Source organism: Passer montanus, unplaced genomic scaffold (genome assembly GCF_014805655.1).
Source record: "Passer montanus isolate IOZ18808 unplaced genomic scaffold, ASM1480565v1 scaffold16, whole genome shotgun sequence".
Taxonomy (NCBI): domain Eukaryota; kingdom Metazoa; phylum Chordata; class Aves; order Passeriformes; family Passeridae; genus Passer; species Passer montanus.
Window position 1 is genome coordinate 186000 of NW_024363160.1, and position 71079 is coordinate 257078.

Sequence of the window (71079 nt, forward strand, 5' to 3'; positions counted from 1 at the left end):
AGGAAAGAAAACTTCAATATTTAAAAGATACTTTGCTAACCCAAAGTATTTAGTATCCTATGAATAGACATTTTTGTTAAGGGGGACCTTGCTGTAACTAAACTGAGCTGGAAGAAGTTGAATTTGTTCAGTGGCAGTAGTATCACTTCAGCTATGTTACTGGTTAATGAATGGTTATCCTCCCTAATGGACACGCAGAATTTGAGGTGGACAGCCCATGGTGGCCTTGAACATCTTGATCAAGATTTATTCCAAGTCAATCCCACAGTGAATTTTTTTCTGCTGCACTGTTTGCATCCATTCTGGCACTATTTTATGTGTGTTTCCTTCTTTTACACTCCCTGCTGCAGTATTGGTACAGAAGAAGGCAAGTTTCCAATATTTTATTTGTGAGAATTGACAGTGGAGTTCTATGCCCTGCTGAAAGTGCAGAGAAATATTCAAACTGGAATTGTAGCAGAGTGAGCTATTTACAAGAATAACAACCAGTAACAGGACTGCTGCAGTATCGGTACAGAAGAAGGCAAGTTTCCAATGTTTTATTTGCGAGAATTGACGGAGTTCTATGCCCTGCTGAAAGTGCAGAGAAATATTCAAACTGGAATTGTAGCAGAGTGAGCTATTTACAAGAATAACAACCAGTAACAGGTGGTTCTTCTCTGTTGTAGGTGGTTGCCTTAATAGTTCAGCCACTGATGTGCAACAGGGTTTTCCCCTTAGTTTTAGATTTTAATACATAGTGCATAGTTTAATCTTACTGGGCCTTGCTTTTCTTTAATACTGCACGTTTTAGTCCTTTTTATCCTCCAAAGCACATGCAGTCTGCCCACACCACATCTCTGCTTTTGATTTGTATACTGCTAAATCAATTAAAATGCTGACTAGTATTTAATCAAGAATGAGTCCCTATAAACTCCCACTCCATACCTTTCCCACTGATGACCATGTTGAGTGTAGAACACACAACACAACCGTTTAGTTTTACAGTTGCTGTGAAAAGGGGCCAAGAAAGCTCTCTTCTAGATGGTACATCTGCCCCAGATGGGTTTTACTCTGCAGCTCATTAGAACACTAAGTAATTTGATTTTTTTTCTCTGTGTTTTCTATTTCTTTTTTGAAATTAGCTATGAAGGAGCAGCATTTATTCTACTAGAAAAAATTTGATTTTGAGCAGAACTTTCTGTAGGAAATTTTATGTGGTTTGTTTGTGGAGGAGTTTTTCCTATGCAAGCTATGAAAGGCTCTGATACATGCTGGGTGAGTGGTGTGAAATTCAAAAAAGTTATATTCTGAAGTTGCTGCTACAATCAGGGTTTTTTTAGAAATGTCAAATAACTCAAATTAATAGACCAAGGTCACAAATCACCAAGGAAAGGTAGAATCCTATAGGAATGCCAGGTCTTAGGGGTCTTTCTTCTTTCATTCCTTCCTGTATTTCAATTAAGTCTTCATGCAAGAGAAGATTCCAATTACTAGACAGTTCCATCATTCCAAACTACATACATATTTTTCTTACAAAATACAGAATTTGCTTTAAAGGATGCTTGGGTAATTGAACTGTGTCCTCACATCCATGTTTGTTTAATAAGGAATCTAGGAACTGATAATGCAGCCATCTCCGAAAGATGTCTCTCTTAAGAGTTTGTACTCTGGCTGAGCAGTCAATGTCCTGACCACTGGAGTCAGTGGTTCTATGTTTTTATGGTCTTCAAAACATTGTTAATGCATAGGATCTTAACCTCCTAGAGGAAAGATGAGAGAAAATGGGAAAGACAGAAGGGAAAGAGGACAAGAGAAACTTGTCCAGAGTTTACATTTGTCCCCTTTCAAAAGTAAAAACTTGTTCGTTCGTGTGTTGACCAGAAGTGCTTCTCCACTACTTGTTAGTTTCTGTGTTGTGAGTGGTTTAGGCTCTGTGTTAATTGTAACCCATTCTGGAACACCTTCTCCCACAGCACGGGTGCTTCTTTGCCAGCCTCACTGTGCTAACCTTTATCCCAGTCTTGTTTCGGAGGACAACCTTTTGTGTTCAGTCCTTCTCAGGTTCTGCATTGCAAAGAAAACACTGAGCCCAGGGCTTCTGCCCAGTCTTTTTGATCTGCCAAGATCTTATTTACCTTTTGTTTCTGATGCAACTTTGTGGATTCAGAGCAGTGGAAAAATAGGAGAAATGCTAAACATTTGGCATAAACATGCTTTATGCTAAGCAATAAAATATTAATGTATCTCTAAATATCCTTATTTTGTAATAGATACAAATGACAAAACATGTCATCCTCAGAGTAATAGTGACTGTTGGTGAGTTTACAGATTATTCTCCAGCTGGGTATATTGAGTGTTATACTGGAATACAAAATGTTTCTCTTTAACTTTCTCCTTGGGTTGATGAGTTCAGAACCATTCTGATGGTTGTTCTAGAGTCAGGAAAAGGCTGTCAGGAGACATGTCTAAGCATAACTCTGTGTCACATACAAAGCATCTTTTTTCTTCTGGTGGACATAGTTAAAAGCCCCAAACTGCAGGTTTATCCAGCATCATCAAAACAAAGTGATATTAGGATTGAAGAATCCTGTTTAACAAGTGTCAGGCAGAGTTACACTGATGCTGCCCAGAGCACAGGATGTGCACAAGCAGGATGTTTCCAAGAAAAGAATTTTTCACTGTCATGTAACAGGAAGGCTGAAGAAGCTCTATAATTGGCTGAGTTCTCAAATGTAATTCTGTTCAGCTGGATAAATCAGCCTGATGTGTATGCTATTCCTATTTAAGAGAATGAGAAATTTTTACATTCAGTAGTCTTTCTGCAACAGAATAGCACCTGACACTGAAATTAAGATTCAGGAAAACTAGTGATGTTCTAACTCAACTGGCAAAGCTTTTCTTTGTCCTTTTATACCTTTAACCTCCCCCTGACATTGAGAAAAATGGTCTTCAGTGCATTTCTCTTGTGTATAACCCAGATCTTCACTGTTTTCCTGCCCCTGTTTGTATGACTTGTGCCTTTTCTGTCTCATTAAACACATCAGAGCATCCAGCCCAGGCTGGAATTTTGGTATGGCTTGCAGCTATCACAAACTGCAAAGCAGGGCAGCATGGCTCTGGAGAAGGAGGAGGTGTGGACCTGGGAGTGCTGAACTTGGAGTAATAATTTCAGTCCTTAGAAGTTCCTGCTAGCCAGAGCTGAACCCTTTGGCTTTGGGAGACAGGGACCTCACCTGTCATAGGCATCACCTGTCAGGAAGAGATCACTCCTCAGCATGGGTCTTCCTTCTAGCAGAGACCGATCAAAACATTGGCCTAATAAATGGGATTCTGGAATCAACTCTCAGCAGTGGCCAAATCTCATCTATTTTAAGGGAAGTTAAAAGGTTCTGCACCTTAACCCTTTTCTAAGCCTCTAAAAGAAAAGCAGTGCTCCAACCTATGTTTTCCTGGTTTTCAACACAATCTTCACGGAGACCTTTCCCCTTTTTAGCCCTTTTAAGCTCTTCATGGAAACCCTAAAGGCTTGCTGATTCATACTCAGCGCTTGTTTGACTTGAGGATCACCAGAGTGCTCGCCAAACAAAGTTTGTCCCCACTTTGTATCTGAGAGATAGGTATTGTATTTCCCTCTGCTGTGCAAACAAGGAACCTGAGGAAGAAAGCAATTACATGATTCACCCTAATTGCACAGTAAGTCAGTTGATGCTGTCCTAGGGTTACTGCTGACCCCCTTGACTTGTCAGCAGGCTAAAATTAGATGATTTGCTGATCTAGTGAGACTTTTGCCTCTACAATACAGGAACTTTGTCTTGGGATATCTCAACTGGATTTCAAGTACATTTAAATATCCTTAGTTATAAATTATTTGCTGCTTCTTTGTTTATAATATTCCTTTATTCTACCAGCTCAAATTGAACACACTAGGATGCTTGCATGTGGTGGAGGAACAGGCCTCTGTTTACTCCATCCCATGTGGATTAATGCTTTTCATTAATTTCATTTATTAAGAATTTATTCATTAATATTCATTCATTAAGAAGAAACCACAGCTGCCACAGCTGTTTTATAGAAACGTTGAGGATGACTATGAAACAAACACTGCTTGCTTGGTTGGTTGGCAGTTAACGTGGGTTTGCCAAGCATTGTTCATCTGCCAAGCATCTACTGGGTGAAGGTTGCATATTGACCTTTCATTATCTCATTATTGCTTTGCATTGTCTGAAATATCAATAGGCAGATAGATAGATAGATAGATAGATAGATAGATAGATAGATAGACAGACAGATAGGAAGCAGCTGCAACATGTGGCAAAACTACAGGATCTCTCCTCCTAGATTTCTTGTGGCTCTTTCTAGGCATTTCTGGTAACCAGGTTATGGGGTGGATTGTTTGTGGTGTGATGGAGTCTCCATTTCCCCCTCCTTCTGCAGGATAAATACACCTGTTACAGGGACAAGCAGAGGCAATAGGCAAGAGCTCTACCCTATTATGGCAGCTGCTTTGTGCATTTAGAAGTCTTGCCCTGAGACATTTATTTTTTGTGTGCGGATGTGCATTATGAATTTAGAAATCTTGCAGCACAGCTTGTAGGATAATTGTAAACCTAACAAAAACATCAGGAGCTTCCTCTTAGATTTTAATTTGGCAAGGAGATAATAATTTGCATTGGAAAAAACAGATGAGAAAACTATCTCATTCTGTGTAATCTTTCGCAAAAAAATTACTAAGATTCAGTGAGATGTTTGTGTGCCTATAGAGACATTGCTCCTGCTTAGGTGTACAAAAGCAGCCTAAAAATGTGTTTCTTGTAGAAATAACTGCAGAAAATGACTGGGCATATCTGACTTTGTTATTCCTACCTAAACAGGCAATTAAAAAATAATTTAATAATGCAGCAAAATTAATGTGCAAAGTAATGTATGATGAAAGAGCATTAAACAATCAAAAATTCAGCTCAACTTTGCTGTGAGTTAACATGAGAAACAGAATGTGCAAATAATTACTTTTATCTATTTTTGGTGTCAGCATGCTGTAGTTCACTACTGGCATCCTCTGTGAGACCAGTTTCACATCTGAGTCTAGAAAACCATGGAAAGACCAACATCTTTCACTTTTCAAATGACGTGAGTTACACAAGACTCACGATTATCCAAAGGTCACAGGACAAGATCTCTTCTCTCAACAAAGAGGCTTCTATGCTCTGCTCTGGTGAAGCAGCTGTTGACTCAGATTTCAGTTTATTCAGACACAATATGTGCTCTAGACAGATTCTCAGGCTACATAAATTAGTGTCTCAACTTGTTATCATTTTCCCCCATCATTTTTTCTCTCCTATTGTCTTCTTGATAAAATTAAATCTTTTGTGTTCAACCACAAGTGTCTGCTACAATACAGATAAGATCTGTTCTCCGGTTAGTGCTGTTAGAAACCTTTTCCAGAACCCCTTGGTTTACATAGGGAGATTTTTTTTCCCTAGGTCAGTAAACTGAATTGACTAAAATATTTTGCTGACTGCTTGCAAAGCATTGAGAGCTGAAGGTTTTAACCTGAAAAATGCAAGGTGGTATCTCCAACCTATGTTTTATCTATGAACTTCTGAAACTACATTACAGCTGTTAAGAAGGTGTCAGTTCAGATTGAATTTCCTGTGCCAAATAAACCCTCTCCTTGGTAAAGTTACCTTTTAAGATCCAAATCCTCAATAACTCAAAGTGATCAATTTTACACATGAACATCAACAGCCTCAAAACCAGCAGCTGCAATACCTCCCTGTAGGCATGTCCCACATGTTCCCACCTAACCCAAAGTAGCACTGGTTACCTCACTATGACTGACATGCTCTGAACCCTCACAGGGTCTGAGACAGGGTTGACCAAGACATTCCTCTTGCAATTCAGGGTCCTCAGTGTGTTCCAATGGCATCCAGCTTGCAGCTGGTCACTGCAAGGCACCAATCACTAAGCCAGTATTAAACTTCTTCAAAATTAGTATTTTTAACAGATTTAAACTTTTGAGGTTGGTCTTAGCTCTTTGCCCTGGCCTGAGTGTGTAGAGAGGGGGCTGGTAAACTGCTGCATGCTTCTGAGCTCCTGCATTAGTCCAGAGCAGGGAACAAAGCTGGGTGTCAAGGTGGCCAGAGACAGAGGAAGGGAAGAAAAGAGACAGAAGCCAGAGAAGCAGCCAAGAAGATGGATTAGTATTTAAAAGAGCATTTTAGCTCTGAACAAGTAGGGATTTATGGGAGGAGTGAGAAGAATGGGAGGGGTTCAGCCCTGGTGTTTGAGCAGCACTTCCATGAAATAAATGGGCAGGAGATCTTTCTCCTTTTTAATACCTTTATTAAGAAGAATCAGCTCAGGTGGGGAGAAATCGACGGGTCACGCCCACGCCGCCGCTCCTCCCAGGGGTGGCACAGAGAAGGAGGGTGATGCAGCTTTGTCCACTGGTCTGAGGACAGAGCTGGGGATTCCGTCCTCACGGGATAACATTCCAGGCAGGCCTTTTCCTCCAGCAGGAGCAGTAAGACTGAAATCAGGTCCTGTGAGAAAACTGCAGCCTCTGCAGCCTGCTGGAGTTTCTTGCTGTATGCTGAAGCCAGAGCTCCTCCTGGAGGTCTGCAGAGTTCCATCCCTGGCGTTGATGGACTCACCACTGCTGCTGGGCAGCAAAGCAGCAACACCAGGCACTCCAACACCCCCTACACACACAGGGTACAGAAAATAGGTAGGTATGGGGTAATACAACAACCCTACACATGCCTATATATCTGCAGTCCCAGCTGAGTTTAATTTGTTCAACAGCTGCACCAAGGTCTCTTTAGTAAGCTGAGTACAAAAGTAAAGCTAAGATATCTGGATATATGTATAAATTAAATGTATCTGAGCACTCACTTTACTCCTAAAGTGCAAGTTTAATTTTTTGAGAAAATGGTGCTAAACTCAGGGTAGAGTTGTAAATCCTGTTTGAACCCACGAAACACTCCTTGCCCCCTAAGACTTACGAAAGGGTGCTAAACACAGGGTACCCTGAGTTGTAAATCCTGTTTGAACCCACGAAACACTCCTTGCCCCCTAAGACTTACATGCTGAAAGCTGATGTCACAGCAATGGGAATGGGAGGTACTGACACCACCTCCATGGGAGCACACCACCAGTTCAGACAGCAAGTATTTAATGAAATACCACCTATTTGATTTAATTTAGTTCAAACCACAGATCTTCAACTTGCCTTTCAATCCTAGGGAGTTGGATGCCTGCCCTTTGACAAAGCCAGCTGAGGGGTACCTACACTGCCCTGCTGCCCTAAAAACAGCCTGGGGAGCAGTGGCTGCTGAGACAGCACAGGCTGCAAGGGGCTGGGTAAGTGTCAAGCCCAAACTCCCCAAGATGGCATTTGCCCAAAGTTTATCTTGGTAAAGAGGAATTTGACAGTCAACTGTAATAAACAGCAACCAGGGAATTATCAGAAGACTTCCAGTTGCAGGGGGAAAAGTCAGCTAGCATACATACAAGCAAAAGACAAAAACACAAGTGTAGTGTGCAGGAGAGGAGGGAAGCAGGGCAGCAGAGGGGATCTGTGACCCTGCCAGACACAGTCATCCTAGGTAGACAAGGTTGTTCAGAAATTTCTAGGCACATATTAGCATTTCATAACTGTATAATCTAGTTTGATCTGCAGATATTGATTCTAAGAGTATAGTTCAGTGGTTACAATGTAACCACATGCTGATAATAAAATAAACCATTTAAACTATGATCAAGGTCACATTAAGTTACACTTTTCCTACAATATACACCTGACTCAACAGCGCTATGAAGGTGGGTCTTGCCATAGTCTCTGCATTGGGGACAGATGTGAGAAAATGTGACAGCTACATGAAATTATACTACTTGTAATTCTTAAGATGTCCTGCTAAATAATTTTTAAGACTAAATTTTTCTCCTTATGTTTCTAAAAAAATTACATAATTAAAATAAGCTGTACATCATGAAAGACAGTGAGATTTTCTAAATATTCCCCCTGCACACTCATCCAGTTCTACCTCCCCACAGCTGTAGACACAGACAGCAGTGCTCACACCACAGCAACTCCTTGGCATTTTGTGACAAAGCCCTTAGGACTCACAAAGAGGAAAAGAGAAACCGCCCAAGCAATTGAAACCTTTCCACACCAGATAATGAATGGTGGTCCTAAATCACTGCTCCAGCACTTCATACTTACATGTAAATATATGTGTGAGTACATAAGGTGAGACACTATACACACACACAGACTTTAAAGGGATTCTAATAAGATAAATGAAAAAAATGCCTTTTGTATTTGTCTCACTTCATCCTTGCCTATCATATATTTTTGTTTTTCATTTTTAAAAGACCTGATCATTCTTCCTTTCAAGGAAGGCCTGGAAAGAGCAAAACACATATTTCTGAAACAATGATGAGATCTTCAGGTCAGAGGGGAGGAGAGGGAGGCATTTTGGATATATTAAATTAAAATAACTTCTTGCAAGACAATGGTTAAGTGTGAAGGAATGCAGCCCAAACCCCACAGCTTACACTGGGGTGGGATTGGTTGTTTTCTAAACCAAATCAACTTCAAAGAATTCTTGAATTCTTACTGGCTGTTGAAAGAGTAATACATCGAAAAAATGTTTCAAAATATTCTCACGTCCTTTAAAAGAGCACTATATCCTAATGACAGTATAAGGAGGGTACTTAGAATTTTGCCTGATAGGAAAAGAAATTTAATAAAAACATGTAACACCAACATGACACCAAAATATTTATTTACAGTGTGTGTATATATATACATACATGAACTGGTTTCACTTTTTATTAATATCTTTTCCCCTTTTTAAAGTTATCCAGGTTAAAAATGTCTAAGCCTGTTAGGAGAAAAAAAAAACAATCTCAGAATAAATAAGCAACAAGAAAGTAAGTCAGTTATAGTACACCATCTGCTGCCACAGTCCTCCTGTAAAATATGTTCCAGTTAATAGGGTACATTTACAATAACACATTGACACTATTCACTCTCAGCTGCTTACATACTAAACAAATACCATCTTGGCATGAAGAGAGACATATGTTCAAATAAGAAAGAGCCATTCGTCCCACTGTTACCTGAATTTACACAGGAAAGAGCCACTCCCTCAGCTGAACTAAATCCCTACAACCCTTTTCCCTTGAAGAAAACTGGTGTCCAAAAAAAATATGGCAACAAGCACTCCAGTTTGTTTGTTGAAGTCCACGGTGTATTTTCCTTTCTGTGCATCACTACAGTGTTTCTGAGTATAATTTCACCAACCTCACATCCTGACCTGTGAACTGGTACATGAGTTTGTCTTTCTGCATCACCAGCCACTATCCACAGGCTTTCAGAGCAGCTCACCTGAATATTCAGTCTCATTTCTTCACCTTTCAAAAGTTTTGTTTTTAAAGTGCTTGGTCTAAACATTAATAAGCTGAACGCACCTGAAGCTTCTTCAGGATCAACACTTGGCCAAAACACTGCTGGAAGTAAGCAGTCAAATGCTGGTTTGCAAAGGAGAAGATCTCTACAGGATTATTTTGTCTCCATGGAAGGGTGTTCACATGGAAAGTTCATATTCAAAAACAGCAAGCCCACATTTTCCAAAGCAGACTGAAAGTCACTTTAGTTTCAAAATTGAAGCTTAGAGACCCATTAGGTTGTAGAGCACTTCAAATATGCCAAGAGCTACCTATGTAAGAGCTGAGTATTGTTAAACTACTAATTCAAACAAGAAAAGGGGCTGGAAACCAGCTTTTCCAAACTAACTATGGGACTGTGTTGGCATGGCCTCATATTTAGAAATACCAGAAGCGTCCATGTCCACACTGCCAGCCTTGCACAGTCATACACCCAATGTGTGCTAATATGTTCTGTACATAACTCAGAGACCTGAATAAACTGCACACCTTGAACACAGGATTCAAGCCAAAAGGGTTAGCAAATGGATTTGAAATAACTTAGAATATTTGCTATTTTACTAAATATTCCTGCTTTCAGCTAGTATCTCATGCTGAATTTCAGCAAGCCTTAAAACCAAGTAGCATTTTGTTAGTATTTGGTTGTTCAAAATGTATTTTTAAATTTAAGGCAATTTTTCTCTTTTTTTTCCCTGTTTTATTTTGTATTTAAACAAAAATTAAAACTTCCTCTACTCTCAACAAAAAGGGACAATTTTCTTGGTACCTCCAAATTTTAGGACAGAATTAACACACCCACTTTTTTCCAGTAAGAAAATTATCCAAAGTGGCAAGGTTTGATTCAGCTCTCATACAGATACAATCCAAAAGCAAATCCTCCACAGAGAATGGAAGTCCTGAAAAAGTTAATCTCTCCACAGGGTTTATATATTTTGGATTTCATCCATGGGGCTCAACTTGAAAGGCTCTGAGCAGACCATGTCTAGAAACACATATTTGCTTATATTTAAGCTAAAATCCACTAAGCTGAAGGCTATTGAAGCCTGTTGAAGCTGAACACCCAGCAAATCACAGGATAAAGCCTGCAGGAGTAGGGGTCAGTCTTATGTTGCTGAAGATCTACAGAAACCAAGTCCACCACTATTCCCCAAGTGGTTCAGTCATCACTAAATTTAAATTCATTTGAAAACAAGAAACCTAGATCAAGGACTGTGCTTCCTACACCCCTAGGAACTCCACACTGTTCTACTATTTCCTTGTAATTGACAGTAGGCTACTAGCATAGAGCTTAAGCGTTATTTAATACCTTGTTAAAGCAGCCTATTTAATTTATGGGTTGTGTTTGAACAATCTCTCCATATATATGTAGCAGTTATAGCACTCAAGAATGGCATTTTTAACTTAGGCTAAACCAGGACAGTAACACACCAACTTGACAAGCAACCCAGAATCAGCTTTTAACCAGGGTTTAAAAAGGCCTTGCAAATGCAACACACTGGTATTATTTCCATTCACAAACTGAGTAAGAGAAAAGAACCAGATGCTCAGAAATTAAAACTATTTTGAAATTCTGTGACTAAAAACGTGTTGCTAATTCCTTTGATGAGGATGAACATTATGATACAAAGTAAAGACTCATCCTAGAAAGACAGGGTAGAGGAAAAGAACACAGGAAGGTCAAATCTCTTCTGGAGTTTTGACAGGCTTAATGAAAATCAGTAGTGTTTGGCAGGAATCTGCAAGAACCTAGACATTTTGCTTTCCTTGATCACTGTAATTTTGTAACCTAATCAGAAATAGTCCAAAATACAATTCAACTTGACCTATAGAAGTGCATGGGACATTTTGGCCAGTCAAAACAAAACAAATAACACATCCCACTTCAATAAGCCTATAGAAGAGCTTCCTCTTAATATCTAGAACACCATAAGTTGCTCCAGGCAGACTGCTTGAATCTTCATGTCCAAATGAATAGTTATTAGTTCTTGGGCTCAAAGAACTTGCAAGTGAGGACACATATTAAGCTGTTTTGCTAATATTCAAATAGTCTGAACCAAATAACCCTCTAGTCAGAGGGCCCTGATGACTTACTTAACTTTCTCATTTCAAAAATTAATCCAGCTTTGAGCATAAGTGAGGCACATGGGTTTTATGAACCAACAGATATGGTAAGATAGTATCTGTTAAAAACTGATACTAATAATAAAACAAATCTCTTGATGAGGCTTTAAAAAAATATGCCTGAAGGCTTAGGCAACTACTTAATTCTTTTGTTTGCTGGTTTTTAAGCTAGTTTTGTAATATGGCAGTAACACTAGTCTCAGCAAGACATGCCATAAAAAACCCAGCCTGTATGAAATGCAACCACAATACATCAATGTGGTTATAAAACAGCAGTACAGCTCTTTACATTCTGCACTATAATGTTTGTTGTTATAAAAAGATCATGCTCTTATGAAGCCCAGGCAGCCAGTTGCTTCATTTCATCTTCATCCTCTGCTCTTTTCCTGGTCGATGCTGCAGATAAAAAGACAATAACCATCAATTAATGTAACAGTCAGAACCATTCTATCTGTTAGCATGAAGACTTGCATAGTGCTTTTCTCTTTGAAGATCTCAGACCAATTTACTGAGTAGCAAGCTGAACATGAGTAATGCAGGAATGAAGCTCATAAGAAATGTGATTATGCCTCATCATTATTTTGTATAGAACTCTGAAGTTCACAAAATAGGTCTGATGTCATTCCTCCTAAAAGACTCACATAGAAAAAGCATTTAATTTCTAAAGGTTGACACAGTCAGAAAAGGCCCACAAGAATGCTGTCAGTTCTCTCACCACCATGTAAACAAGAAAAGTCACCTATGCTGGCCAGCTGCACATCCTGCTACCTTTCCAAATAGTGCTGAGAGGTTCTGCACATGCAAGTCTCTGGATGAACTCACCCCATTTTAATGGGTGGGGTCATTTATTAAATGGAGAAAGACATTCCTGAACTTGCTTTGCTCAAGTGACATCAGTTAACTGCTGTGGTCACTGCAACAATTCCCAGCTCTGTATCAGGTACTACACACACTTTGTACCCAAATCTCCTATCCCACATCATCTGCATTCACTAAACTAAAACCTCACTCAAACTGGCTTCATTTGCTGACCTGCAAACTAGATAGCCAAGCACCAAGGTTCAGCCTCAGGCTGCCTCCTCTACCTGTGGGCTGTGCACATCAGGACCGGCATCTCTCCAGCCAGAGTGGAACACTTAGTGGGTCCAACCCCTGCGTGTGCACCTTTACAGCAGCCAGCTGTCCCACCTGAGGCAGCCACGGGGCTAGGAGCCGCCGTCTAGAGGGGAACTGCAACTACCACTTCAGGGACTAGGGCTGGGAAAAGCACTTGGGGGACCACAGCTTCAGTGCCTCTTCTGCAAATGTCACAGGTTCACTGTGTGACTGGGGAAGGTCACTACGCCTCGCTTCATTGCGGTTTCCTCATCTTCCAAATCAGGAGGGCAACATGCATCTCCAATTAGAATCCATCAACTGCATCTCGTATTATAAATCCATCAACTGGACTAAGTTTGCTATTACTGTGTAACAGTAAGCAGAAAACATAAGCCAGTTTTTCACAGCCTTGAACTACATAATTGTAACCAGCTCATCTTGCCTAAAGCAGCCATACAGATGGATATGGAAAATTAAAATAGTGAGAAGCACATGGAGATGGTCTGGGTTTAATAAAAATGTCAACTGGCACAGCTGGATCTGGAAGACAATGTATGAACAAATCATAAATGGCCAGACTGAATTTTCACTGTTTTTCTAAATCCTATTTTTTTTACAAGCTATTCAGCAACTGGGTTCAGCAGATGAGGCCACAGTCTCAGCTTGAACATTTTAAACTGCTTCTCAGGATTTAAGTGTAATCTGCCAAAACACATAGTATCTGAGTTGAGCTGGTCTAGGTAACCTGTTCTGTAGCAGAAACTATAAACCACCTGTGTCACATATGTGCTGTCCTTACCATCAAGTATTTTTATTCTTTTACTAATGTCAGTACACAGCTCTGGAAGACAATATATGAACAAATCATAAATGGCCAGACTGAATTTTCACTGTTTTTCTAAATCTATTTTTTTTTACAAGCTATTCAGCAACTGGGTTCAGTAGATGAGGCCACAGTCTCAGCTTGAACATTTTAAACTGCTTCTCAGGATTTAAGTGTAATCTGCCAAAACACATAGTATCTGAGTTGAGCTGGTCTAGGTAACCTGTTCTGTAGCAGAAACTATAAACCACCTGTGTCACATATGTGCTGTCCTTACCATCAAGTATTTTTATTCTTTTACTAATGTCAGTACACAGCAAGTCTTTCAACTGACAGTGAAAAGCATAGTAAAAGTTGACTGCCTCTGGCTGAATTCAAAATGAACAGGGCAGAACTACAGAAAAATAAAACTACAGCTTAATACCAGGAATAAGCCTGTTCAGTACAAAGAAAGCAAAGGAATGAACATATGTCTTTAAATATGTACTTCCCAATCCCTCCTTCACTTCTAATTAAAATACCAGTGGAAAATATCAAACCACCACCCTGCAAAGCTGGATCTTCATGACATAAACATTTGGAAACTAGGTCAGACTAATTGAAAGAAACTAAGGATTGAATTGCCAAAAAAAAGGGGGAAAAAAGGCAAAAAAGACCATTTTTCAATTATCTTACTACATCTCAGTATGTGTGTATGTGCAAGGTCAAGTTCCCTGAGTTTGTCACCCCAAATCTACAGAGAATTTGGTCCTAAATGCTTTCACAGAGCAAAATGGAAATCCACTCTGCTTTTTCTGTTAAGCCGATACAAAAATAGGAAAAGGAATTTATAACATTTTGAAAGTTATAACAGAGTTAAATGCATATCTGAAACCCTCTCCTCTTCCTCTCCCCTTTCTCCCAGCACGGCTCAATGATGAGAAATGTAAAATAGCAAGCAGGCATTTTACCAGGGTGAGAAGGCAGCGATGTGGACGGAACACTTGGCAGCCTGACATCTCTCATTCCCTTGTTCAGTTCTTCTTGCTCCAGTTCTTCTAATTCTGCCAGCAACTCATCCTAAATTCAAGGAAAAAATTATTTACAAATTCTGACAGTGATTACACGCAAGGGTACAATAAACCACCATGAAGCAAAGTACTACTGAAAAAACACTTTATACCTGAAAGGGCATTTCAAGAAACAGTATATTAAATGTGCAATTTTTACAAAGTATGAGCAGTTAAGTAAGCCTTAACTGAACACTGAAAATAGGACAATGAAAGTCAGAAACAGGACAAGGAATAAACTTAAAAACAAAACTAACAGCAGTACAATACATGCCAAAAAGGCAAATACGGGAGTAAAAAGCCTCTCTACTCTGCTGTCCTCAGGTTTATTCCATATCTAGAGCCTGTATTCTTCAATGGATTCTAACTTTAACATGCCATTTCTCCCATTTTAAAAGGCAAACACCTTCCACTGGTTATAAGGCAGACTGTCATTAAACATTATGCTTCAGCCCTATCACATAAGTGCAGGATTATATGTGATTTCAAAGCAGCACTGGAATCAAAACTGTCCTCCAGGGTCCTGTATTCACCCTTGAAGCACGCAGCATTCGTGGGCTTTTAGGTGCAGAGGCTGATTTGGACAGATGATCTAATCCACTTGTATAATGCTAAAAATAAAAAGGCTGTACGCTTTTTAAAAAAGCAAGGAACTTATTCCTCAGCTGAAATTTCCCAAAGAAAGGAAGCTAAATGTTACATATATGTGGAGAAATGGACCTTTGCCACATTGATGAAATGATTTAAAAGAAAAATGGGCAAAAACAACTGGAGAGGGGTGTGGTAAGTGTCAAAAAAGTAGTAAAGAAAGAGCTATTAGGTACTGAAATGGGCTCTGCCTACACATTTACACTTTGTTTATCGCCAATGTAGAAGTTAAAATGATAGTTGCACAGCCACCACAGGACTTTATACCTGCATTTATTTTCTCATGGTTTTATAATTTAAGGCAAACATACACTGTGCCAACCCAGGGAGAAGAAACTCTTATGTTACTGTGCCTGGAGCAGGAGAAATCACACACTTCCATGGTCTCCTTACAGCCACAGCACATGTGTGAAGAGAAAATGCATACAAGTGCATGGAAAAAACATCCTTTAAAAAATTAAAACAAATATTATCCTTCAACACTAACCACCTTATATCCCAGCAATTAAGTCATTTATTCTAGCACTCTTAAGGTGCAGTAACCTGCAAACCAGGTTTCCCAGTTACTGCCAAGTGCTCTAAGAATTAGGCTCCTATGCAAAGGCTGGTAAAACGATGCCCCAGGTGACAGGGGTTTATTTCCCAAACAGGAACAATGCACATCAGCTTCAACTGGGATCCCTTGGGAACTTCCAGGTCAATCTACAACATGCTTACTAAGCCTAGACTCCAAAAAGTTAAGCACTGTTGAAAAGTAAGACACTGTACAGATGTTTGGGTGGCAGGATATTTTTCAATTGTTTGAAGCTCAGGCCAAATCCCATTCCTTGTGCCAGTAATGACCAAATGTTTCTTGGAAAGTCTATTTACATTCAAAGGGGAAATACAGAAAAACAGGTAATGGAAACAAAATACAAAGATTCATTATTATTTTCAACAAATTATAACTGTTGAATGAAACTCCCTCTTCCTCCCAAATCAAGCAAAATGTGCAATATAGCATTTCTATTTTTCTTTGTTGTCCATTTGGGAACATAGGAACAAATTAGTGGGGAATACAGTGAATGATTTGAGTATTCAGGACATTCTTCAAATGATTCTTAGTGCTTGGCCATTTTGAAACAAAATTGAAAAACAAAACAAAACTGGTTGTGATACTGAGCTTGACACCCATCTCTGCATTCCAGAGATTACAAGAATTTTGAGTAACCTTGACCCTTGAGTCCTCAAATATGGCTGGATCAGAAATAAATTATATCCTTTTTAGATGTACAAAATCAAATCTGGGGGCACTGGATGAAAGCTACTGCAACAAATTTTGAGAAGATCCTAAATGCCTTGTGAGGGTTTCAGAAGAAAAGAGGTTCAGAATGAAACCTTATTGCCTCCAACAGGTATTAGTTCTACCTGTCAGAGCTACTTCTGTGGTCTGGGCAACAGGGAAAGGACCTACATCTCCGAGCACTAAAAATGACCGTAAAAAAATGGTCCAAATATTCAGAATTATGAACAGCAGACTGTCCATGACATAGGGACATGCACTTAAGTCAAATGGATGTCTATTTGGAGCAACAAAAAATTATATGTTTCAGTGTCCACTTGGAGTAGAACAAATTACATGTTTTAGTGACCTTCTTTCAAGGTCACTATGAGAACAATAACTACAGGAGTGCAGTTAAAAATGCTTTTCTTAAAATTGATACATTTTTTTTTCTGTTTTTACATCTACAGATTTTTATTTAGTACATTATATATTTTATATATAATGGTTTTATTTACTTTTTATATTTATAATAAAATTCTACAATTGTCCTAGATAGGGTAAGGTAGAACCAAGGAATTTCACATCCACACTTCTTGAGAAACAAACCACTGCACAGCAGAATAACTATGGAACTAAAACCCACAGAGCTGAAGTACTAACCTCATCAAACTCATCACCAAAGGTGCCTCTGTTTGAGATAGCATCGGAAATTTCCTGGGCGACATCTTGCTGTTCAGTAATATCTTGCATTAAATCATCTATTTTGTTCAAATCCCTGGCAAGGTAACATGGAAACATTTTTTTAAAAGATGTATCATTCAAATCCTACAGAACACACTCACTTGAACAGATCCTGTTTTCTTTTTATGCCCATGACTCTACAAACATCAGAATTCACAGGGAATAATTTCCACACACACACCCACACCAGCTACTTCCATGTTGGGATTATAACAAAAGTCAAACTGCAGCAGAGTTTGTCTCTCCCTCTCTGTGCTCCTCATACCTCTGCCAGCCAGTCACAGCCCATGGGCAGATCCCCCAGGTCAGCATCTTTACAGGCTCTTTGGTACTTAAAGGGGCTTTAGAGGAAAGATGGGGATAAACATTTACACGGCTTGTTGTGAAGGGCAGAGGGTAAAAGCTTTAATCCAAAAGAGGGTCAATTTAGATTTGATTAAATGGAAGAAGGTTTTTACAATGAGGGTGGTGAAGCACCAGAACAGGTTGCCCAGAAATGGTGGACACCCCATCACTAGAAACATCCAAGGTCAGGTTGGATGGACTCTGAGCAACCTGATCTAGTTGAAGATGCTCCTCTTCACTGCAAGGTGTTTGGACAGAATTATCTTTCCATGTCCCTTTGAACCCAAAGTATTATATGATTTTATGGGTCTTTTTTGATGTTAAGCTTTCACCAGAACTGGGAAGAACTTAACAGAATTGCACCCCATTTAAACGTTTCCCCTTATTGTTAACTTTGTTATTGTTTCAGTTCCTGTTTATTTCTCCCCGAATAACCCTTCTGATTTAACTCTGTTTATTCAGGCAGAAAAACACCCCTTGAAACAATGTAAGACATAGGAAAAAAAAGAAAAAATAATTTTTTGGGGGGAGGATGGGGGGGTGTGGGGAAAGGAGGTGCATTTAATTAGTACTTTGAATCCCACAGTCAAGCTTATGGATTCTGAGGAAAAGAGTCCACCTAATTTCTATGAATAGATTTTCTTCTAGATAAACCAAGGGCAGAGGCCACTCTCCACTGCCAAGACAGACTGAAAAAAACAGATCTCACCAGTTAAGTGGACTTCCTTCTAGATTTATTGTTAGGAAATTACATTTTTCTGCCAAATATAACACTATAGCACTAACAGCATTCCTGACATTCAATGCCTAAACCAAAAATGAAGTCAAAACTAACTTGATACAACAGTCTGTAGTAATGGAATAATTTGAAAGTGGTTAGTAAGTTCAACTTGGAAGCTACTAGAAAACACTTACATATTTTCATGTACTTTTTTCATAGCTTGTGCAGCATAACCCATATTCTTGAGCACTTCTGTGTTGGTGTGGGAATTTTCCAATGCCTCTCTCTGGAACTCAATGGTCGAAAGTGTCCCATCAATTTGATTCAACTGTTTCTCATACCTCTTTTTTCTCTTCAGTGCTTGTAAGGCAGCTGTAATGGGAAGAGGCAAAGTGCATTGTGTGTTTTCATAGCAAATGCAAGGACAAGTAGTTCAGCATCAAGCTGACCTGCAGAATTTCATAATTCTCACCCTCCTACCTTACTATGAGGGAGACAAACTTTGACCACACCAGATCAGCAGCCTGTTAATCACCAACAGGCTGTTGCATGAACATGCTGGGAAGCCTCTTTTAGATTAACTCCTTTTAGCATCACAAGGAAAAGCAGCTTCTTCCTCCACTGTGGGAGATCTTGAACTCCATCCTGTGCACACAAGCAAACCAGGGAAGATGGGAAGGAAAAAGAAAAACATCAGAGAGAAGTCAGAAGGGAAGAAGCAGAAGAGAGAATAAAAGAATAAGCTGTAAAATGTAAGTAAAACCTAAGGAAGACAGTATAAGAATTTCTGCCATGACAACCACAACTCCATCAATGGTGCTTTCTGAACTTTGTCTCAGCAGCAATAACTGTGAAGTGCAATGGAGGGCCAAAATGGCCCAGCTAGGCAGGAGGGTTAGATCAGAGAAGGATTTCTCCAGCTTTTAGCTCATCTATTTCTTAACAACCACTTAGGAACATGATCTTTAAACCTTAGAATTTAAAAACACAAAGAATTTAGTAGACATGGGCACAGTCAAATCCAGCTACCCCACGATCTTTGTAAATTGTCGAGATTAGTATTTTATATTCACTAAGTTATGAGCAGCGCACTCTGCCCAGAGTAAATCATTACCAGAATAAAAGCACGTGACAAGCATGAGGAGAAAAGAACTTTTTCTTGGCCTCAGGGTGTGGAACACACACAATTTTGCCACAAGCATTTCCTGATGACAGTCCTTTCCAAACTATACATGTGCCAGGCTAAAAAATCGCACCAAACGAAACGAGACTGAGTTAACCCATTGTTTGGCTTCTTTCAATGTTATTAGCACCCCCAATTCTTCCCTTGTCTCCTACATTTAATTTTTTTAACAGATTCAGAGCCTGCCAGCCCCAGCAGCCCTGCAATCCCCCAAGCTCAACCATCAGCAGCAGCTACTGTTCCAATACTGTTAAAATTGCCCACTGAACCTTGACACTGGGGTACACAACTTTTCAAATGAAATTAAGATTCCCCCAAGGAGGGGGAATCTGTTACACACAGATTTATGGTGTGTAACAGCACGCTAAAAAAATTAATTCTTTGTTGACAAATGCTTGAATCAACATGATCAAAACTGCTTATCATGAGCTGCACAAGGACAGGCATTCACACAGGCTCAGATGCCTTCCACCACCTGCAGTGAGATGTTTCAGGACAGCAAACCACAATCCCAACAGATTAATCATGGCATTCAAATCCAAGATTTTCACAGGTTTTGGGGAATGGTTCAAACATCATGCATATTCTGAAGAAGTTGCACAAACACCAGATGATGTCATGCACACAGCAAATGTAAGAATTATAAAATTCTTGCTGGCAATTCTAAAATATTTAATTTTGATTTAATCCCAAACAATCTTTACCTACCTATTATTTCCTTATTTATGCTTAGTATTGGTAGAGTTAAGACACCAGCCACTTCCTTTCTTAGCTTTCATTGGATGAAATTTGATCCTGGATTCTTAGGTTAGGAATCTAGAGGTCCCAGACAAATGTAACAGTCTGAAACTGTGCATGACACCAGCTGGGCCAGAGAGGACTCTGAGGCTCTGTGGACTGAGGAGCACTCAGCTGGAGCAAGCATCTACATGGGGCAGTCTTTCTACTCAGTGTTCTTGAGAAATGGGACTCTGCAACAGTGCTGTTAGTATTGGCTGCTCACAGTTACACACACAGCAGTTGTTTTCAAAATCCTGAAGATCATTTAATTAAGCTACACCCAAATCAAGGAAACACAGGAAAAGCTAAACTCTCTGCAACTTCAGCTATTCACAAACAGCTTTTCCTAATTATTGTGGTGCAAGATATTATCTTCCTTCTCTTTAGTTTTAGCAGTGACTTACAGAATAAAGCAGTCCATAGGAAATAAATTCATACTCCTTTCTTATCAACCAAGGCATTTATAAATTCTCACACCACACTACATGATTTTCCTGATTTGTGTTAAATGAATGCCCTTTATTGCAGAGTATTTTCCTACAGTAGCTCCTATCACTAATTTATAAGAATTTCCTTGTTATTTGAAATCTATTTTCCTGTGTTTTATGAAGTACCTAGAATTTTAGTGCTTTTCTACTGCATATTACAAGCATTTTTAAATTCGTGTGCAAGTCTCACAGGACTGAAATGCTTCTGCTTTAGAATGCTACTGCATTCTAATTACCAAATTGGAGAAGAGCGTATCTATTAAAATATAATGAAATTGAGCAGAGAACAGAAACTTACTCCACTAAAGGTCTAAGAATGGCACTGAAAAATTGTGTTCCCCATTCCAAATATCTCAAAGAAGGAACACAGCCTGGAGAGGATGAGTTTGAACAGAGGTAGAGTCTGAGGAAGCAAGTGTTATTAACACCAATTCATTCAGGAAGAGGTGGAGGGCTTCTCCAGGAAAAAAACCCACAAAACAGTCTCATACTCTTTTTATTTTGTGTTCCAAAAAAGCCAATTCAACTCCCGAATTTTTTGATGTCAGCACTTTGCTGGGCTTTAGCACATTTCCTGAATCCAGTAAGCAGGATACAGCTCACAGATTAGGAACTAATCTTTTTAATATGAGTTTTTATTTTATAGTCAAGGTGTCTGGAACAAAAGAAGACTATGATATAAGTTTAAGTTTGCACATTAATGAACTCCTTTTATTAACACACAGAAGGATGCTTTTCCAGTATCGCTACAATGCTGACACTTTATTAAGGAAGCGGAAATGGCCAGCGTGCAATAAGAATCCTGGCCACACTTGATATCTAGATTTCAAAAGGAAAAACAGAAGTAATGGCATAGGAAGAGTTGTGCACCGTTCTCATGGTTTCACGACAGATCAGACAGAAAAGCAACAGTGCAGTAATACCACCTTCACCTGTCAAGCACACCACCAACACCCATCAGTACAGAAAGCACCAACAATCTCATCATCTTCTGAAGCAGAAATAAAACAATTGTCTAATAATCCTTATAATTCCCATGAGGAAACTACTGAAGTAGGAAAAGAATGTTTCCTCTGAAGATGTAACATGACTGTGAAAATATTAGGTCTCACTCTTGGATACAGTGCACAAACCTCCACCTCAGGCCTGCAAGGGATTCATGGACCGCAGATTCTGATCTTCCTCACTCCAGGGACAGCTGAAGGCAATGCTGCTGAGGCCATAAAAATCATAGGACCCTAATTAGGCTTATCATCAGCACTCATAGTGCTTAAAGCCTTGTGGAGGAAGCCACAAGCAGTTACAACTGAGGAGCTAAATCAAGAATAATAATGAGCTGGACAAGTTATAAGTATTCCAGTTCATGGCAAGACACTTGAAATGTGATCATGAAAGTCAGAGGACAACCACTGTAACTCACAGAGCAAAGGCACACCGAGGGCTTTCCTTTATGTCCCTCACTCCCAACCTGTCCCACAGCCTGCTGTAGGTGTGACTGTCCTGTCCACCACAACACACACCTACCACATCATTGTTTGGCTTCCACAGCCAAACACAGCCAATCCTGGTTACACCCAACTCATTGAAAAGGAATGCTACACAGCTACATAAGACCTGCCCTATCATAACATACAACACATTTAGCAGCATCTACTTGTGAAACCCTCTCTGTTATTCCCACTTTCTTCATACATTTTGTCTTCAGCAGTACTCTGTGGTTCTTTATGGTCAAGATTTAATCCTATTCTGGATGGCTTATCTTAACTTTATTCTTTTTACTAATTTTTATATTTTTAGGACCTGTGAAGGACATCGGGCTGAAACAACACACATTCTTGTGTATGTTATTTTCACAATTACAGGCATGCTTCAGAAAACACATTTCCTTTTAAACAAATTTCTCAAATATTCAGTATCACTTCCTGTTCTTTAAATTTTTTTCTATGTCCTTTAAAACAATGGATGGGAAAAGCCAATATGTAGATGGAGTTGGCAGATATGCACTAGCTGAAACTGAGAAACCCCAAAAAAGTACAGCAAGAGATTTTAAAAGTTTGTGCCTGGAATGAAGAGACATTAGAATTCAGTGCTAACTGTGAAAAAAATATTGCTTCTCATGGCATAATAATATTGCTTCTCATGACATTTCTCCTTTTCAGGAGGAATTTCAACAAACAAAAAACCCTCAAGTGGTTTAGCTACAATCAGATATTAATGGGGAATGCTGGAAATGCCTCACATCAAAAGTATAGCTAATTTCAGATTAGGTACAGGAACTGCAGAGATACTTCATAAAGGAAAAGCCAGGAATATTTCAGTGATGTTTCACATCTATGGCATAGCTAATGCATTACAGCTTTTAAATCAAGTTAAGCCTACTGATGTCACATGAAACCCATTCAAGAGTCATATGAAGTCATGAGAAATTGCTGGTGCTTGAATCTGCTCTCTTGTGTTGGTGCAACTGACTCAGACTCGTGCACCTAAAAGTGAGATCATATAATTTGGTGCATTTTCTATCCCTAGATACATCTTGCTCCAGTTGCTGACAGCCCTATTTTAGTTTCCATAGGCTTCTACACAAATGTAATACAGAAAAAAAAAACCAACTTACTTTAAAAATAACCAGCGATGTCCCTCCAAAACCCTTACTTCAACAAGGCAATGTAGATGAAAACTTTTATTCTCTCATTTGTATGTTTACATAATGTTACAATAGATGGTGGTTAGCACAGATTTTCTCTGAGCTATACAGCACTACACACTAGCTAATATATCAATGTAAATCAACAGTAATTAAACTGTAAAGCAATTGACATATCAAATGAAGACATATTATTGGGGATTTAAGTTCACTGACTATCCTGCTAAATTTAAGCACTTTGGCACAGCAAGGTTATATTTTAAACAACATATGGTTCATATTGTTTCTCCTCTGACTGTACTTAAGTTATCCCATTTTGGTTTTAGAACCATTTTTGGCATGAACAGAAGCTGCCCCACTGCACTTTTAGCCCTACTCTTGCCTCTTTATTGTTCTTAACTGTAGGTCCCCGAGCAAATGACAAAATAAAAGCCAGTTATTTTTAACACTACAGCTCAACACTACAGTTTGCAATATGACTCCATGAACAATTTAATAGATTAAAAACCAGGACAATTGCATATTGAGCACTGCAGTGGAAACAACGATCTTCAGATATCAAATGCTGCATGCCTGAAGCAAAAGGCCAACACACACCTGAAACCACCATCAACCAGCTAATTTAAAGAAGAAGCAGATCCACCTTTTCCCAACAAATTCTCAAATTTTGTGCCCCACTCACAGGTGCACAAGCACTCATGTAGCTACCAGGTCAACTGGTAAGTGGAATTTAAACCATCCTGGGTAAAAAGAATAACCCAGACAAAAAACCCCACAATATTTTACAACATCCAGCTTTCTGAAACACACCCTTCAGGGAGCTCTGCTAAGGGAAAGGAAGGGCGCAGTACAAGGGCAGGAGTGAGGCAGGAAATGCTTTTTCTTTCTGCAAATGTGCCAGCTTATATTTCAGGTTTGGGATGAAGTTCCAGAGCAGCATGTCTGGATTTAACCAGGAATTACTACAGTCATAGGATCCAACATGTTTGCTTGTATCAGCCCTGCAGCTCAGGCTTTTGCACAATGAATTCAGCCCCAGGAGTCACCTGGTCACTTTGTCCCATAGTAAATTAGCTTCCAGCTGGATCACCTTCCTGAACTAGCTCACCATGACAGTACAGAGGTGCCAGTAGCTGGACAAGGGACCACAAGACACTCCAGCTGAAGCCTGGGGACTAGATAGTGTGAGACTGGGGCAACTGTGACAATTGTGAGCTCCCATTCTCTTGAGCAGCTGTCTCAGTTGAGCTCTCAACTGACTTTACTCCCTCGACTGTGCCTTCAAATCTGTCCCATCTTGACCCACAATTTTAAATCCGTTTTAACTAAAAGTTAGCTTAGTTAAACTGCCTTTTTATAATAATTACTAAATGCTAAATTATTACAAATACATTAGAGGGCTAACCAGGACACCTCTAACACACAGCTCTGCACAAGTTCAAAGTTACAGGGCATTATTTTTTAAATTACTGAGTAACAGAACAAGCAGGCAAAAGACCTACTTTCTTGTTACATCACAAATCTTTAATTCAAAATAATCTTCTTCTGTTATTAAGCATTTAAATTAAAATACAGCTCAGGAAAATAGGCCTCCATCGGCTTCAGGAAGTAATTAACTTGTTTCTCTGAGGCCTATATATCCCCAAGACACTGACTACCATCATTTGCTTCCCAGGGCTGGCAACATCAGTATACATAGGAGCCAGGCTTTCTGACCCCTTAGCATCCTCTCCTCTGCAGCTAACAACGTCCCAGAGCAGTAGTCACTAATACTCCAAGCTATCATTCTTTTTTTGGTTGCACATATACTTCTTACATTATTTGGACAAATCATTGCATCACTTTGTTGCTCAGCTGTCAGGAATGGGGATAATGTGCATTGATTCGTGAATATACAGGAGATCCGCACATCCTTCATCTCGTTCGCCACTTGCGCAGCCAACGCTGAGCCCCTAAACAGCGATTCCCTCCCCTGCTGAGCAGCAGTACTTTGCCCCCCGTGTATCCAACCAGTGCTTGCATCGACTGCGGCGCAAAGCACGAACAGGAGAATCGCACAGGAAACCACAGACAGCACTTTTGTGAGGAATAACAAATTCCCATCCCGCTATATGAATCCACAGTTCACTAAACACTCATTGATCCCAAAACCGCCATCCCGCCTGGCGTGTGGCGATGGTTGCTCGGAGCGCACAGCCGAAGCGCACCGCACACCTGCGGGCCCAGGTGCCCCGGCCCAGCCGCGGCCCCGGCGGGACCCGAGTGCCCCTCGTACCCAGGGCGCTCCAGCCCCGGGATTTAATCGCGCGGAGCCCGGCCCGCACTCACCTCGCTTGTTCTTGGTGCCGTGCTGCCGGGCTACCGCCAGCTCCCGCTCGATCCGCGTCTCCAGGTACTCCTGCTTCTTGCTGAGCATCTCCTCCGTCTCTCGCAGCCGGGCCAGCGCCTCTTGCGGCGAGGGTCCCCTGCGGCCCTTGGAGCCGGCCGAGCCGCCCCCCTTAAAGAACTTGGAGATCTTGCTCATGGCGGCGATCCCAGCTCGGCGCCCGCCGACGGAAACGTCTGGCCTGCCCGGTCCTCAGGAGCCTCCCTGCCCGGCACACGCCGTGACAGCACTTCCTCAGCCCAGGGGCGGCGGCGGCACCGCACCTGGCGGCGGGGCGGGCCCGGGGCGGCTCCGCGGAGGCCGAGCTGCCGCCGCCCTCAGCCAGCGCCGGGCAGAGCGGAGGCAGGAGCCGGCGAGCTCCGCGGGGCAGCCGCAGGGTCCTGGGACGGGCCGGCGCTGCGGAGGCGGCTGCGAGTTTGTGCTTTCCCCCTAACTTTTTTCCCATGTCACAGAATCGCAGAATTCACAGTGGGTCACCTGGGCTAGCCTCTCTGCTCTCGCAGGGTCATCCTAGAGCACATGGCACAAGATTGCATCTAGGCGGCTCAGTATCTCCAAGGAGGGACATTGCACAAGCTCTCTGGGCAACCTGTTCGATTGCGTGGTATCCACACAATAAAAAAGTTATTCCTTGTATTCAGGTGGAAAATCCTGTGCCATCAGTTTCTGCCTGTTGCCTCGTCCTATTTCTTGGCACCACAGAGAACCTCACCCCAGCCTCTTGGCACCCTCCCGTAAGATGCTTATAGACATTGGTGATGTCCCTTCTCAGTCGCTTGTTCTCAAGGCTGAAGAGGCTCAACTCTCTCAGTCTTTTCTTCGAAGGGAGATAATCAAGTCCCTTGAAAAATTTTGTAGCTCTCTGTTGGATCCTCTCCAGGAGATCCATGTCTCTCTCTCTCGTGCTGAGGAACCCAGAACCAGAGACATGGCGCGGGAAGGTGTTCTGGGAGGGCATCACCCTCGGGCACAGGCGTGCACGCGGGTCAGGGCTGGGAACATAACACTGAATTCTGAAGGAATGTGGGTTTTTTACAAAAGTGGTGGGTGCGCCGCTAAGGAAAGCCCAGTGGCACCAACAGGTCGCAGGGGGCAGGAGTCCTTCGGCAAGCCGGGCTATCTCCGCTCTGCCTCCGGGAACAAGGCTCTGCCCCAAAGGACGACGCAAACAGCGACAAATAAGGCACAAATCATGCGTTTTTCTTTTCCCCTGGAACAGCCCGAGGAGCACCAGGCTCTGCCCCAGTAGCACCAACAGGTCGCAGGGGGCAGGAAGTCCTTCGGGAAGCCGGGCTACCTCCGCTCTGCCTCCGGGAACAAGGCTCTGCCCCAAAGGACGACGCAAACAGCGACAAATAAGGCACAAATCATGCGTTTTTCTTTTCCCCTGGAACAGCCCGAGGAGCACCAGGCTCTGGGCCCACTGAAGGCTGAGGTTTGGGCTGACATGGGCTGCTCAGGTTGCCCTGAGCCCGGTGACGCCGCCGCTCCTGCCGGCACGCCCGGAGCTCCGAGCCCGTGGGGCGGGCTCGGGCTCAGGCTCAGGTTCAACCCGGCCCGGACTCGGGCTCAGGCTCAGGCTCCGCCTCGGCCCCGCCCGCCCCGGGGCGGCTCCCGCCGGCCCCTCGCAGAGCGGCCCTGCCCGCCCCGCTGCCTCTGCGCCTCCTGCGTGCCGCCGACATGGCGGAGCTGGAGGTGGGGCAGCACTGCGGGGTGCCCGAGTGCCGCCAGCTCGGTAAGGGAGGCGCGGCGGGTCCCGATGGGGATGGTGGGGGGTTGTGAGGGGTGTCCCCCCGATCGGGGAGTCCTCTGTGCTGCTGCAGCCCTGCCCGGTCTAGTGCCAGCGCCTGACACCTCGGTTGTCTCACTGAGTGGTTAAGAGCCCGCTTGCCCCTTCCTCACACTTGATTGCCTTCAGCGATCTCGGAGAGTGTGACTGGAAATGTTGCCTCTCAGAAAGAAGCAGCAGAACCGCCTGTAGCGAAAGCTTTCTGAGGAGCACTCAGAGATGAAGGGATCGAGACGATAGTGAGCTGAGCTGCGTGGTCCAGCTGCGTGGTGGTCTGTCAGCATAAAATCCGAAGGACGGAGGAGCAGAGTAGTGGACTGGCCCTGGCATTTGCTGCCATTAATGATGTGGTGGAGTTCAGCAGACAGTGATGTGATTTTATGTGTAAGAATTTATGTGGTAGGCAGGGGATGTGTACAGAGGCTTAGGAAGTGTGTGCAATTTTAATCACCCAAGGACAGCATGTAGGATATGATGTAAAGAAGGGGCAGGATCATTATGACTGTGGAGGAGATGCTCTCCCTTCCAAAAAGTCAGTATCTCCTCCAGTTGGCAGCCTATTAAAAAAAAAAAAATTAAAAAAAAAGTAAACTGTCCACTGTCAGTAAATAGTGTTCTGAGTGGTCTTGCAATAAATTCAGTTTTTAACATAACTAGTAATTTTGATGACTAGCCATATGTTCCAGTGTCATAGCTTGATACTGAAAACAAAAAGTGAATCTAAAGCCTAATTCCAACGTCTGGTATGTATATAAGTATAATTTACCTGCTCATATGTTTTTCTGTAATATTAATTAGGAGAGTTAACAAAAGCTACTTTTAGCTAAAGTGTAGATGCAGTTGCTAAGTATTATTATAAATATACCTACCCTCTGATGTTGATAAGCAAAAGTTAATCATGTGAAAATTAAGCTAGAAACTATTAACAAAACAACAACCATGTTGTCTTAACTGAAAACAAATCTTTTTGTTTCAGATTTTCTTCCCTTTGTATGTGATGGCTGTTCAGGCATCTTTTGGTAAGTGCATAGAATCACAGAGTACCTCAAGCTGAAAGGGTCTCACAAGAGTCAACAAATCCAACTCCCTGCTCCTCACAGGACTAAAACTAAAGGATACAGCTAAGTGTCATTCAGACAGCCTTTGAATTCCAACAGGCTTGATGCCATGGCCGCTTCCTTCCTTCTAAGAACCTTTTCCTGATGTTCAACCTGAACTTCTCGTGACACAGCTTCTTTCCATTTCCTCATGTTGTATGCTTGGTCACCAGGATTTCCTCATCCCAGGTGAAGAATCCTGCACTTGCTCTCATTAAATTTCATACAGTTGGTGACTGCCCAGCTCCCTCATCTAACAAGAATCTCTCTGTGTGAGTTCTCCACCCTCAAGGGAGGTGACAGCTTTTCCTTGTTTAGAATCGTTGGCAACCATAACATGTATCCAGATAATTTATAAAAATACTAAAGAGCACTGCACTAAAATTGGGCCCTGGGGGGAGCTCCACTGTCCACCAGATTGAAGCAATTGCATTAACTGTGACTCTCTGAGCCCAAACCATCAGCCATAGTATTACAGACTTGTCTAGCTGTTGCTGGACCTTTTTGTCTAGAAGAGCATTCTGAGAGACAGTGTCAAAAGCTTTGCTAAAATGCAAACCACCACATCTGCTGGCTTCCCAGTGTCATATAAATGGGTGACCTTGTCAAAAAAGGAGGTGGCTGATGATGTTTTCTTCTTGAAAAAATTTTGAGGTTTCTTGCAAGGTTGAAATCAGGGGCTACACTTTGATTTACACTTCAGATTAGCAGAGGGCAGCTGAGAAAAACTCAGTTGGGGGCAGATTTCACTTCTAACATATCAGAAGCCATTAAGGGATTTCTGCCGTCATGGAAGGTGATTCAAAATCCATTAAAACAGACAAAATCTGGTTGCTTTGAACTGAACTCTACTGTCTTCATTCTCTTGAATTTATTTGTTTATCTTGAGGCATAAGTTCCAAAAGCTAAATGTTTTACATTCTGAGAAAGAATATGATCTATCCATTCAAGAACTGAAATGCATGAGATAGAACAAACTTTGGAGAAGATTTATTATCTAATTGAAGTTTTGCCATGATAAAACTTGTCAAATTACTCTTTAAACACTTAAATGTTTTCACATGCAGGTTTTTTTTCCTGGAATGTTGATAACAGTGTGATATTTTCTTCTTTTTCCACAAAGCCTACAACACAGGAGCCGGGATGCTCATGGGTGTTCTGAGGTAATCTAATAATATATGACAGCCTTAAATTAAAATTCCATGCAATTTAGCTGTGTGTTTTCAGACTAGATGAATGCATATGGTATATAAGTATGAATTATTTAACTTAGAATGTGAAAGGCTTAAAAAATGAATCTACTCTTTTTTTTCCTCTCAGAAGTAAATTGACTTTGAGTAGGATGACAGTTCTTTTTCAGTGTCTGAGCTAAATATAACCAGGGAAAAAGTAGGAGAGAATAGCTGGACCAGATTTGCCCATAGAATGGAGAGCTATCACAGATCTTTGAGAAAGCTGGGATGGTAACTTATATCTGTAGTATCTGTTTATTTACACAAAATATTTTGTACTTACTCCTAGGTGAATATAAGAAACAATTCTGTGAAACCTGATCAGCACAGATCTTACCCGTGTTCATACAAGGACTGCAGTGGAAAGGAGCTTTTGCCAGTGTTGTGTCCTTACTGTGAAAAACATTTTTGTCTCAGGTGAGTGGAACAGAGTGTTTAAACATCCATATTCATTCACTAATGTATGGAAAATGCAATAGAAGTTTTACTTTGTTGTTTACAGACATCGTCATCAATCAGACCATGAATGTGAGAAGCTGGACACACCAAAACCTCGAATGGCTGCCACTCAGCAGCTTGTTCAACATATTATAGGCAAGTACAGAGGCATATATATTCATTTTCTTATATTTTTTCAGAACACTATTTGAGTTTCTGACCTCCTTTGAGGGGTCAGGTTTGACCAAATAAGAAGAAAGGATGGGAGTTTCTTGGTTAAATAACCCTAAACTTACATGTCAATGTTTAATATTGTTTATCTAAACTGAGCCAAAACAACAGTACAAGGAGAATCTCTAAAGAATAAATAGGGTACAGGTTTCTTTCAGAATTATTGTCTTGTTGTCATTCTACAAGTACTATACTGTAATGAATTGTACCCAGCCATTATTATTTACGTATTAATCCATGTGCAAATAATCCAGTTTTGTTGGATGTGCATGTCAATCTGCTGGGATCATACCTACACAATTAAGATGCCCAGAAAAGTCTGATTCTACCATGTAATGTTTTAAACAAGCTCTAGGGTGGGAAAGAGAATAAACACCACTGCCCAGCTGGACAGTGGGGTTATGTGTAGAAAGGAGGACCTGAAATGTTGCCATATGAATGCTGTGATAGTCACAGCTGTAGAAACTCCAGAATTTGTATCTATTTGGCTTTTGCAGCCTGTGTTTACATGGTGATAATGTTCATCTACTTTTCAATGTAAAGGAATTCTGCTATAACTGAAAATGCTGATACATGACTTTGGGAAAATATGAACAGACATGAAAAGGAATGGGATCCCTGGCAGTACAATGAGACCTAACAGATTAAGTGAGTCTATGTCATATAATATGCTCAGGAAACTGTCAGAATGATCACACTAACAGTATAACTATTGTTCTCAGAGTCTAAAAAGAGTGATGAAGTGAAAAGCAAAAAACGTAAAGGAGCAAAAAACAGTGAGACAGCAGCAAAAGTGGCATTAATGAAACTGAAAATGCATGCATGTGGGGACAAGTCCTTGCCTCAGGTCAGTGATGTTTGTTTTCACTAACTGAATTCCCAAAGGAACTAGAAAGATTTCTAAATTGTTTGATCTTCATTGAGTTTCCTCAGCTTGGTTTTGGATTTAATTTTTCAAGACCACAATCCCTTAAATGTACATGTCAGCCTGTAAAGCTACCCAAAAGCAATCTCACTTGTTTTTTGTCTGTAGATGTCTGTGTGAAGTTTGGGGCAGTGGAATCAAATTATTTTACTTCATAGCAGAAATGTGTTTGCCTGCCACATGGCTGTCACATAGCACAGCAGAGACAAACAGGGTCTTTTGGGGATTCTTGGCAGAAGGATGACAGCAATAAGTTTATTAAATTTTACTATTTTAGTGGAATTTGATGATCAGCAGAGCACAGTAATTTCATTATTAGACTAGAACAGGATTTCTAGAATCACTGTAGCACAATTTTGTAAGTAGTGCAGCACAGAATTTTATAGCACATCTTAGCTTGTTGTTCTTTATCACCTGGACCCTTTTTGCAGATAGTGCAATTGACACTTTTTGCAGATAGTGTCAATTCTTAATTCTTGGCTAGCAATATCAATATTTCATATCATCTAGCCCTGAAACACGTAATTGCTTGGTTTTCCCACCTAATTAATATGTTGGGGCATTGCAGTGGACAATGTAGTCTTATCACAAGAATGTGCCTTAAATGTTTGAGTTTGCTAATTTTGAGAGTGTAGAGACATGTGTATGCCAACTTATATTGGTACCAAGATGTTTCAGGTGCAGATTCAGCTACTCACCCAGAATTGGCATCTGAAGGCTGAGAGTTTTGTATATACAAAACCATTTGTATGTGTAAAAAACCCATGTAAGAAATTATTTTCATAAACTGCATAACATGATTATCATCCCATTCATGAAACAGGGAGGAAGGAGGTACAGATAATGGTCAGGTCAATACAGTGGGTATTGTGATCATCTTTTTACAGCTGAGGTTTCTACAAAGGTCAAGTGATGATTCCTTGGGATACTCCAGGTTTGTTCAGGCCAAAAATGCTGTCCAAGTTTCACTCATTTCCTGAAATGATAAGCAATTACCCATTCTTGGGCATTATCCAAACCTCTGTGAAGGTAAATGAAGTCCCCATCTAGAAACAGTTTTTCATGTGCCCTTTGCTTTGGGAGTTAGCAAAGGGACAGACAGGTATTTTAAACTTCATAAGGGTAGTAATTAGTAAGAACATTGTCACCCTGAAAAAAGAGGTCTGACACTAGGGGGTTTATTAGACTTTTTACTGGTTGGAGAGCAGGAAAATGAGCCTCTTCCAGTGGGCATCTGATGGGTGTCTACTGGTTATTTTAAACATCAAACACCTTTAAGTAGGGATTTACGTCATTTTCCCATAAGGAAACTTTGCCCTAGAGCTCATTTTAGTGGACCATTCCATTTCTTGACTGCACCATTACTTTGAGGACAGGTGGAACACCCAGGAAACTCCATGATTGTTCTAGGATTCCTGGACTTTTTTTTCTTTTTAATGAGTGTCATTGTCAGACTGCACAGCAGAGGGCATGGGAGTTCAGCAAACTGTTGATCAAATCCTGCCAGAGTGGTAAGACCATCAGCTTTACCACAAGCTAACCCTTTCCCTAAGCCTTCCTTATTTTATCTCCAGTAAGGGTGTAACACCACCCCTCGGGTGCTCAAGGGAGAAGTGCAAAATAATTAATTTGCCAAGTGAATCAGGGCGCTTATTTCCTGCCCACAATCCATTGGGTCCTCAGAAAAGGTAACCTCCTGTGTGAGGCCCTGGCATTGTGTCTTCATCAATTGTTTTAATTTTTGTCTTATTTTTCATGTTTTTCTAGACAGAAAGAATTTACTTTCAAGTATTTTTACCAAAAGGGAACAAAGAGAAAAGCAAACCCATGTTCTTTTGCAGTAAGTGGAGTATTGGCAAAGTAGTAGATTTTGCAGCTTCCTTAGCAAGCCTTAAAAATGACAACAACAAATCAACATCCCAGGTAAGTCAGCAATAACAAACATTTTCCAGGTTGTTGCATTTTGGTTTTAGTTTTTTTTCTTTAGCCTTTTGTGCCTCTCCCACCCCACTTCTTTCATCTTGGATAGGCAAATCTTGGTGTTAATTTCTGTCCTGTCTGTCTTACAGAAACTGAGATTATGCCATACTGCTTCTGGAGAAGCCTTGCCATTTGAGCACACACTGGAAACATGGCTATCTGATAAAGACTATCCACTGTACAATGGAGGGAATGTAATTCTGGAGTATCTTGATAATGATGTTCTATTTATAGAAGATACAGAATCCTACTTTAGTTAGTCAATAAATTTTCACAAATTAAAAAAAAACAAAACAAAACCAGTATTTTTTAGAAGCATGGTATTAAAAAGCAAGTCCAGTTTTCTTTTAAAATCACTGGTATGCCAGAATCAGTCTTCCATTGTAAAGACTCAATTTCCATCAGTTTCTCAGTTGCTTGACTGACAGAAGAATTATGTCCTGAAAGGAAAATTATAATAACTAATATTACAGGTATTCACATTCTAGAATAAATTCTTACTCTATTGAGCTGTATTATATCAATATTTTTTTTCTTAAATTTGGTATTTATTTTTGTGTAAGTGGCGGGGACAGTATGTCTTAATAAATAATGAAAATGTAAACTTGCAGTATGACAGTTTTCTGAAGGAAAGAAACATACTATGCTAATGCAACATTTTTTCTACATCTACACAAACAGATTTGATTGCATTTGGAAACTGGCACTGTCCATACACCAGGTTCACATTTTTTTCTTAATGACATTTAGGAAGAAAGCTTTATGAAACAAAAGTAAATTCACTCAGGTGTCTTCCTGATTGTAAATCTTTTTGTGTGATTAGGTGGGGGATAAAAGAGCTCGGTAAGCCTGTCACTTATTTTGCCTCACAGTACTCTACTGTAGTTTTAACATGACTTAGGTATGAAGTCATGACTTGGGTATCTTTACTGGATGTCAGACAAAGGTGATTTTGGTTTCCATGAAGGAAAGGGTTTTCAGTGGCTGGTTATTTTGGAAATCTTTGTCTCCAGACAAAAATTTGACTTTGTCAGTGGAAAGTACAGGAACATTTTTGTGCTTTCCCTTGCTTGTCTCTCCAGTTGTTATCTTGCTTTCCAGTACATGAGGAACAGTTCCCTTTTCCCTTGTTACTTATTTTCCTCCCTTTAATCTGCAATTGTCTATTCATCTTTCTTTTTATCTTAGGCTGCTATGGTACAGAATATGCAGTAAGAGCCCAACCAGCATTGTGGAACCAGTGAGCTGGGAAGAGCCTTGAACAGAACTTTTTCCCCACCCTGTTGCTACAAAAGCAAGTGAAAAATACTTTTGTGCAACAGGGTCATTTCCTCTTTTTATTTAGCAGAAAACCTTCTGCTAAATCTTCAAGAGTTTTCTACTTACGCCCTTCCTCCTGCTCCTGATTTTTCTGCCTTGGCATTTGCAGGCAAAATAATTGAAATAACACTTTTTTGTGGATAAAGAGAAGATAGACTTGGGATGCAGGAAGTCGATCTTTGGGGAGACCTCAGGTTTTACCAGCATGGTTGCTTTCATCAATTGCCAGTAATGGCTAAGGTCTATCATGTCATTGTAAATGACAGTACAAGCATGGCAAGTCACAGTTGATAAGACTCCCAAAAGTTTTCACTATCATCTTATTCCAGGATTGTGTCTAGGATTGTACACAGAAGCACATTAGAAGTAGTTTTCAGAAACTGAGAAGCAAAACCAAATTAGTCTGACAAAAAAATAATTGATTAGAGATGAAAACTCCACCCTAATCAATGGTACTAGGAACAAAAGCAGAAACTTTTCCATACCTCTAGGATCTTGCATAGGCTAGAACTGTTCTCATTTTACCTGTTTAGATTCCAACTTACCTTTACTTAGCATTTTGTTTTGGTTTGGTTTTTTAAACTCATTATCTTAGCACATTTTCATACAGAAAGTTTAACAACTATATTTGAAAAAAAAGACCAAAATACTTCAGAGGAATCAGTTCTCATTTGAAACCACTGTTGATTTTACAGGCCTGTGCTTAGAAGGTGCTGAATTGTTTCACTTCTAAGTTAAAAAACAAAACTTTAACTTCTAGTAGATGCCAAAAAAATGTATGTAAAGAAATGTATGTAAAGTTATGCAAGCAAGTAAAGGAATTTATCTAAAGAAATACTTCCTGATTTTACAACAAACACGCTTTCAGCCAAACTACAAAAACAGGTGAATATCAAGTGTTTTAGTTGTTCTAGCTGTAATTTTAGAGAATGCACATGGTCAAGGATTTACAAGCGCTTTATGAGATGCTGTGGTAGCAGCTCCAGGCCTTGTTCCAGTTCAAACATTGTTACTGCAAGGTTGCTTGGCATGTGTTTGTCATGTATGCAACAGTTTAGAAAGGGTTGTATTAACACCAAAAGTTGGATTCTGCTTGCATCATGAGCTGTTAGATTGGCTGGGCAATGCTGTTCTAAACAAGAAATAATATATCACACTAAGAAAGCAGGCAGTAATCTCTCATACTTTTATTTTCACAATTTTCTGTTTCTGTGTCTGTCCTGGAAAAGTATGCACCCTGGGGTGTGATCAGTCTGGTTTGCAGACTTTTTTTATCAATACGTCACCTCTGTTCATCCAGTTTATCAGGTGACACATAAAAACACACCTTGCAGCTTTAGTTTTCCTCCTAGTAGCCTCCTATATAAAATACAAAATTTCATTTCAGCTGGAATAGAAATTATGATTTGGATTAGAAAAATTCTTATACTTGTTAGGAGAGAACTTCAGGCATTCCTTTTACTTCTGCTGATTTTAAGGTGAATGCAGAATTTGAAATCGGTAAAACTCTTGCTGTCATGTTAAGTATACATTAGTGATGTCAAAAAGCCATTTTTCATAACACTCATGCAGTCCTATATAGATTGCACTGAGGCATGTTCATCTGCTTGCCTCAACAAAAACTTAATCTGAGCCAAAGTGCCTCTTTCAGTGGTCTGTGTGTTTTTGGTATGACCTTGTAAAGAACGATTTGCAAAATAATCAAAACACAACTTATCATCACTGTAGTTCTTTAATGACTCTGAATACTTTAAAAAGCAGGCTTATTCTTGTTTATGAGATGGGAAGGAGGAAATGTGGAATTGCACAGTGACTTGCCTCACACAACAGATTCAGTGAGAGTGGAAACTTTTTCAGTGATGTGGAAAGGACAAAACTAACTTGGCCTAGGTGTGCATTAAGTTGGCATTGGGGCAATAAGGTAAGACTGCTTCTTTTGGTGTGGTAGACATTTTATGATTATTTTAACCATAAAGCAAATTGCAACCCTTGCCCTGTTTAGCCAGATCACCCATTTTGCATAGGACAGTCAGTTACATCAGCTGCAATTTGTAAGGACAAAACAAGCCCTCAGTGTTTTTCCTTTACCTGATGACAGAAAATGGGCTCAAAAGACCAGAGGGGAAAAAAAAAAGAAAAAAGAAAAAAAAATAAAATAAACTGGTATTAGTCAGGCTTGGAAAGATTTTTTTCCTCTTTTTTTTTTTTTCCCCTCTGTATAATTAATACTGAAGAAGCATCAGTTGCACTGCAAATTGCTTTCAAAAATCGTTGAACTCTGTGTGAGCTCGCCCTCCGTGAGGGCTCCGAGGCACTGACACAGGCTGCCCAGAGATGCTGTGGATGCCCTGCCCCTGGAAAGGAACAAGGCCCGGTCGGATGGGGCTCTGAACAAGCTGCTCTAGTGGAAGGTATCGCTGGCCACGGCAGAGAGGTTGCTTATGATCTTTAAAGCTCCTTCCAACCCAAACCATCCTTTCAATTCTATTATAAACTTCAATCGCGTGCTCCACGGGACCGCCATTTCGGGCGCCGTGAGGGGCCGCGCGTCCTGCAGCCCGGGGCGGCGTGGGGCGGGGCCTGCGCTCAGCCCCTCTCCTCGTTTGGACAGTGCTTAAGCCGGGTGAAGGAAAAAAAACTTCGAATTTGTTAAAAAAAAAAAAAAAAGCCTTTCAATTCTATTATAAACTTCAATCGCGTGCTCCACGGGAGAGCATTTACGGTATCTCCGCCCTGCCACGCCTAATTATCAACACGAAGTCGACATCAAAGTCGAAATTTCAACACCTCCGCTGTAAATTTTGACAGCGCCGGCGCCGAGGCGGCCTCGCCCGCCCCGCGCTCCCTCACACGCAGGCGCGGAGGAGGCGGGCCCGGGGCCTCGCGCGCGGCGCCTGCGCCTGTAAAAAAAAAAAAAAAAAGGAAGAAAACGAGCCATAATAATTTTTGGCATTAACCTTTCCTTTTGCTAGGCTGTTTATCTCGGGAAAGATGGGAGATCCCTGGCAAGAATGTATGGATTATGCAGTTGGTTTAGCAAGGAAAGCTGGGGAGGTATGTATAAGCTCTTTGTGAATAATAAGGTGATTTATTGAGTCTAATATATATATATAGCTTTTGAAGGAGGTTGATGTTGGAATTTCTTTTGGAGAGTGTTTTGTCAAAAATCTAAATGGGCAGAATAGTTTGTGTTCAAGTGCAAGATTAGAGTGTCTTTTATGTTTAGAATTCGGTTAACATAAGAAAACAACTTTGCACTTTTCCTTGGCTTGGAGTCTGATTAAAGACTTAAGGAGTAACTTTTTTTCCTTGAGTTTGATTTAAAAAATAAAATTCAGAATTGTGGTAAACAAAGAGCATCTTGACTTTTACCCTTTAACTACACCTGTCTGCGGTATTATTTTACCACCTGAAAGCTGGGGACAGTCTTTTCTCGTGAACACCTCAGTCAGCTTTGTACAGAGGCTTGTTGATAGCACTCAATACCTTATTGTGTTCTCTCTGTCCTTGGAAGTGTCCAGGGCCAGGCTGGACAGAGCTCTAGACTGGTCTAGTGAAAGGTGCCCCTGCCCGTGTCAGGACAGCTGGAACTAGATGGTTTTTTAAGCTCCTTCTAAACCAAACCAGTTGTTTCGATGATTGTTCCTCTTCATGAAGACTGCTTTGCTTCTGTAAATAAGAACCATCCCTTACAGTGGTGATATTTTGCCATATGAGATTTAAGATGGCTTAGAACAAGAAAAAGTTTGTGCATCTTTGCAAAGCCTCAGCACAAATGGTTACCAAATGTTTTGGTTCTTAGTACATTTGAAGGCTGTGGCAGCCAGTCAAGATGGCACACATAATAATTCTGTCCCCTGGAGCTGCAAAGTCTGTGGAACATTGTCTCTGCAGTGACCTCATTAAAGTCTTCACTCAGAAAATCTTTGAGTTATAGTAAAATAATTCTGTGAGGTGTGAGGCATGGATTCTTGCTTAAGCTGGTACTGATGGTTTTAAGATCCTAAATGCAGGGTCTGGCTAAAATACCTGGCTTGAGCTCAGTGTTAGGTGTTTTATTCAACTCTGGTATTTAAATTTGTAAATCTAGAACTTGTCCTTACAAAATGGACTCCAGTTTCATCTACTTGGTGATCTTCCTTTTGTACTTAGATTTAAAGCCATGTAGAACTTTGTACTGAGTAGGGACTAGAGATGCCAGTCCCGGCTCTGCAGTTAAATCCAGGTTATGTCACTTGTGTTTTGTTTGTGCAGTACAGAAAATGACTGTAAAAATTATGCCTAAGTTTTTTGGAAGATTCATATTTTCCATATTGTTAACAATTAAAGATTTTTTTTTTCTATTTGTTTTTGTCTCTACAGATAGTCCGTGGAGCAGTCCGAGAAGAAATACCTGTTATGACTAAAAGTTCACCTGTAGATCTAGTGACAGAAACTGATCAAAAAGTAGAAAACTTCATTATTTCTATGGTAAAAGAAAAGTATCCTTCTCACAGGTATGGCTTGTTGAATGCTTTTGACAGAAAAAAATGGAAAGTTTATTATTTTACTCAGTAAAGTTTTATTACAACTGGCATGCTGGCAAGTTGTAGCATTACCTTCAATAAATTAAGTATTTTAGAGTAGTCGTGGGCTGAAGTTTTGCCCAGGGCTGTAGCAAGAAAACGAGGTGTCCCCAGGTCTCCTGACATGAGACAAAACTTAATCTGAAAGTCACTTCCAGTTGAGCCAGCTGTAATAAACTTCCTGGTTATTGTGTTGGAAAGTCAAAGGTGGCCCCAGGAGACCTGGAAACCAAATTTCTTGTCTGCTTTTGCAGTAGTGTGCCTTTGCTGTCTGTGTTGGATGGGTCCTGTGGAACTGAGTGTGACTTTGGCAAATCTCATACAGTTTTACAACATAAAACATCCTTAAAAGAAGACGGGATCTTCTGCATAACAGAAAGACTGTCATACAAAATACTGGTTTTCGTAATTGCTCTTCCCCTTTTTTCCCCTTCTTCTGTCCCTCTCTATACCCCTGTCCCCCATCCCCTGAGAAATGTGTTCTTGAAGGGTAATCTGTATGTATTTTGCTTACATTGGTCTGTCTTTAGCATTTTGACATAATGGCTCAATACAGTTTCCTTAAAACTGGTTTGCTATTTTTTTCTTTCATTTTCTTGGAGACAGCATTTTGACATAATGGCTCAAGTTTAATACAGTTTCCTTAAAACTGGTTTGCTATTTTTTTCTTTCATTTTCTTGGAGACTTTGTAATTTTAGCTGTCTGTGTGAAATGTAAGAAATCTGTACAGAGCTGGAACAACTGAGGTGGTGCAAAAGTTCAGTAACCAATTTAGTATAAGCATGCAGACTTGCAGAATGACCTTGAAACCACAGTTTCTGTGACATTGGTTACCTAAAATAAAAAGAAGCTAAAATATTCTAAAATGCTTATTAATGTCGCATTAGACATAATGGTGCTGAACTTCCTAGGGAATTACTCATCCACCTATATTCAGTCTCGTTTTTCTGAAGATCTGCTGCTTTTTGGAAACATGCTGTTTCTCTCTGTTAGTCATCTTCACGTCTGTAGTTAATCATAAAACTCCCAATCAATATTAAAGAGACCTCATTTGTTTCCTCACAGCAGTTATTTTACATGTTTTTGGAGGAAAGCATGTGTTTGCTGCAAACTTTTCATAGGTTGAGTAATGTGTGATAAATTGTGACAACCTGCAAAAGGCCTCAAAGAGAATTCCTCCTACTTAGACTCATTCTAATAATTTTGCAGTCTAAAATGCTTTCCTGAGCAGCAAAACTTGTGGAATTTGGGGTGCTGTGGCACTATGCGTTCTGTGTCCTGGGGTTTAGTACTGTGGCTGAGCATGCACTCACCCATCTTCTTCAGGAACTCTGGTTTGAATTCATCCCTTTACCATGTAACCATTTTGTCATGCTTGTAAAACTAAAGTCTTGAGATTAACAACTTTCTGTCATATTTGGGTTGAAGTCAGTCTTCAAATTTAACAGGTCCTGCAGTGTTCTAACCAGGTACACAGAGACGTTCTTCACTGAAAACACAAGCTACAAAATAATTTGTATAGCATAAATAAGCTGAAAGGTGTAACAACCAGGTACGTAAGACCACAGAGGCATTCTTCACTGAAAACACAAGCTACAAAATAATTTGTATAGCATAAATAAGCTGAAAGGTGTAAATAGCTATAGGTATTTTGAACAAAATTTGATGATGCTGTTACTGGAAGAAAGTTATGAAAACGTCAATGTTCTGAATACTAAATTCTGGTATTATTCTAGTATATTGTGAGTGCTAAATTCTGGTATTTCTGTGTTGAAACATACAGTTCTTTTCCTTGCAGATTGTGCTTATCCTTGACATCATAAATATGCATGAGAGTGTGGTCAGATGTGGTTGGTGCTTTCTGGATAAATACTGTATTTCTCAGCTTTTTGCATATGATTACTGGTGGTACTCAAAGCTTCATCTCACTTTAAAGAATTTCAATGTCAATGTCAATGTTCTGAATACTAAATTAAGGTATTATTTCTGTGTTGAAACATAAAATTCTTTTCCTTGCAGATTGTGCTTAACATCATAAATACGCATGTGAGCTTGGTCAGATGTGGTTGGTGCTTTCTGGATAAATACTGTATTTCTCAGCTTTTTGCATATGATTACTGGTGGTACTCAAAGCTTCATCTCACTTTAAAGAATTTCAATGTCAAGGACAGTGTTGTAATTCAGACATTTTAAACATTTTCTGTCTTTAAATGTGTTTCTACTGTAGCTTTATCGGTGAAGAATCTGTTGCAGCTGGAGAGGGCAGCATTCTGACAGATAACCCCACATGGATTATAGACCCCATTGATGGAACTACCAACTTTGTACACAGGTCCACCTTTCATTTTTTTTATGTTAGCAACCCCAACCAATACCCTTTTTTGTTTGCCAGTTCCATGAAAGTAAGGTGGTTTTTAATTTTTAAACTGCTTTAAAAGAGATACTATGAATTTGTTAATAGTTACAAATTGATACTTATTGAGAGCCATTGGCAGTCTTTGCAAGCATTTTAATATTCCTTTGAGTGTTATAATAGTCTTGCTCTGTTACCTACATCATTTGTTCCATATGAGGCCTGTATTATATAGCAGGGGTCAGCAGTCTTTGGCATGGATTTCAAAGATAGATGGGCAGATTTCAGCAGGAACAGGATACAGAAAAAGAAGTTGCAGCATCTTCAGAAAGGAAAATAACAGCTTCAGGTGCTGATTTCTAAGAAACTTCAAATCCATTGAGATCTAGGAGCCTCAGCTATGAAGGAAAGCAGGATATCACCAGTAATTATCAGTGATATTTCGCACCAAGATGAGGAGGGGACTTAGAGAGTAATGCTGACAGCCTATTCCTTAGCTCTTTTAGATGTGATCGATTTTGGCCCCAGCGAGCTTTTCTGAGTCTGCTTGATTTCAGTTTTGAAATGACTGCTGCTATGTGCACAATGGCTTTCAAACACCTTCTGAATCCTACTAAATAACATGTTAAGAAAATTATAGGAAAAGAACCCATTCTTCTGAATCCACAGGCTTAAAAGTTGGTAATTTTTTTTGCAGAAGGAATAAAAGCAAATGTCTAGGAATTTTTAAAAAAGTAAAAATTAATAAATTGGTTGATTAATTGATTTGAACTCAGACTGAGATGCAATCCACCATGTCCTACGATCTTCACTCTCCTTGCATCCTTCAGTGTCTGTCTTTGTCTTAGCTTTGGTGGAGAAAGGGGTGGTGGGAGAGGTAACTTAGTTCTTTTTGTGAGACCATTTTGGCCAGCTTGTTCCTTCTGAGAAGGGTTACTAGCATAGGGGCTTGTTTGCATTCTTTGGCTGTAGAAAAAAGGCCCTAGGCTAGGAACAGCTGTAACAGCAATGACAGCCCCAGTAGGTAGAAAACTTTGTGTTTCAAATGGTCATAAGTGTTGTTGGTTCTATTTTCAGCTAAATTGTATGTGCACAATGGCTTTCAAACACCTTCTGAATCCTACTAAATAACATGTTAAGAAAATTATAGGAAAAGAACCCATTCTTCTGAATCCACAGGCTTAAAAGTTGGTAATTTTTTTTGCAGAAGGAATAAAAGCAAATGTCTAGGAATTTTAAAAAAAGTAAAAATTAATTAATTAGTTGATTAATTGGTTTGAACTTAGACTGAGATGCAATCCACCATGTGCCACGATCTTCACTCTTCCTGCATCCTTCAGTGTCTGTCTTTGTCTTGGCTTTGGTGGAGAAAGGGGTAGTGGTGGGAGAGGTATTGGTTGCTTGGCTCTTTTTCGAGACCATTTTGGCCAGCTTGTTCCTTCTGAGAAAGGTTACTAGCATAGAGGCTTGTTTGAATTCTTTGGCTGTAAAAAAAAGGCCCTAGGCTAGGAACAGCTGTAACAGCAATGACAGCCCCAGTAGGTAGAAAACTTTGTGTTTCAAATGGTCATAAGTGTTGTTGGTTCTATTTTCAGCTAAATTGTACACATTCTAGGAACCTCACTTCTGTGTAGTCCAAGTTTGTTTTTCAAATATACATTACATTTATCTGAACACTATCTTTATTAAGAGTAAGCAGGATAATAAATGAAATGTAGTATCTCACTATAAATTAGTGAAATGTTTTGTTTTGTAGGTTTCCATTTGTGGCAGTTTCAATTGGCTTTGTTGTAAACAAAGAGGTATACTTTTTATTACTTTAATTAAATTCAGATTAATTGCTTGCATCTAGTTACAACTAAGTTCTCTAATTTCCTATTTCACAGGAAATAGGAAGAAAGGGGAAAACCCCACAAGGTATTTTTCCTTTTTCTTGCAGATAGAGTTTGGAATTGTGTATAGTTGTATACGAGACAAGATGTATACTGCCAGAAAAGGAAAAGGTGCATTTTGCAATGGTCAGAAACTGCAAGTATCAGGCCAACAAGGTAAGCTGAACTTAGTAGCTTCTTCCCTGGTAATTACCAGACTGCAAGTGAGACAGGAGGAATTTGAGATGTGGATATATTGGTATTTCTTAGCTCCTAGTTTTGTTTTGCAAGACTTTCTTTTATCATGGGCTGTTTAGTTTTGAGAAACACTTTTTATGTTCTTTTGGATGCATATGATGTGATCTGTGCAAAATCAAGACTTGACAATTGAAGATTTTATTTCCCATGTATTGTGATTTTGTTAGTTTGTTTCTCTTTTTAATTCCGTGTATGTCTGCAATCTGTTTGATATTTTTTTTTAGATTGAAACAAATTGCCAAACAATTCAGCTTCTCCCAGGTGTGACCTATTGGTTTAAGTCACTACCACCCTTCTATGCTTACAACCCTACATCAAGTAAAATCCGTGCTTCAAATGACATCTTCAAGTATCTCAAGACTGTTTTAATTTTTATAGTAATAGAATTCTGTATAGTACTGGCATTGATTAATGTGTATGTGCAGTTGGAGCAGATCATGCTTCTTTCATTGTATTTTTTTGTCCTGCAATTTTCCAAATAATAACAGATTTTTATATGTTTCATACATGTACTGTTTTATTAAGATACCTCACTTTTATTCAGCCTTGTAAGAAAGCAATGAAGTAAACACTGCTAGTAACTGTGACTGTTTAAGTTGTGCAGTTGGAAGAGTGAGGTTTTGTTTCTTTTCCAGACATTACAAAATCCCTTTTAGTAACAGAATTGGGGTCAAATCGAGATCCAGAGGCTATAAAAATAATTCTTTCTAATATGGAAAGACTTCTCAGTATTCCTGTTCATGGGTAAGATGCTTCCTATTTTTATATATATTTATATATACTGACAGTGGTTAATATTGTAAATACAATAATTTTAGAAAGCTTTGGCCACATTATATTTGACACCTTAAATACAAAATATGATTTAAATGTTTCTGTCTAGTAGCTTCCACAGAGAAACTGTGTTTTAACTTTTTCAAACTGACACATGCAGAAGAGAACCCTAACAATCAGTGTTGAGAAGCAAAGCATGTTTGGGCTTGCAGGACTACAAAGTGTTGTATTTGCTAGTTAAAAAGTTGAATACAATTTTGTGCCTTTTTTCCCACCCTAGATAAAACTGAATGAACAGAAGTTATATTACGTTTCTTAGTTTCCTTTCCTTGTAGTAATGAAAATTGTTTTATTTACATATATATATATGTTGAGAGCTTTGTAACAAGCTAGCTCCCAGCTAAAGCTCACAGTGAGATTAATTTGACCAAGACAGAAAATGAGGGAGTTGCTATCCCAATTAAACTGTGTCCTTGGCCCACGGATGAAGTAATGCACAGACACAGGTGGTAGAGCAAATAGCCTGGGAAAGTGGAATAGTTATACTAAAAACAGCACGTAGTTAGCTGATAGCTAGTTAGCCAATGGTGAGCTGGGATTTTGCACTATGCATGAGCTAATTAAAAGGTGTATAATAATCGGTGATTCGGGAATAAAGACGAGACTTGTCGATCATCATAGGGTGAGCAAGTCTTCCTTCTCCATCATATATATATTTATATTTATATTTATATAAGACAAAAGTAGATCCCCCTTTCCTCTTTCAAAACCATACATTGTCTGAGTAGTTTAAATTGTCCATAAACTCCTCCTATTTTGGTTGCGTTCCCTGCTTTTTCTCCTCTAGATCAACCAGTCTACATTTCCACAAACCATTTTGTATAAAGTTGGTTTCAGTAGAGTTTTTTGTTACTCAACCATATCCATGTTTGTGATCGAACAAGTTCTATGCTGAGATTCTCAGGATTCTTGTTTTGACACTAAACATGTAGGTTTTTTCCCTATTTTCAAAAAGTTTTCTGATGTTGTTGAATAATTTATGCTAAGATGTAAGTAGGAAATACATTTTGGATGTGTTTTGAGTTCAGCTTAGCAAGTAAGTTGTGACTTGTACAAAAAACTGCAGTTATTTTAATTAACAGTAAACTGTACATTAAATTGTAATTGATAGCAGCTAAACTATTGCAAGAAGCAACTTAAATCAACTTCAGTCTCAAACATTGTTTACAAATAAAAATGCCTAAGTACATTGACATTTCCAAAAGAAACTGGAGTTTGTGACACAAGGGTTTGATTAAATTATCCAGACCAAATTTATGCTGTGTGATTTATTTTTATGATTACTGTTAGAGGGTTTGGCAAGTCAGAGATGTTTACTGAGCATCACCAGAGAAACTGAAAAAAAGGCGTTTTCATCACTGAAAAGTGTATACTCTTCTTGAATTCTTGTGTTCAAAGAGCAGAATAGACTGTTACTGTTTCATGGAAACTATCTTCCATAATATGTTTTTGTTTAAGAAATCATTTAAAATGTGTTTAAACAAAAATTAACAGAATTTTTAAATGTAATTTCTAGAAATTTGCTGTATTTTGAAAACTCTTCAAGCTATTTAAGCAACACTTCATTTCCATTTTTTATGTTTCACTGCAGCATTTCATCATGGTTGCTCTAGTTCAGTTCACTTCCACCATGACATCTCTGTGTTGTCTGGTACAGACACTGTAACTTTTTTGCAAACTCTCCTCAGTTAAAACAACCTCTTGTATCTCCTTTAGGATTAGAGCTGTTGGTACAGCAGCTTTGAACATGTGCCTTGTGGCAACGGGTGGAGCTGATGCCTATTACGAGATGGGGATTCACTGCTGGGATATGGCAGGAGCTGGAATCGTTATAACTGAAGCCGGTGGAGTACTGCTGGATGTAACAGGTAAGTACAAGGGCCTGCATAATAGTCTTTTGTCCTTTTAAATGGCTAATAGGGAGCAAAATGTAGCTGAAATGAGAAGGCAAGTTCTTTCCAGTCCTCTTTCCAAGCTACCACTACTGAGCAGTTGCCAACCCATTAATAGATGAAGAACAGGTTAATTATATGTTGTTAAGCAAGAAGACAACCTTTGCTGCCTTGGCTGGACTCCTGGAAAAGTGAAAAAAGACAGTAAGCATACATTGAAGAGAATTGAAATGCAGCTCATAATATATACCTGTTGTGTTAAATGCAGTTTTGTCCAAAGGAAAAATTTGGTCCTAAATAATAACGTATAATTTGCACTCAAGTTTTTCAGTGTTTATTTTTGTATCAACTTTTAATTTTCTTCATATATAAACTGGTTGCTTTGTTTGCTTTGCTTTCTAGGTGGACCATTTGATTTGATGTCTCGAAGAATAATTGCAGCAAGTAGTCGAGCTATTGCAGAGAGAATAGCCAAAGAACTTCAAGTAATTCCTCTGAGAAGAGATGATGCAACCAACTGAGCACCAAAGCTGCACCATAAATGTCCTTATCTAGTGTTGTCTCATTTTCCCACATGGTGGTTGTTCTACCTTGAATAGATGGTAGTCTTTCAGTACTGGTGTGGCTGCTAAGTAGAGCTTTGAGATTGAACAGCATTCTCAGTAAGCTTTAACTGTTGAGTATTTTGTTTATCACAATTAGATAAAAATCTAGAAGAATAAGCAAATATATGCAACTAGTATTTTAATGTTTTATACTATACTGGAACACATAGCAAGAGACCTTAGATATATAGATAAATAAAGATCTCTAGATCTGTAAGTGACAAAAGCAAAACCCACTGTCCTAACACCACATCATCACATCTGATCCTGAACTCAAAAAGATGAAGCCATTACTGTTTATCCAGTCTGTCTGTCTGGTCTCTCATCTATGCATTTCCTTACCTCATTGCAGTTTTTGTAGAGCTGGTTCACACATTTCCAGACCTGTTGGTTGCTTGTAGTTTTGGTTACAATTTAAAGCCTTTATTACTTACTTATCATTGGTTTTGTAGGCATCATTGTACCTTTCCAGTGGTAGATGGATACAATCTCTTCTTTAGCCCTTTATGTGGCCAGTACACTTGCAAATCCACTACAATTTTGAAAGTAATAGTTATGGTGCCAGAAAATATGTTCATCTTCTAGAATTAAGTTCTGAGCACACCTATCACCAAATGTACTTACTTGAAATTAAGATGCAGTATGATTTTAATTTTGTTAATTTTGATTTGGTTTCTTCATGGATGAGAGTGTTTCAAAGTCTAAGGAACCATTAAATCCAAGAGAGTTTTCAGTACTTCAGCTGGCAAAAAAATAAGCCCATAGTCCATATTTTTTGCATAATGTTCTAATTTTTTGTAAGCTGCAAAAGCAATGACCAACCTGGACCAGGTTTCCATTTTGTTTTACAGAATGTACACAGAGGAAGATATATACCTGTACCTAAAGGGTAGTGATTTAATTCTAGGTGTCAGTTGTTGTAAACTTTGAAAATTATACTGGTTCTCTGCATTTTTGTATTTAAGATTGTTAAAAGCATCAGTGCACTGTTCAGATAATTAATGCACTTTAAAAAAAAAGATGTCATATTGGTTTTTAGACTGTTTTTTCTTGTGTTGAAAAGAGAGTTGTCTCACTGATTGTTTAGTTAGGACACAGCAGTACTTTGGAAAACCTGACTTTATTTACTGTTGTCCCACTATTTTTACTTTGAAAAATGGTCTATTGAAGTTTAATGAGATTGCATATTATAAATGTCAGGTTTTTATATCAGTTAATTTTTGCAGATTTTTCAGAAACACTTAATTTTAAGATGTACCTAATGCCAGATGATTAATATTAACAAGGTCAGCCTCCTATTTAAAGGTCTTCCCAAAAAGCCACACTTAGAATTACTTTACTTTTTAAATTCCTGTTGATAAGGATGTAAACCTTTTGATAATTTCACTGTAACTTTATTGCTGTAAACAATATGTGTGGGATCATGGTTATTTTTGAAATGTCTTCTGCATCATTTATGTGGCTTTTGTATAACAAAATCTGCATAACTTTATTTGTGGAATGGCAATATGTCTAAAAACTACTTAAGATGGGAGAACGTTAGAATAAATATGCTTCAGCAGCGGTGGCTTTAGCTGTGCTTCCTTTCTTAGCATTCATCAGGTCCAGTGCTGTGACCCATCAAGCTGGAACTGTGAGCCTCAAACTGTCAGAGTTGAACACCACTTCTTCTTGGCCTCTGATGTGCACAGAACATAAAGTGTTGTGCCTTGAGATGTAGGGTTATGTGTGCACCTGTGCACTCCTGACTTTCCAGGCGGCTGGGTTTTGGAGCCAATATTTCAGCTTACTCCAGTGCAATCATGGTTCATTAATAGTCTCCAAACTTTAGACTCAAACTTTATGGGTTATCTTGCCAGTCATTTGTGTTGGAGGTCTGTCAGCTGGTTGAAGCATGTGGCTTTCTCATTATTAGGCTTCCCAGTTACGTTATCTGAGGAAAAACTTGTTATGATTCTTACCTTGGCCCTTTTCACTCTGTTTGTGTTAGAAACTAGCCATTTTGCTAAGCATTATCTTCTCAGATACCTTCAATATGTGCCCACTCTTGTCATGTGAAGAGACTGAAATGTAGTCATTAAGTTCAAAGACATTTTGTTTCTGTTCTAGCCTGCAATTTTGGCAAGTTTTTGTAATGAAGCAGAGAAGTCAAGATCGCTGTGTATTCAAAATGCTTTTGAGTTTATATATGAGGTAGTCCCTGAATGTTCCAAACTACAAGTAGTATGGTTTTGTTGCTTTGAAAGATGGAGTGGCAGAATTAAATTTTTAAAGAATAATTTTAAGATAAAATTATATATTTACAGATAGCTTTTGTTGGGTAATGAGGCAGATAGGAAGGGCAGTTACCTTTTGTTGGGCAATGAGGCAGATAGGAAGGGCAGTTACCACAGATTGAACAGACAAACTGTCAAGGTCAAGAGTATTCCTCATGAAGATTCTGAGTATACAGAACTTTGTTGCATAGCTTCTCAGTGAATAAGGGGGACTTCAGCTGGAAAATTCCACTGTGGTTTGAACCTCAGCTCCGAGTGAAGGACGCTCAAAATTTACAGATGCAAGAATAACAAGTGGACAGAGTCAGCAACTGGAGTGACTGAAGAAAATTTTTAAAAGCTACTACTGGAAATTCAAGGACAATATGAGCAAATTTAACCAGTCCCTTTGCCTTTACTTTGAGAACTTAAAGGGTAAACATTGTCACTACAGCTACTACAGAGCCTACTGCTTGTCTTAACAAAGGTGTTGAGAGGAGGGGACTGATTTTTAGCCTGACACTAAAACAAGTAGTACTGCAAATGGGTAATAGTGACTTCTAGCATTGCTGTGTTTGCAGGAGCCTTCATCTACTGTCCTGGCAATCATCCATCACTGGTCCTCTCCATTTATTGATTTGCTGATAATTTGTGATTGTTTCCTATGATGGCCTGCAGAGTTCTGCTCTAGCTGCAAAGCAGAGTATTCCAGTAGATGCAATCCTGCAGAGCTCTTCCCAGTGTGAAATATTGCCATAGTCACAAAAGGCTTCAGGCTCTTGTCCAGCTCTCTTCAATAGCCCTGCAGAAAATCCCTCCTCTGCTTCCTCTCCCCTTATGGAATATGGACTATCCCTCATATCTATGACTTAAAGCTGTGGTTTAATTTTGCTTAGTCTAATGTCCGTGGGAACTAGGCATTCTGACTAGATATAAAATGTCTTCTTGTGGCCTTAGTAATGAAGCATTTTAAATAAGAAACATCTCTTTCTTTTTCTAAGATTCTTCCCATCCTCTCAAAGTCAGCTGCTGATTCAATTCTGTTTATTACCTGTGAGGGAGGTAATTCCTTTACCAGTCTGATCCTGTTGCTACAGTGGTGGCAGGCAACTCTCCCAACAGCACACTGGGTTTGGATCTGCAGCAGCTGGCATGGCTGCCTTTATTTGCACAAACTCCAGGCATCACAAGAATGTCAATGATGTGACACCTCAAGAATGTCAGCCAGATCCCTTGGACAGCCAAATCTGTTCCACCTCTGGATTGCTGCTTGTCCAGCACCAAGAGCAACTGTGAATGTATTCTGTCACATCACGCTCCAGTTTGCACAAAGATCTACAGCTTCTTAAAGATCTGTGGGAGCTTCTGAAATGTCCTCTGTGGCCACCAGCTGCTGTCTGCCTGCTAAAACAACAGGACAAAGAAAATCTGACACACTTCACAGCCATGTGCAGCATTTGGAACAAACAAACTGGAGGGCTGTGCTCAGCCAAGAGCACATTATGGCACTGTATGAAAGAGCTACAAACTCCAGTCTGTTTGAGGAGGAGAATGGATTGAAGAATGGAATGCTCTCTTCCAAAGCAAAGCAGAAATAAATTTCTGGCACAATTCAAGCTATTAAGATGCTAAAAATAATGAAGAGTGTGCATCCTGTTCCAGATGCCTATAGGCTCTTTTGATGGCTGGTACATTGCCTGCATACACTGTGGCATACTTCTCTTGGTTTACGCGATCCCAGTGATGACTTCTACACTGAGGTGATTCTCTCTATACAAAAGTTGCTTTAGTTGGGATTTGGGCTTTCTGCACCCACATTAAAGTGGAAGGAAAAGAGGAAGAAAATACAATAGCAATGGCTGTGCCACAGCATTGTAATTGTAAGCCAGCCTCCCCTTTTCATGCAGTGGAAGATTAAGGTTCATGTTTTCTTATGTCGCTCCTTATCTCAGCAGAGACTACACTTACAACCATGTGAATCACTTTATTTAGAAGTGGCTGTCCTACAGATACTCGAGAAATCATTTCATAGGAGCTGTTCCTCAGCTTTCTGGGTTCCATCTTCCTCTGCTGCTGTGCCGGGAGAGGTGGTCCATGCAGTTTGTGCTGCCCGTGGACGCGGGCGGAGGGCGGTCTCGGGGAAGATGCGCAAACCCGCAGAGCCGCGCCCTTCACCGCTCCCGGCACAACACTAGATGGCAGCCGGAGCCAGGGAAACGTCAGGTGGGTGTTCCCTTGCTTTAGAGAACATTCCCTTTCCCATGACTCCCTTCCACCCTCCTTCTGCTCCCTGTAGTTATTGTTAGATAACTGAGAGCTATTCAGAAGAATTACGCCAATTTTTTTTAGGACTTTAGCTCTGATTTTTTGTGACTTAACAAGGAGTATGAAACAGTACTTGTGCCACAGAGTTGATGTTCCCTTCATTTCAATGTATGTTGTAGATTGTAGTATCAATCACAAAAGATCACAAATCAAAACTCTAAAATAAGATAAAAACATACAAGTGCCTTTCTTTAAGCCCACCAGATAATCTTCTGGGCACGCATGTATCTTGTATGCAGAAACAGTCCTGGAAGCAAACCCAGACACAAATAAGCTCATCTCTATGAGTTTTGAGATATAACTGTTTTATTTTCCAAAGAGAACACAAGCCCAGTATTTCGCCTCCAAATGTGTTGTGAAGATGTAAAGGAACAATAGTAGCTGTCTGTATTTTACCTGTACAATAGTATATTCAGACTATATTTTTCAGGATCTGCTCAAGCATGGACAGGTAACACATCTGTTTATTGCAAGGTTTCGCAGGTCTCTGTGCTGCATCCTGTAAAAAGTTTATTTGTATTTATGATCTTGCCTGTGAAGGCAGTGTCCTAGATGTTAAGTGCCAATGCTTTACTGACAAAAATTTCACTGTTTATCTCAGTGTGGCTGTGGAGAGGTACTGCCTCCCACAAAAAGACTTGTCTTAGGAAAAGACTTTCCTGCCCTCCCTGTAGCATGTCTGGAGATGCCCTGCCAGGGCACACAACACAGGACGTGCCCAGCAGAAGGACACCACCAGGCACATCTCCACAGGCTGTTGGGGAGACCCCAGGGTACTCTGCTTCCTAAAAGCAAGTAGTGAAAGGAGAGATGTGTCTGCAATGCCCTTTAATATAGGTCAGGGTGAATTAAAATAAGTAACTCTAGAGGGATCAGTATGGTGTATCTCTATGGTGTTGCAAGACAGTTACACTGTCCTTCCTTCCTCAATTACAAATTTCCCTTTGGACAAGAGAAAAGCTCCTAATGCTGTTTCTAGCACTGGGGTTCTTGTCCAAGGAAAAATGTCTGTGGAAAGAGGGTCACAGCTTAGGTGTGTTGACCTGGGGATTGCTGCAGTGTGGGATCTTGGGGAAGGTAGGAGAGGGACTTGGCCAGAATTGGCCAACAGCAGCAGGGACAGGAGGTCCTAGTTTGGTGCCACCTTAGGGAATGTTTGATGTACCTGCAGCGAATGTTTCTAGTTTTAGAAATGTCATTCTTTTCCAGCTCTCATAAAAAACAGGTATGATGACATCTATAGAGGTATTATAGAAAACCTCTGTAGGGATTTTCAATTTTCTATAATTTCTCCAGAATTAAAACAAGTACATTCAGGCGTAAAAGTTCATCAGGATAACTTTATTTATTATTAATGGCATAAACCTCCACTTTACTGAATGTTTGCATTGGCCTATTGTAGGCAAACAATCGCCTCACTACTAAAAGGTAAAAATAATAAAAACACCCTTTACTTCTGCTTCATTATACTTGAAATTGTGGTTACAGTTCTCAACAGTCCTCCAGCAAAACACATTTAAAAGAGAGTAATGGTTAATGTTATTAGAAATTCCTGTTTCAATATTTATTTAGTGGTAATTAGCAATGTAATAGCTCTGTAAAAGTAAATTTTCCCCCACTTCATCTGTGCACCTTGTTCAGCTCACTGTGTTGAAATGGAATTCATAATGACAAACTGTCATAGCAGGGGGAGGTAAAAAGCTTTGCTTCTGTAGGCATTGAGATGATAATAACAGTTTCCACTGAGAGGAAGTGCAAGCCTGGACATAATGATTCCCATCAACAGTCATTTTGTGTGGCTGACACTGAAAAACACTGCTATTCTGTCAAATGAATCAATTAGTAGAGAAAATATGTTTTCCACAGTACACATTCCAGTTCAGTTAACTTCACGTATCTTTTGTTTAAATATAATGGAAAATTAATAACTAGTAGTTATTAGCCAGAAGTTATTAGTCAGAAGCATTTCTTTCTGCCAGATCTACCTGCCAGCTGTTAAGCCTAATACTTGAGATTTTAGGAAATGCCACCCCAATTCTATATTCAGTTAGTTCCTCCAGTTCAGCAGATTCTGTTTCTAGTGTTTATTTCTTCTTCCCAAAGTTTTTATTGCAATCTTCAGTGCATCTCAACTGAAGTCAAGTGGATTATGTCTCCTTGTTAATCCAGAACAGAGTTGATTGTCTGGGAGGTTTTGTTTGTTTGTTTGTGTTTTGTTGTTGGTGGTGTTGTTGGGATTTTTGTTTGTTTGTTTTTAATTTAAATGAAAGAATTATGAACAAAATATTCTAAGGATTGGAAGTAGAGAGAGAAATCACAACCCCCTTCCCTCTCTCAAGTAAATATGTTCTTCACTGGTGTTCTTTAGGATAGGATACCCTCCTGTCTTCCCTTTTAGAATGACACAACTTCAAGAAGTGAAGGAAAAAAATTTAAAAGATCACAAATGTACATCTCTTTATTTACTTGAAATGAGCACTATATGCAGTTACTTCCAGCTCACACATGGCTCTGGTCCAGAAGGCTCTGTACCTAGGCAGAGCCCTGTGGAACTGATGTAATCCATGTAAAATTTATAGATTGAGCTTTCTGGAAAACAGATATTTGCATCTCTTTCTAAAAAAAAAAAAAAAAAAAAATAGCAGAACATCTAGGAAAGTAAGTAATTAGTCAGTTTTTCACAAATATTTAAAGCTGTTTAATTGGCTTAACTTTCACAAGAAAAGGCACCATCTGCACAGAAGATGGAACAGGAGATAAGAAAGTGGGAAAAACTCAGTTACAGTTTAACCTATAGAGACTAATGATTTTTTAAAGTGACATCAGTTACAATAAAAACCTCCAAATCAAATTACAGCTATTGAGATAATGTAGACAGCAAGTCAAATAAAAGAAGACATTTTTCTGCGCTGTTCATCTTTACCTGAGCATGCTCATTAAAAATTTGTTTCATTTGAAGGCTTTTTCCTCCCCACTTGCTTCATATCTTTCAACATATGCATGATGACACACGGAGGCAGTGTCTCAGATGTGTGACTCTTCCATTACAGTCTGTGAAAATTTATCCCTGGCATTTCCAAACGCAGTGCAGGAGCTGTAAATCCACTCCCACCCTGCTTGTTGCAATGTCTTCTATCAATGACTTCAGAGACAGCATGAACTCAATGAACTCTGACAGCAACATCATCGACAGGATGCATTTAGTTTTGTAAAGGGCATGTAAGGGAGGGTTGGGAGGCTGTCTTATGGTGGCAGAGATCTTGCAAGCTAATGATAGAAAGGACAATTTGCAATACCTTTCTGCTAGAAGGAAGATATTTGGGTAAACAGAAGATTCATGCAACAGAATTTGCTTGGTTTGGTTCAATTTTGGCTCTTAGTACACTGGCTTTTTAAAGCAAACACATTCACAGCAGGTACGTAGGTGGGCCTGAAGAGACATACAGCAGGTACTTTGTCACATTAAACCAGATTGTAGTTGATGCAATTTGAACTAATTAGGTAAGTGAAGGCAGGGATGGGAACCTCGATGGGTGAGGTAGTTTTATGTGTAACTCCACTGATTTCATGCTGCCACATTCAGGAGCCATGGAAATGACTCCTGGTAGCATGAGGAGAAAATGCAATGTTAATCTACTAGATTCAATACATCTATATTGTACATTTTTATTACCTAACCAATATCCACATGCATAAAGAAAAAAAAACAGGCTTGGAAAAGTTAAATTTCCTGTAAAAATTAATGTATAATGAAGTTTAAATTTTTTAACGTTTACTTGATAAATACTAATTTAACTTGTACCCATCAATTTGCTTTTTTTCATGGCTAAGCTAGGAGACCTTGAGTCATACTTTCTTCTCATCACCACCAAAATGCTTTACATCCCTGAGCCTCTTCTTTCAGCAGTGACAAACCAACACCATGCCAGAGAGGAGGAGGAGATTCTGGTAAACAGTTCCTTTTCCCCCAGCTTCTGGGGGGACAAGTGTTCAGATCTCCCACTGCTTCTGGCCTTGTGAGTAGCTCGGTGCTCAGCAGCCAAACCCTGCAACACCACAGATCTGAATGAAGAGAGCAGCCTCTTCTCAAATCTTCAGTGGGTGACAAGCCATTTGATTAATGCAGCTGTGTTTTCCTTTTCTTGAACCTCCTATGTGATCCTGTCTCTAGTGGGATGTTACTGATTTTTACAGCTTCGTGTACATCCAGCAAAACATTTTGTCACGTCCTTACCTGTAGGTTCACTTCTATTCCCAATGGCACCATGGTGCATGCCTAGGGAAACTGAACACATGCCTGGGAGCATGTCACAACCTAGTGAGCTACCTGGCTTGTGGGTGGGAAGGGATCATGACTGTGGTTTTTAGGACTCCATAATACGTGAAGACATAGAGACTTTTATCCTCTAGATTTCTCTACCTTATTACTGGTCAGCACAAATAGCACAAAAATCAACAATAGCAAGTGGATATGATTAATAAAATGAAGATATACATATATCAAGTAATAAAAATGATGATAAGCAATCAATAACAGTATCAATCACTACTAGATATCTGACATTAGGCAGATAATAGCAGCAGCCAATTGTGTAATAGCAACAAAGGGGGTATAGGTTATTACAGGTTATTACAAATATAGTTAGTGAATAGATTACAATAGATTATTTCTATGGGTATATAGTAATGGCTAGTATCAAGTGAATTAGACAGATTTCAGAAGGGGCCAAACCATCCCAAAGGAGAGGACAAACTGACCCCAGAGGGCTACCCAACCATCCCAGAGGTTGTAGGACAGTCCCCCAAAACTGTGCCCAAAAGGAATACAGTACAATAATTATTCAGAGTTCTCCATTTGGAGATGATCTGTGTCACTGAGCCTGGAGTCAGCTAGACATCCCTGGTGAGCGTCCAAGTGCTCAAAAAGTTTCTGTGAGATCTAACCTGTTTGGGAAAGAAAAACAAGTGAAGCATAGGAAGAAAGGGACAGTGGCTTCACTTTGGATGAAAATGTCTTTCAGATCATAGAGGCATAAGGGGGTGTGAGACATCACCACTTCAAGCAGCCAATAAATGCTGTGAATTTCCATTTTTACACATATAACAACCAACAAATGATGCCGTTTGCTGTTCCTTTAGAACCATTTTATTTTCCCAGACTGTTTCCAGTTTTTCAGACAGTAAGTTGCTGTTACAGCTTATTTTGGGGCCTATCACTAGTGTCTCAGGATGTCTCTGGTTTACAAGTACACAGCTGTACTTCAAATATGTCAGCTGCATTTCTCAAGCAAGTTTCCCTTTCCCAAGCCTGGTACCCTGTATCACAGTTCCAGGCTGGCAGGCTTTCCTCTGTCACTATTTTTCAGCAGAACATTTTCTTTTGCTCAGCAATTTTCATCCTGCCACTTGTATGGCTGCTCATATCAGGACATGCAAAGATTGAGGGTGTTGCTGGAGCAGAGCCCTCCATCCCAGCAGACAGCAGTGCACATGCTGAGTCTAAGGAGGCAATACTGATATTTCTTTTTAGTAACTGGATCTGCTGAAGCTCTCTTTTGTTATGTTCACTCATTGTAGTTATTTTCTCCATGTTGCTACCGCTTCTCTTGTTAAATGCCTCCGTTTTGATATAGCTCTTTTTTTCCCACAACAAACCCTTTTTAATATTCTCTGCCATCAATGTTCATTCTTTAATTAATATCACCAGAGAGTAATACGTGTCTTAGCTATGCCACAGCAAAGCATGAAGCTTTACATGAACCACAACAGCAATGTTGGAATTTAATTATGATTGCAGCTGCTGGAAACAAAGATAAAAGATACAGACGAATAGTGATCTTCACATACATCACAGATATTTGATGTGATAGAGGCTTTGATTCACAAAGCTGTGCAAGTCCATGACTCCATGAATTAATGGGAGGCTTCTTCTCTTTCTAGAGTTAGGAAAAATTATTTTTATTGCATTTGCGGTCTATTTTTTTTTGAATGTTTCTAACCACAGCAAAAAGGAAGGGAGAGAAGAGTCAGAGTCAACTACAAATGTTCATCCCTGACAAATGTAGTGGCTTCAGTCTGAAAGAGGGTAGTTAGATTAGCTAAAATGAAGACATTCTTTACTGTGATGGTGGTGAGGTACTGGGACAGGTTGTTTGGAGAAGCTGAGGATGGCCCACCTCTGGAATTCTTCAAGGCCAGGTTGGATAAGACTTTGAGCAACCTAGGTCTAGAGGAAGGTGTCCCTGCCCGTGACAACAGTGTTGGAACCAGATGGAATTCAAGGTCCCTTACAATCCAAACCATTCCATGATTTCATGTTTGCTTAAACTGTTGTTACAGACTTCCAGTGACACAGACTCTGAAGGTGTTTCCTTCTCTTTGTGACACAATTAGAAATGTTTCAACCAATGTCTAAAATAAATCTTTCTAACACTTAACCTCATTACTTTTTATTCCATTCCATGTGAGCACGGAAAACAAAAATTATTTTTATATCAAGTAGAAAGCTGAATTTAACCTAACTGATGAACTGAATATTTTGGCCTTCTCCACATAAAGCTGTTTTGCAAGTGAAGTAGAGGCCTTCCTCTTGCTTGGTTCTTCCCTTACTAATGCTGTTTAAAGCCAAATTTCTTGTTATTTGACACCTTCTTTCATGCCTTGGTCTTTTGGATCCTGTCTGTAATTGCTCAAGCTCATTCTTCTTATCCTGTAACTATGAACATGACCTCCTTTTCATTTCTTTTTCCTCTTGAATTTGAGGGCAGTGATGAAATGACAGGGAGGCAAGCTGTCTCTGTGTTCTGTCTGATTGTTTCTTTATCTGTCTTTCCTATTAATCCTTTCTGAGTGACAGCCATTCTTCTTAGCTTAACCTTCCCTCTCATCTTTCCAAGAAATTTTCAGGATGCACTACCTGAATTTACTCAAATATACTTTTTTGACTTCTGGTGTTTTGCTTTCCTAGTCTGCCTTTTCTTCACCTCTTGTGAATTCTCTTTCTTTTATACACACTTTTGCAAGCCAATTTCAATATCAGATTGTCTACTGGTTATTAAATAATTTCCAGAGTTAAATTCATGACTACTGAAATTAAAACAACAGAGATAAGAAAGTCTGGGAGAATTAGGCTCTAAAATACTCCTGAATCACAGAATTAGAAATGTGCTTCCTGAATTAATTCAGCACACCTAGCAATACCACAGTCTGGAACTCCCTGGGGAAAAGTTTGCCATAACCTACTATAATTAGATAAAATTTCTTTGATGAAGAGTAGTAAGAAGGTTGCATTAATTAATTGGTGCCCTGATCTCTAAAATTCAGGACAACATTTTTAAAAGCAGTCAATATCCCCTAACACATTAGTGGTATTGTAAGGCTAAGTTTCATTCACCAGGACATGAAACGTTTTCAGATTTATACTTCTCTTGCATGTTAGGAAGAAAATTTAAGTTGAACTCGTTGTTTGCAGTAAATTTAAGTCCAGTTGTTTAACCCTCAAGACCCATGTTTGTTAGTGCTTTGCCATGAAGGAAGGGGGGTTTCTGCAATGGTCTCCATTCTGCAGCCCCATTTCTGGGCCCATTGGGATGGCCATGTGTAGCTCAGCCTCTGCTCTCACTTGTCTGTGTCCCCCCAGACATTCTTCTTCCTGCCTTGTGGACAGGCAAGGTCATGCTGAGCTCTGAACCTTGGATCCACATGAAGGCAAATGGAAGCTGCTGTTTTCCTTCAAAATGTAACTAGATAGAAAATATCTTAAACACTCTGCAACAATCACCAGGAACTGGGATATAGGGTTTGTTCTTCTCTTTGTGGGAAAGGATTAAAATCACCATTGCTCACCTTCCAAAGGGTGTGTAACCAAGGGCAGGAGAAGCTCTGCTTCACCTGCTGAACTTGTTCCACTGTATGGAAAATTTAAACACTGAGTGAGTCACAAAAAGTAAGCATGATTCCTGAGAAAAGCAGTTGGGCTGGAGGGTGATGCTCTTTCAGCCAAAGTTTGTGTTTGCATTTTACATGAAACAAGTATTGCATAAAATATTGATGCAATCCTTGTGGCCAGACCCAAACCCACTGTTTCAAGCTTCACTGTAAGAATCTAATTGCAATACTGTAAGTCACACTCTTGCTTTCCAGTGCAATTAAACTTTTTTCCATGTCAAGCGGGGCATTGCAAAAGCAGAAAACTGTGAGCAATCTGAAGACAAGGCACCTGAGTGCAAATTATGAGTCAGGACTCACTAGGCAAAAGAAGGCATTGAACCCAATTTTCCTCAGCTTACATGAATGCTCCCCACAGAGTGATTTATAAAAGAGTTCATGCCTCCTGCCAGTCTGTGTTGATGAATGGGAGTGTGCTCTGCACTTGCTGCTAAGGAGGTGGCCCAGGTGAAGACTCAGGGCTGTGAAATCTGCATGGAGGGAAGCATCACTTCATAGCACTGGCTCAGCCATCAACGACCCAGAGAGGGAGGAACTTTGGGAAAATGTCAGAGCTCAGCACTTCCAGCCACCTTGTTTGCATAACTCCCTGTCAGTTTTGCTGCTGCCCTGCTCAGATCCACATGTGTTTATACACAGGTCTCTCTGGGTTAGTGCTTTCAAGATATGTGAGTGTGTCACTCTCTTATTGCAGTTGTACTGGTGATAAATAGAAATATTACCTTTCTCTGATCATACTGCTTTCTTCTCTAAAGATAACTCTGCCTAAATTACACATTAGGAAAATGCCAGTATAGTTAAGCACTGGAATAAATTGCCTAAGGAAATCTGTGAAAATCTTTATCATAGGAGACTTTGACCAAGACATAAGACAAATATCTGCCAGGAAAGTTGTAGGTAGAGTTTATCCAGTGTCTGGGTGGGAGGTAGAATGGCTGATCTGTGGAAGCTCTTCTCAGCCATAATTTTCTATGATTCAAACACCTCTGACTGTAAAGATTGCTTCACACTGTGTGTGTATAAAAGCCACTTGATCTTGATAACAACACTATATCCAAATGTATTATGTCATTTGCAGCTTTACACTTTATAAAGCTTTATTTAGTGAAAACAGCATCTAAAACCTTTCCAGCACGAGGAAATTAGCCCTATGTCCAGGCAGCAGATAAGTTGCAGTGGAAAAAATTACTATATCTGCTGAGTTCTCAACAGTCTGCTGAATTGTCAGGGTAGGTAGAGGAATGCAGGCAATAAATGTTTACAGGGAAGAGACAAAATTATGCAAATCCTGGGGGTGCTCTTTGCATTTCTCCCAGGAGGCTGAAGTAGTCAGGGCTCAATCTACCTCAGCCATCACCAAATGATCACATGTGTCAGGAGCACAGGCATGGAACCAGCAGAAACTCCTGCTTTGCTATCTGGCGACAAAAGGAAAATATTCTGGTCGTGGAGAAAATGTTCCAGGTTGTATTTGAACACTTTTAACTAGCTGAGTTTAGACTGAACATTCAGTATATTGTTCATACAGTTTCAAAGCATCACCTTATGTGTTTACATGCTGCAACCCCCAGATCTCTCTGGTTAGGACCAAATCTCTCTGGTTAGGACCATTAATTCCTCATTTGGAAACTCATTCCTTCAAATTCTGCTCATTTTCCTCACAAACAGCCTGCCACTCTTTCTACAAATAAATGGGTCACTAATTGCCTTTCCTCCTACTTACAAGTCTGTGCATGGAAGACTTTTGGAGCTCTTTCTGCGTAAATGGTGTTGTATTTCTGCCAGAAGGATGACTAACAAAACAAAGCCAAAGACTGTAACTATCCTCATAATCTGGTTTTATACATCTCAGAATAAAAGTATATTTTAAACTGGTTTCTGCAGAAGGACCAGACACAGAGTCATATTGAAGTTCCTTTGCTAGTCATTACTGAAAATCATGCTTAGCATTGACAGCAATAAAGAAGCACCAAGTTAAAAAAGACTATCTTACTGTGTTTGTCAGAGGAGGTCGGAAAAAGGCAACAAGAAGAATCAGGCACCTGGAAGAGCTGGACTGCAAAGGAGGAAAGTTGTTAAACAGAAATGAGAAAACGGAGGACATATTTAGTATTGCCTGAAATATTCAGGCAGCTTCTGCAAGAAGAATGAACATTCACTGAAGACAGGACAAGAGACCATAGATTTAAACTACAGCAAGAAGGAATAATTCTCATAAGAAAAAAAATCTGGGAGAGAGTGGGAAATACCTACTTGCAAGTTGACAAGAACAAGTTGTGCAGATATCCATCAGAAATATAGTGTTAGTGCTGATCCCTTCAGGGTCAAGGTCCTCTCAAGGTCCTTTTCAGACATATTGCATGACCTCTATGATAATATATAAACAAATGCGGATTTGACAAGAGAAGTTTGCAACTGGAGGAAAATCCAGCTAAAAACTTTAGATTATTCTCCTTTGCTTCTTTGCCTCAGGAGACTGGAAGTCCCTGGGACAGTGTTTGACTATAAAAAGCAAACAAACATGGAAGCAAAAATCAAAACTTCTACTTATATGATAAGTGTAAGGACTCTTAGAAGCTGGAAACAGAATCTACTTTCATTCCTCTAGGGCTTGCTGCAGAGTTGGAAGATGTATAAATATTTATAGTAACAAGTAATAGTAGGCTTCTCATCTGCAGTGGCACCAGGAGGGAATGGAGAGGCTCTCTAATCATCGGTGTGCACCACTACTACAGCAGTCAAGATTCCAACATCTATTATGGCAACACCATCAAAGCCCTAGCTATTAATTATGGAGTTAGTTAAACCTCTAACAAAATGGTAGAATTAAGGTCACATACAGAAAATCCTGATCTTGAATAGGCGTGTTGCATCAAATGCAAGGACTTGGGCTTTGTCCAGATGAAAACAGGAAATATTTGTTAAGACATGCATGAAGGCAGTGAAAGGTGTCCCATTTGTTTCTGCAGCTTAGCTCATTGAGCTGTCAGATGTGAGCCATTGGGAAGAGAATGGAGCAGTTACACCACCTGGGCACTGAAGTTCATTCTTTGTTGCCGTTTGCACACTCAGCAAAAAGCCTGTAGTGGATTCAACTGGCTTGTTAAAACAAGACCTGCTGATTTCTGATCTCAGGTTTTTGGACATTCTCTCTAGTCTCAGCTCCATTTCCAGCAAAATGCAAGCAGCCCAGCCCAGGCATTTTGTAATACAACCAAACTCTCTACATTTTATGCAATGCTGGGAAAATATAAAGAGATGCTCCTGTAAAAAAAAAGAAAATTGTCCAGAGTCATGCTGACCTGAACAAAATTACAAGTATTCTGGAGCAGCTGGACTGAGCTAAAAGGGCTCACAGGTGCACACTGGGCAACTGTAGAAATAAGACCCAAGTTGCAAAGCAGGAGCTGATGCACACCACAGAAATACAGGTGTGTAGGGTAGGATGCTGTGGTTTAACCCCAGCCAGCAGCCAAGCCCCACACAGCCATTCACTCACACCAAGGATCTGGGACAGAATCAGAAGGGTAAAAGGTACAGAACTCCTGGGTTGACACAAAGACAAAAAAGCCTAAAGCCATCCATACAAGCAAGGAAAACAAGGACTTAATTTACTGCTACCCATGGGCAGGCAGGTGTCCAGCCATCTCCAGGACTGCAGGGCCCCATATGCATAACAGTGACTTGGGAAGACAAATGACATCATTCCAAATGTACCCCCACCTTTCCTTCTTCTCCCCTCTATTTGATATACTGACCATGATGCCATAGGATCTGGAATATCCCTTTGGTCCCCTGTCCTGGCCATGTCTCCTCTCAGCCTCCCAAGTACCTCCAACTTCTTCACCAGTGTGGCAGTACGAAAAGCAGAAAAGGCCTTTGCTCTGTGCAAGCCTCACTCAGCAATCACAAAAACATCTCTATATTATCATGCTGTGTCCAGCATAAATTCAAAAAACAGCCCCCTACCAGCCACTGTGAAGAAAATTAGCACTATACCAGCCAAAACCAGCACCCAGGGTGGCCAAAGTGTGTCCCAGCAGGCTCCAGGGACCCTGACTCCAGCTGCCTGGAGCACTTAGTGTCTTGTCTCAGGTCTCCTTCCTTTAGAAGTCAGCAGAGATGGCAGGAACAAAGAACAGGGGGAAAGGAAGGGTCATAGAGGCAGCACCCACAAAAGCTAGAACACAGAGATGAGAGTAACTGAGCATGGCTGGAGGCAGCTCAAAGTAGGCAAGGAGTGGAAGAATCCCCATACAGTTCAGAGTTACCTGATTTTTACCCAGGTCAGGGAAAAGCTCATCCATACAGTTAAAGACCAGTTCTTTTCTTGGAGTCAGAAAATTTCTTGCTTATCCTAGAAAACAGCTAATGAGGAGTCTTGGATGTCGATATCTGACATAGTTTGAAATGGGAAACCCTGGCTAAATTATGTTCTAGTCCTAATTTGGCACATCAAATCCTCCTTTTAAGACTGATGACCGAGCTGAAAAGCTATAGGACATTGTGGAAGTCAGCTATCTCAGCTGACCTCTGTGATGCTGTTCTGCTTTATATGAACCATATTTTGGAGCAAAAAGGGGAGAGATAAAAATTACTGGTTAAGTTATTTGGGTCTCTGCTATTTTTAGAAAAATGTTTCTTCCTTAAAATGCTGTTAAAATCTGTTGCTCCTAGCTACAAACTGTTGAATTACAAGTGGGTATACTGAGTATGCTTAGTGCTCAGTAGTATTAGTTTGTAAGATGAAAGCAGAGGTGCAGATTTATAGGAGTTCCCTGAGTTTAGACCCTTCAGTTTTCAGTGCTCTTAAAACAAATCATCATCAGTAATTTCCAAAGGAAATTACACCCAATTTCACTTTTATATGTATGTGCTCTGCTTGGATCAGGCAGCCCTCAGTATGATAGATGTTATTCACACTGTTGTTAGAGGCTTTTCCCTGTCCACGTATTTTATAATTCATCCACAGTGAACCAGACCCTTTCTTTTATTTTTCTCTTTGTTTCTGCTTACCAGACAATAATTTATTTGAAAATAATGTTCATCTTGTTTATTAAGATAAAGTAAACCCCTTTTCTCCTGCCTAAACCATCAGTCTGACAGCATAATTTGGCTCCATAAAAATCTGCTGCCTTCTTTTTATGGCTGCAGTGCAGCTATGCTACCTGTATTGCTAACTGTACTAAGCTTATCCCAAGCTGAAGAATATTTCATAAATTTTGTGCTTTTTATCTTGGTTTCCAGGATTTTTGTGTTCTCAAAATCCAGTCAGAAGCCAAAAAATTGTACTTACAACTTCTGTCTGAAGAATGTGTTTCTCACTCTCGTAGATGCAGAGAAATTCAGAATATTCTGAAGGCACAGAAGTAAATGGAACAAAACCAAACTATATGATGAAAATTTAATTTATTTTAAGATAATTTCATTTTAGGGGATGGTGAGAGAAGCAGAGAGGCAAGGGACTGGTTTGGGGGTTATTTTTTAATGTTTGTTGAGTACTCTGTCACAGTTTGTCTCCAAAATGCAAAAATGCCTCCCCTTATGGGACAAAATTAGAGGCTGGACCCTGTAGTTTTACTTCTCACATAGTAACAAACAGAAGGCAAAGTTTAAAGAGCCTGGGAATTGTTTTCCAAATAACCCACCCAGCTATCTGTGTATACATGCACAATGTATGGAGGTGAGAAACCCTTTTGAATCTGTCATTATGATGATATCAGAAAAGTATTACTTTATCAGCAGTAACTCCAAGGTTTCTTGGATAATGGGTCCATGAGATTACAGGGCCTGTGGGTATAGCTTGTCTGGTCTGCTTGCCATCTTCCCATTCCCAGCTCACTCCATCTGCCTCTGGATCTGGGACCTGTCCCCAGGAGAGCTCCTTCTGCAGCAGAGGCAGAGGCTGCCGTGCCACCAGTGATGGATGAAGGGAGAGATTCCCTGCACGGCTCACACTGTGACCTGGGAGAGCCAGGAGGGGACAAAGTCCAGAGCCATGGCTACATTGGCAATGATACAGGTGGCCAGTGCTGCTGGTACTCTTGGGCACTGTTCAGGTTGACCACGCTGCCTGTGGCTGGGAACCTGTCCAAATCCAGGAGCTGACATCTAAGTTCTCTTGGATGAGCTGTGTCCAGCCCTAATGCCTGATGGGAAGCCCTTCAAACAGAAGGGAGCAACCCAGCTCACCAGGATCTTGCTGCAGCTCATGGACACACTGACAAAACTGCTAGTTTTGAGCTGCTGTTAGAGTTTGTGTGATTTTGAGCAGAGGGCCTTTTGCCCCATGGGCAGCAGCCCACAGGGCTGATGTACCTGCAGTTCTGTGTAAATCTGGACTGAAAATCAAAGACAACTTTGGGAGAGCTGGTGGGCTCAGAAGTTAGTCCACTTTTTTTCTTTCTACAGATCAGGTTTTCTGTAAACTGTTATTATCCTTGCAAACCCCACCACTCTCTTTGTGGTTTTGGGTCAGCAGAAATTTAGAGTCCTCTGATGGTACAAGCCAGAGGAGGCTAGGTCTCACATGATACTAGGAAAGGCATAGTCAGTCTGCCCTTCAACACCAACCTCTGACTAGCCACACTGCGGAGAAATAAATATGTATGTAATGAAACTCAGTGAAGTCAGTCCCCAATATTAAAAAACCCCAACGAACAATGGTGACCTCACATGGCCAATTTTAAAGATAGGTATTTTAAACTGATAAATTATGTGCTATTTCTTTTCAGGTATGCATCTTTAGTGAGGTTTTGGTTTGGGCTTTTCTGTAGTCAGCAAAGCTATAAACTCAGATTTTAAATGAAACCCTCTGTCTCCCATGGGATTTGAAGGAAGCTATGAATGAGAAATGCAGGTAAAACCATCAGCTGGAAACACTGATAGCAGAGCTATAAACTCAGATTTTAAATGAAAGCCTCTGTCTCCCATTTGGGACTTGAAGGAAGCTATGAATGAGAAATGCAGGTAAAACCATCAGCTGGAAACACTGATAGCAGAGTAGAGATATCCTGTGCAGATAGCGTGGAGAATAACTCTAAAACTGATGGAATCAGAAAATGGTCACATTTCTTAGGAAAAAAATAGTCTAAGGAAAGCTACAAGAAAGGTCAGATCTATTATAGTGCTTTGACTGGTTTTAAATGCTTTTCAAAACCACTTGATAATAGCACAGAATAACTCATATGGAGAAAAATAAGGTAAATAGCAGAAAACATCAACACCTGTGTCATAACAGAATTTCACATATTCTTCTGTGAAGGCAAGAAATGCTTGCTCTTCTGTTGGACACAGCATAATATATCCCGTTTTGCTAGGAAGAAAAATGTTAAGGTACTTTTTTCCAAGCCTTTTTTTCTTTTTCTTTTTTTTTATTTTTAATTCATAGCTGGTGACAAGGCTTCCAGAGCACAGTTATGCTATTTTGCTAGGAAGATAAATGTTAAGGTACTTTTTTTCAAGCCTTTTTTTTCTTTTTCTTTTTTTCATTTTTTAATTCATAGCTGGTGACAAGGCTTCCAGAGCACAGTTATGTTCCCCAAAGGTGAAGGCACACAGCTACAGGCTCTTTTCATCATCACTTCCTGGCAGGGCTTTGGCACAGCTTGGACTGCTTTCCTTAGCAAGGCACCTGCTGCATTTAAAAACAAACAAACAAATAAAATTTGGTTTCTCTAGAAAGACAATGCTGTGGCTGCAATCTGCCAGCCTTGCTGGTACATCTGGGACTTTTATCAGCCAGCCCTGCCTGCACACGTAAGGCTCCCATCAGGTACTGGAGGGTGCCTGTATTTTTCCAGATATGTTCCCAAGGGCAAACTGCTCATGCCTTGTGAAGGTGTGGGGAGAGTATTTGGACTGTTATGCCCTACTGGTGATAAAACCACTGTTTAAAAAGTCTCTTCTTTAATAACATGTTTTCACCACATCACAAAGATTTATCCATCACTGGGGTTTGAACATCATTCAGTGTTTTTTATACACGATGTCTATGACTCAGTTAAGAATTTATTCTAAAACTTCAAACTCAGAGTACTCTTCAATTTCCTCAATAGGTTTCTACATGATTCTCTGGGGTATGTGCTGGGGAGGAGAGCCTTGGGAGAAACATCAGCAGGTTGTCAAAATCCTTTTAATCCTATTTAGCAGAAGTAAACTAAATCTTAGAGGCTTTCATATTTGTGAGATGCCTTCATTTTTCTGAGTCTCAGTTCATTGAGAAGATCAGTATTTTAATCCTGCTTTACCTGGTACTGCTTTCTCTCTTAAGTAATTGTTTAGAAAAGGATTTAGTGAAAAGAAGATTAGGGAAATGGTAAGGGCACGAAGAGCTGGCCACCAGAAATAACACACTGGTAGCTTGAATAATTGGTCAGCATTAGCTGCAGTGGGATGTGTCTCATTGGGGCTGAGCTTCCATGCACCTGAGTTTCCCAGGTCCTGTCATGGACAGTCCCGAAGCAACAGATTTCAGCAGGAAATATTAATCTCAGGAGCTGTAATTGCTTACATCACTCTCTGTTGCTTACATCACTCTCTTGTTTTGAGCACAAGCCCTCTGTGGGTGTCCTGTTATTTCATAGTGCACTGAGCAGAGGGCCACCCTCACCCTCCCCAGGCATGAATCTAGCAAAGCTTCCTAAATCTCCAGAGTGGTGGGTGGGCTATGTTCTCCCACCATATCATGCCATATTTTACACAATGGCAGGTTTGGACTGTCTGAAAACTCTTCAAGGTGACTCCCAAACAAAATGTAGTTTTCAACTGTACTGTGTGATTATAAACAACTCTGGAACCTGAATGTAACACACAGGGGAAAAAAGGTAATGTGACAAATACAGCCATTCAGAAACAAGAAATTCCTTTGAGAAAACCTCTGGTTCCAAACTAACCTTAGTTTTTCCAATGGTTACATCCATTTCAGATCTGGAGAAAAACCTTATGAAAGTTGAACTAGGCTTGTCTTTGTCCTCAGCAATTTTAGTTGATTTAGTTTACCAGATAATAAAGATATTAAAGGTAGTACATCCCCATGGAAATAAGCCACTCCAAAAACATGACTTTTTTGCCAAATTTTAAAATCATTATTTGGTCAATTTCTTTATTTTTATTCAGCAGACATTTAGTATTAATTAATTTTAAAATGTTATGTGCCAGGTGACCTACATTAAGTGAAATAGTTAGAACCCAATTCATGATGATAGTAAAAGGTCACAGAATGAGCTGCTGCTTCTAACACCAAGGGAGGACCTAAGCAATAGAAAGCACAAATGAGAATTTCAGCACATCCCTCTACCCAGCAAACTTATTTTTCCTTCAGTTCCTCTATTGGGATCTTACTCAGAGGTTAAATTATTCACCTCCTCAATGGCTATTCAGAAGAGCCAACACTAGCAAGCACATGGTACAAACTGTGTGGCATGGCCAGACAGCCTGCTGGGACCTGCTGCTCTCCCAGCTCCTGCCCTTGTGTGCCCTAATGGAGAAGCAGGGCCAAACACACTTGGCACCAGCAGAAGGCAAGGGCAGTTGCTTAGTTAATATTTAAACACATATACAGCTTTCAGCCCTTGACAACAGCATCTCCATCATTACACAGAGAAGGCTTTGACTACTGCCTGGATAGCTCCCAGTTCATGTTCCTTCTCTGGATATTTGAATCTGTTTGGGCAGGTTTTCCCCCAGCCACTCAGACCATTTGAGTAGAGCTCTTAATCCTTGTCTTATTTTCTTTTCTGTTTGCTGACAACATACAGAAGTGATTTCTGTTTTTTTACTCACCTCCTTTTCAATGGCAATCACTTCCTCCCAATGGCCCCAGACATTTCACCCCGTTTGGTTTTTCAAAGGTTCCAGAAGAAGTCTTTTGTCATTGTATAATCAAGTTCTCAAACCCACCAATTCTTGTCCTTTGAACTCTCATTTTTTCTCTGCTCTTTTCTTCAGCATCACTGTGCAGTAACCTTAAGCCATCCTCTGCCACATCTTAAACCCCAATTACTAAGTATCCCCATGTCTCCATCTGATATTTCCCCACTCCCTCCCTCTGATATTTCCCGCCTATTGCTGATGCTCAGCCAAGGATCAGAGCACTGAACATCCTCTGGGAAGCCATACTAGCATCATCAGCCTCCCTGCAAAACTGCCAAGTCACCTAGCTAGACTTGCCCTCTTATGCCCTTGAGAATGGAGCAGAGGAGTGGGAAGCAGATGAAGGTTGTTAATGGGAATTCAGACTCAGCTGAATTGTTAATGGGAACAGTGAAATACTGTGGGTTGAAGACTGAGATTTAAAAGTGAAGGGGTTGTGGATTGGATTCTGAAACACTTTTTCACATCACTTCTGCCTAAGTAGCTTGTGTCATCATTCACTAAAGTCTGGTTTTTATGTGTCCCACGGATAGGGTGTGACAGAGTGCAAATGAGTCTTATTTGGATCATGATACTGAAACAGTTGTTTCTTTTTATCCTTCACCATATTCAGAAAGGTCATTGATCATCTTTTAGGAATTTGAAGTCAACTTCCTGCAAAAAATTATTGTAATACATTAAAGAATTTAATAAGTTTTAATGTATATTTTTATATGTACATACACATATATGTATACATATTTAAGTATAGAATACATGTGATGATTTTTTTAAACTCTTATTGACAGCACATAAAAATAGAAATAACAGAAATAGGGTTAAAAGAGAAAGGATGAAATAGTTTACTATCTTCTTGGCAAGAATAAGGTGGCAATAACTATGAAGACAGAGAATATCCATAGAATATCTTGTGGGCAAAGAAGGAATGATAGACTCAGCAAAAGGTGGAAATATAACCACAGGGAGTAACCTGTTTTGGGAGGTTCACATGGGGGCTGTGTACTCTGCTTCACTTGGAAGAGAATATCAACTCTCTGCCATTACATCCACTTACTAATAACTCCTATGTCAGTCTTCTAACACAAGCAGTTTTGGTAAAAAACTGTATGTTTATCACAGAAATAGTGTTTTAAGGAAAGCTAAGTTTTAATGCCTAAAGGATCATTTTTATTTTCCATAAGAAAAAATGGGAAATATTTTTGATGGGAAACATCAAAACCTTAATCAAAAGGATGAAATTTTGCATCTAGAAGGCAAGAAATCAATGTTTTAATGAAAATCCTTTTAAATACCACTTCAAAAAGAGACAACATTTGAACGACACAGAAGAGCAAAGACACTTGCTCTTCATTTGCTAGAAATAAGTAAATTACTCAGGGAGGGGGGTGGGGCAGTGTTGAGTTTAGTTGTTTTAATCTTTTTTGCAATGTTCCTGTTTGCAATCTAATATAGAGACATTTACAACTAATCTCAGACATCTTTTATACCCTGAGATGTGTCTGTTCAATAATAATTTTCCCAATCTGTCTGGTTCTGGGAAGTGTTCCCTGAACACTGAGCTG

At 39.9% G+C, this 71079-nt stretch overlaps 3 protein-coding genes across 6 annotated transcripts; 2 read left to right on the top strand and 1 right to left on the bottom strand.

Moving 5' to 3' along the window:
* Positions 1-8754: 8754 nt before the first annotated feature.
* On the bottom strand, positions 8755-26386 carry CHMP4C (charged multivesicular body protein 4C). Its single transcript, XM_039703066.1, has 5 exons — positions 25669-26386; positions 18440-18617; positions 17099-17213; positions 14428-14536; positions 8755-11952 (listed from the first exon to the last, which is right to left on the bottom strand). Exons 1-5 carry the CDS (start codon positions 25862-25864, stop codon positions 11888-11890), a joined length of 663 nt encoding a protein of 220 aa, XP_039559000.1. The 5' UTR covers positions 25865-26386; the 3' UTR covers positions 8755-11887.
* Positions 26387-27346: 960 nt separating this feature from the next.
* Positions 27347-36457, top strand: ZFAND1 (zinc finger AN1-type containing 1). 2 transcript variants are annotated; one of them, XM_039702864.1, is made up of 9 exons: positions 27409-27461; positions 28492-28534; positions 28673-28801; positions 29736-29775; positions 30134-30261; positions 30347-30438; positions 31236-31360; positions 33206-33361; positions 33508-36457. In XM_039702864.1, exons 3-9 carry the CDS (start codon positions 28764-28766, stop codon positions 33676-33678), a joined length of 750 nt encoding a protein of 249 aa, XP_039558798.1. In that variant the 5' UTR covers positions 27409-27461; positions 28492-28534; positions 28673-28763; the 3' UTR covers positions 33679-36457. The 2 variants fall into 2 exon arrangements, with proteins under 2 accessions (XP_039558797.1, XP_039558798.1); XM_039702863.1 differs by lacking the exon at positions 28673-28801 and having other exon boundaries at positions 27347-27461.
* Positions 36458-37248: 791 nt separating this feature from the next.
* Positions 37249-48690, top strand: IMPA1 (inositol monophosphatase 1). 3 transcript variants are annotated; one of them, XM_039702861.1, is made up of 9 exons: positions 37249-37361; positions 37711-37792; positions 39101-39234; positions 41532-41636; positions 43414-43459; positions 43597-43705; positions 44422-44530; positions 46337-46488; positions 46915-47052. In XM_039702861.1, exons 2-9 carry the CDS (start codon positions 37730-37732, stop codon positions 47031-47033), a joined length of 837 nt encoding a protein of 278 aa, XP_039558795.1. In that variant the 5' UTR covers positions 37249-37361; positions 37711-37729; the 3' UTR covers positions 47034-47052. The 3 variants fall into 3 exon arrangements, with proteins under 3 accessions (XP_039558795.1, XP_039558796.1, XP_039558794.1); XM_039702862.1 differs by having other exon boundaries at positions 37262-37388; positions 37642-37792; positions 46915-48690; XM_039702860.1 differs by having other exon boundaries at positions 37266-37391; positions 37643-37792.
* Positions 48691-71079: the final 22389 nt, after the last annotated feature.

Excerpts from the sequence above, each read along its gene's own strand:
- IMPA1 (XM_039702861.1), top strand. The coding sequence starts at position 37,730 with ATGGGAGATCCCTGGCAAGAATGTATGGATTATGCAGTTGGTTTAGCA. Across the intron at positions 39,235-41,531 it reads GAAAAGTATCCTTCTCACAG|CTTTATCGGTGAAGAATCTG; the intron begins GTATGGCTTGTT and ends TTTCTACTGTAG. Across the intron at positions 41,637-43,413 it reads ACTACCAACTTTGTACACAG|GTTTCCATTTGTGGCAGTTT; the intron begins GTCCACCTTTCA and ends TTTGTTTTGTAG.
- ZFAND1 (XM_039702863.1), top strand. The coding sequence starts at position 27,407 with ATGGCGGAGCTGGAGGTGGGGCAGCACTGCGGGGTGCCCGAGTGCCGC. Across the intron at positions 28,535-29,735 it reads GGCTGTTCAGGCATCTTTTG|CCTACAACACAGGAGCCGGG; the intron begins GTAAGTGCATAG and ends TTTTCCACAAAG. Across the intron at positions 33,362-33,507 it reads ACAACAAATCAACATCCCAG|AAACTGAGATTATGCCATAC; the intron begins GTAAGTCAGCAA and ends TCTGTCTTACAG.
- CHMP4C (XM_039703066.1), bottom strand. The coding sequence starts at position 25,864 with ATGAGCAAGATCTCCAAGTTCTTTAAGGGGGGCGGCTCGGCCGGCTCC. Across the intron at positions 18,618-25,668 it reads CGGCACCAAGAACAAGCGAG|CTGCCTTACAAGCACTGAAG; the intron begins GTGAGTGCGGGC and ends TTCCCATTACAG. Across the intron at positions 17,214-18,439 it reads AAAAAAGTACATGAAAATAT|GGATTTGAACAAAATAGATG; the intron begins GTAAGTGTTTTC and ends TTACCTTGCCAG.